At 34.2% G+C, this 72,089-nt stretch overlaps 7 protein-coding genes across 10 annotated transcripts; 4 read left to right on the top strand and 3 right to left on the bottom strand.

The window, feature by feature from the left end:
• Nucleotides 1-4,631: 4,631 nt before the first annotated feature.
• Nucleotides 4,632-10,833, bottom strand: LOC140967005 (uncharacterized). Of its 2 annotated transcripts, none has more exons than XM_073427337.1 (13): nt 10,647-10,833; nt 8,652-9,285; nt 8,118-8,302; nt 7,769-7,849; nt 7,652-7,693; nt 7,520-7,564; nt 6,930-7,016; nt 6,232-6,358; nt 6,029-6,115; nt 5,527-5,652; nt 5,358-5,422; nt 5,071-5,176; nt 4,632-4,988 (listed from the first exon to the last, which is right to left on the bottom strand). In XM_073427337.1, exons 1-13 carry the CDS (start codon nt 10,674-10,676, stop codon nt 4,891-4,893), a joined length of 1,713 nt encoding a protein of 570 aa, XP_073283438.1. In that variant the 5' UTR covers nt 10,677-10,833; the 3' UTR covers nt 4,632-4,890. The 2 variants fall into 2 exon arrangements, with proteins under 2 accessions (XP_073283438.1, XP_073283439.1); XM_073427338.1 differs by having other exon boundaries at nt 8,652-9,280; nt 10,647-10,828.
• Nucleotides 10,834-33,923: 23,090 nt separating this feature from the next.
• Nucleotides 33,924-36,744, top strand: LOC140966997 (probable WRKY transcription factor 14). Its single transcript, XM_073427324.1, has 3 exons — nt 33,924-34,695; nt 35,304-35,444; nt 35,687-36,744. The coding sequence occupies exons 1-3, from the start codon at nt 34,133-34,135 to the stop codon at nt 36,303-36,305; spliced, it is 1,323 nt and encodes a 440-aa protein (XP_073283425.1). The 5' UTR covers nt 33,924-34,132; the 3' UTR covers nt 36,306-36,744.
• Nucleotides 36,745-41,677: 4,933 nt separating this feature from the next.
• On the bottom strand, nt 41,678-42,304 carry LOC140966998 (transcription factor IND-like). Its single transcript, XM_073427325.1, has one exon. The coding sequence runs from the start codon at nt 42,302-42,304 to the stop codon at nt 41,678-41,680; it is 627 nt and encodes a 208-aa protein (XP_073283426.1).
• A 916-nt stretch (nt 42,305-43,220) lies between these two features.
• LOC140967000 (berberine bridge enzyme-like 22) lies at nt 43,221-47,833 on the top strand. Its single transcript, XM_073427327.1, has one exon. It carries the CDS (start codon nt 43,438-43,440, stop codon nt 45,019-45,021), a length of 1,584 nt encoding a protein of 527 aa, XP_073283428.1. The 5' UTR covers nt 43,221-43,437; the 3' UTR covers nt 45,022-47,833.
• LOC140967001 (dihydroceramide fatty acyl 2-hydroxylase FAH1-like) lies at nt 47,585-49,804 on the bottom strand. 3 transcript variants are annotated; one of them, XM_073427328.1, is made up of 7 exons: nt 49,581-49,804; nt 49,060-49,130; nt 48,874-48,963; nt 48,590-48,786; nt 48,321-48,426; nt 47,922-48,068; nt 47,585-47,845 (listed from the first exon to the last, which is right to left on the bottom strand). In XM_073427328.1, exons 2-7 carry the CDS (start codon nt 49,108-49,110, stop codon nt 47,729-47,731), a joined length of 708 nt encoding a protein of 235 aa, XP_073283429.1. In that variant the 5' UTR covers nt 49,111-49,130; nt 49,581-49,804; the 3' UTR covers nt 47,585-47,728. The 3 variants fall into 3 exon arrangements, with proteins under 3 accessions (XP_073283429.1, XP_073283431.1, XP_073283430.1); XM_073427330.1 differs by having other exon boundaries at nt 47,585-47,812; XM_073427329.1 differs by having other exon boundaries at nt 49,591-49,804.
• A 645-nt stretch (nt 49,805-50,449) lies between these two features.
• LOC140967002 (putative germin-like protein 2-1) lies at nt 50,450-51,432 on the top strand. The gene is made up of 2 exons (XM_073427331.1): nt 50,450-50,590; nt 50,664-51,432. The coding sequence occupies exons 1-2, from the start codon at nt 50,476-50,478 to the stop codon at nt 51,200-51,202; spliced, it is 654 nt and encodes a 217-aa protein (XP_073283432.1). The 5' UTR covers nt 50,450-50,475; the 3' UTR covers nt 51,203-51,432.
• An 18,758-nt stretch (nt 51,433-70,190) lies between these two features.
• On the top strand, nt 70,191-72,008 carry LOC140967009 (homeobox-leucine zipper protein ATHB-14-like; the record flags this gene model as incomplete). The annotated part of the gene is made up of 3 exons (XM_073427343.1): nt 70,191-70,732; nt 71,653-71,812; nt 71,899-72,008. Coding segments are annotated over exons 1-3 (443 nt in total), but the record flags the coding sequence as incomplete, so codon positions are not given.
• Nucleotides 72,009-72,089: the final 81 nt, after the last annotated feature.

The raw sequence follows: 72,089 nt of genomic DNA, 5'->3' as shown, positions 1-72,089 counted from the left end.
TGACCCTAAATCACGAACAACACCCCATGTATGCAAGCTTGTAACTTACGGCTCTAGCAGCTCTTTTCACCAAGCTAGACCTTGACCAACCATTACCAGACCTACCTCGGGACCCTAAGACCCCGCCTAGACCCTAGCTACACACCCTGGTCCAGCCATGCAAGCAAACACATGCACCAAGGACTCAATCATCCGCTTATGCGGTTGTGCACCTCCACCGTCCATCGCTGCACCAGCAGTCTTTTGCCCCCTCATGGTCTACCTAATGGCATCTAAAAACTCCCTAAAACATAAACATATGCAGCATCAAGCCATAGGATCAGTCTAGCGAAGACGGAGATCAAAACTCGAAGAAAAACATTGAAGTTCATGCAATATATATCGAAACGAGTTTTAATCATGTTCTAGCATATATATAATTAAACCAATGAGTTTTCATGTATATTTTATATCAAAATACAGTATGTTCGATGCATAAAAGAAATTGTTTAGACATACCTTTGCATTAAAACACACAAAATATCGACAAACGAACGGAGAAATTGGTTAAATAATCCCGGTCAACCCTTTTTTTAAGAAAATGACCTCCTCAAGTGAAATTGAGGAGGTCATTTTCTTTTAAAAAAAAAAGTTAACCGAGGTTAAAAAAAATACCCCCAAACGAACGCGTGGGAGAACGAAGATTGAACGGAGACGTTTTGCTACGTTTTATGGCTCGAAAAGTGGCTAAATTTATCAAGTATGGTGGTGGGAGTGTTCGGCTGAAGCTTCTGATGGAAGAAGATCAAAAACTCAGCCCTTTCTTTGAAGAGTTTCTCGGTCAATTGTGTGTGCTGGGATTCTTCCTCATATATATAATAGAATATTAGCTAGGTTTTTAGGTTATTTAATCAAGATTTAAATTACTAATTAAATCCTCAAATTTTAAATTACTAAGTCCTCCAATTTTATAAGAGTCTTAAAATTTTAAAATTCTAACCATAATTAAATAGTACCTAATTTAATTAATTAAGTCATAAAAATAATTATTAAAATATTTATTTTGAGTGAACGTATTTAAATCCCTTATTTTGAATTTTGCTAAATAAAATGCTTAACGTCTCTTTTTTACTCGATAACTTAATTTTAGCCCTTAAATGCTAAAATTTATAAAACCTTTAAAATACTATTTTCTTGACTTAAAATAAAAATATAACTTAAATTTTTAACATCTTAATCGTCTCCTTTCACGATTCGGTATCGAACATTCGTCTGAAAAACTAAAACTCGAGAAATCATCTTAAATTGCATAAAATAAATATATATACATTTAAAATAATATAACACCTATCAAGCATTACTTATACTATTAATAAATTATTTCTATCATGCATGAGATTTACGTGTACTAGTTTTTGGGTACTACATTTAATATGCACAATGTCCTCAGTGTTATGCTACTGTACAAAAATTATAAAACGTGAGGTAGAATAGTAACAAAGCACTTCCCCGACAGTGTTGGTTTAAGAACCATTAAGTACTGCTACATGGAGATGATAGAATTCATCAATGTTTGCAATCTCTCTGCTCGACAGTTTCAGTTTTTCCAAATCATTTTACTACACTCTAATATTCTCTACACACACCAAAATCAAAGAGGATTACAATAACAAAATGAAAAAAATTAAAGATACTGAAATAAAAATCACTGGGTTTCCTCCCATTAATTTAAATTTATTATCTATAGCTAGACAACTCCTTTTATAAATTAGTTCATATCATATAAAGGAATACTTGGCTCCTCTCGCTCCACAATGCCTTCATGAAAAATTTTCAAGGATGTCCATTCATTTAAAGGGATTTCCAGAGTCTCACATACTTCTACAACACCAAATGAAAAACTTCAGTAACAAAAAAAGCCCCAGACCATTTGGAACGTAGTTTACCTGACATGAGTTTTCAACGAGAATTATAAAGAAGCATTTTTTGTCCAGACTCAATTTCCCTGTTCACAATCCTTGCATCGTGCCACTTCTTCGTCTTTTCTATGTAGTTTTTTGCATTCTTGTATGCATCAAGATGAAGTTCCTCCAGTTCATTAAGTTGTAGAAGACGTCGATCACTTGTAGCTTGCGCATCGAAGTTCAAAAATTTAGTAGCCCATAATGCCCTATGTTCTAGTTCAACAAGAGGGTGACAAGCTTTACCCTAGACCAAACGAAAGAGGAGGTTCCTATAGGGGTTATGAATGTTGTTCTATATGCCCACAATGTATCATTTAATTTACTAGCTCATTCTTTCCTCGAAGATCTAGCGGTCTTCTCAAGAATTTTCTTAATCTCCATGTTTGATACTTCTATTTGTCCACTAGTTTGAGGATGATAAGATGATGCCACCTTGTGAGTGACTTCGTACTTAGCCAAAAGAGATTCAAATGATGATTACAAAAATGTGTTCTCTCATCGCTAATAATATCTCTAAATCTGTCAAATCTTGCAAAAATATTTTTCTTTAAAAATTGGATCATCACCTCAGAGTCATTGGTTCTACAAACACTTGATTCTATCCACTTGGATACGTAATCCAAAATCACCAAAATGTATTTATGACCTAGAGAATCTGGAAAAGACCCCATGAAATCAATCCTCACACATCAAATAATTCAAAGACTAAAACATTATTCGATGAAATTTCGTGTCTCATTGAAATATTACCAACAAGTTAGCATTCATTGCAATTCAAAACATAAGTGTGTGCATCATTGAACAATATTGGCCAACAGAATCCAACTTGAAGGATTTTGTTGGAGTTTCACTTGCACCAAAATATCCTCTAGTTGGACCACTATGACACTGAAAAAGCATATAACTTACTTCTTTTATTGGAACACACATACGAATAATGTAGTGTGCACAAATTCTAAACAAAATAGGATCTTTCTAAAGATAATATTTTAAATCCTAAACAGACTTCTTTTTCTACTGATATGTAAGATGAGAAGGAATAAATTTGTATGACAAATAATTCACAAAATCAACATATCATGGTAAATTATAGATGACATAAAGTTTTTCGTCAATAAATTCATCTCTAATTACGTACTTACCTTCCTCGAGCTTCTCCAATCTCGATAGATGATAATCAACTTGGTTTCAGTCCCCTTGCGCTCATCGATCTCTATGTCAAACTCTTGCAGTAGAAGGATCCATCTTATCAATATTGGTTTCACATCCTTCTTGTTTAAGAGATACTTCAAAGCTGAATAATCTGTGTGGACTATGATCTTGCCCCTACTAGGTATGATCTAAACTTGTCCAAAACAAACACAACAACCAACAATTCTTTTTTCAACAACCAACAATTTTTTTTTGTTGTAGCGTAGTTCAATTGGGCTCCTGAAATTGTCATGCTTACATAGCAGATTACACGCAAGAATTTGTACTTATTTTGACCCAAAACAACTCCGAAAGCAAGATCATTTGTGTCACACATGAGTTCAAAAGGCAAATTACAATCTGGAGCGACAATGACCAGGCTGGTTGTCAACTTTTTCTTCAATACCTGAAAAGCCAACAAACAATATTCACAAAAAACAAAGGGAACATATTTCATTAGCATATTAGTTAAAAACTTAGCAATATTCGAGAAATCTTTAATAAATCGCCTATAAAAAACTGCATGCCGAAGAAAACTACGAATTCCCTTGACATTAGTATGAAGAGAAAGCCTTTATATGATATCTACCTTAGCCCTATCTACTTCAATCGCTTATTCAGAAATTCTGTGACCAAGGACAATTCCTTCCCTCATCATGAAATGTCATTTCTCTCCGTTAAACACAAGATTTGTTTCTTCACATCTATTTAATACTTTTTGACAAATTAACCAAATAAGAGTCCAAGGAAAACCAAAAACAGAAAAGTCATCAATGAAATCTCAATATATTTTTCAACCATATCATGAAAATCGTTAGCATAGAACGTTGAAAAGTATCATGAGCATTACACAAACCAAATGACATTATTTTACAAGCAGAAGTACCGTAGGGACACGTAAAAGTTGTTTTATCTTGACCCTCGGAGTCTATGGAGATTTGCATATATCCAGAATAACCATCTAAAAAACAATAAAAAGCATGACCTACCGAACGTTCTAATATATCAACAAAAGGTAAGGGGAGTGATCTTTTCTTGTAGCATCATTCAAGTTACAATAATCAGTACAAGCACACCACCAATCACAGTTCTAATAGGGATTAACTCGTTATTTTCATTTTCAACAACAATATTCTCCTCTTTCTTAGGAACAACATGCACATGACTTACCCACTTTATCGGATATATGAAAGATTATACATGCATCAAGGAGTTTGATTACCTCTGTTTTTACGACCTCTTGCATAGCTGAGTTGAGAAGGATGGGATGCTTACCAAGACACTTAAATCCTGGTCTTCGGTTAAAATTTATATTATTCGTAGTGAAATAAACTGGGGAAAATCCTTGACTTAGATATCAGAGTTGATTTTTGGTTTGGAGTTTCAGAAAATGACCTATGGCTTTTTGTACAACAATTGTACATTTTTGTTATCTATGGCTAGTAACGTTTTAAAGTTCATTTTAAAAAGCACGATGCTTCGTAATACTTTCATCAATTACTTTCAACTGTAATGAAAAGTAACATCGCAAATGTTGTTATTCAAATGTTCCAATTGCTAGTAATGTATTGAATGATGTAATTAATAAACAATAATAATAAAGTAAACAAGCCTACTTTTCATTGTACGAATTAAGTACAATCAAATAATGAAATCTGATCATTTATTCATTCTCGAATATGACTTGTAGTGTGGGTGTGGTCATCATTATCAATCAAAGTTCACTAATCTTTTAATCATGCACAGAAGAATATGGTTACTGATATGCAGAGCTAAATTCGTTCAGGATCCGTTCGATCGTCCTTCGTGAGATAACCTTCTCAATTTCAAACACTCTCATCTCCTCTTTCAAACCTGAACCATAAAAATCAACAAATACATCATTATCCCATTTTCAAGAAAAAAATTTCATCCCAGTACAAGAATGCAGACTGACCTGGTTGGCTTAGAACTTTAAGTGGGAGTTGAGCGGCATTGGTATCAAGGAACAGCAGCAGGTTCTTCAAGAGTTCCTCGGATTCAGCACTTACCAGAATTTCCCGCTAACGTTGTATCAGAATAAGAAATATCAGATGCATTCTATACGTATTTGATATAAAGGGGACGTGCTAACGTTGTATCAGAATAAGAAATATCAGATGCATTCTATACATATTTGATATAAAGGGGACGTCATAAGTTGATCAATGATCCATAGATAATCGAACAAAGGCTCAACCCAACCTTGAATTTCTTCTGAGGATCATAATAACCAGAAACAACCATTAATAGGCCAAGTTTTTCCAAATCTGCATTCACAAGCGATCGTTTTGGTATAGTGAGATTTCAATCTCGTGAAATGAAATATCATACAACAAAGTTTAAGGAATATTATATCTTCATAAGAAACGACTTTGGAAATGTATAATTTCTTGGGTTGAAGTAGAATCATGGGACAACAACTGGGTAATTGACATCCCGATTGAACTCATCCCGATATTTAGTGCCAGCAATCTTGAACTGCTAGAATCTGGTTTGCCTGTTTCAACAAACACAAGACCAACCAAACAACTGAAAATATAGAAGAAAAAAGTCGCTTCCTTCAAGAAACTTCAATTGCTCCTATAATATGAACTTCACAGGCACCTACTGATGTATTTCTCTTTTAGACTGGACCAAACAATAGTGCATATAATAACCATGCACTGTTGTGGTAACAACTGAGTGAGAAAAAAATTAGGGACGGATCCTGAATGTGATTGGAATGATTAACATCATTTACAATGAAGAACTGCAAATTGAATATTAAAATTTCCTTGCATAATAATCCATCTCAAATCCATCAGTTTCTGGAATGAGAACTTGCTTATAGTTAAATACGAACAGCCAAGTTAAAATGGATAACCAAAGATAACCTGATCCGGTCAATTTTTTATACTCCTTCAACAAAATGTCTCCCACCATAAGGTTTGCTGAAGCTGAACCATATGTTTTGTACTTCACTGACAAAACAAACAATGAAAGTGAAGGATGATTTCAGAACCAGTCTCCTCATCCACGCTAATGGTGTAATAACTCATAAAGTCAAGACGAGAAGGACGGAAATTATTTCTCTTACAAATTTGGTACAACCCATTGCATCCAAATCGACCAGCTCCGTCAATCAACAAAGTTGCCATGTATTTATCTTTGGCAGTACATTGTGAGATAGATAAGTTTCCTGTATCCATAAGTATACCTGCCAACTGCCAATCAGAATAATAAAAAAATATTGATCAGCAGATATTTTTCATAGGCTAGTGACAATGTTGCAGTAGAACTGAATATCTATTCGTCTGAGAGAAGGTAAAGATAGAGTTGTTGACTATGATTCCGGAGAGCCTAACATCTAACATTGAAATATTGAGTCTTGAATCGTATATTTACAAGAACATGAGTTAAATGTTCATGCATAAATATAGAAGGGTAGGAAGATAACTTCGAGTTCAATATTCCATACATAAAAAGTAAAGAATGGGAAAATAACTTCTCATGTTTAAATGAGAAGCATATTAAATAGAAAAAAGCAGATGAATACCAGCACTTCTTTGCTATTAGCTAGTTATAAGATTTTGAGTGGAGAGGAACAACCGTTGAGTTTCTTACTTTATAAAGATATCTTGGTAAATACAAGAATATATAAATAGAGCCTCAAGTCTTCTGTGCGGGGAAAATTATGTGAGGGAGAAAACAACATTATTTAGAAGTTCAAACGAAGGTATTGTACTACATCATCTGAATATGGACACATGTAGCTGATAGTTGAGCACAAGGTACCAGAAGTCTACTAAATCCTCGCCCAGATAATATTTCAGGTGAAGTTTGTATAAATCTTTCAGCAATAATGGCACAGAATGATGCATCCTGAAACAAAAAGTACTGAAATACTTACTTTATTGTCATGAAACCAAAAAATAAAAGAATAATGGAGAAGAAATTTTAAGACAGAACATTCAAGGTAGGTTGCATTTCTACCGTTTAAAAATAACCCTGTCCTTTGAGAAATCAATGATGCATAAAAGAGTTCGAGCTTAGATGGAAAATCATAAAAAATGTCACAACATAGAAAAGGTAAGTTGCCATACAATAGAAAAGACATTGTTCATTACTTCATTCTTTATTTTTAAATTTAGATTAGGAAGGGCAAACATGATTGGAACTAATATACATCAATTAAACTTTGACTAGGAATCAAGAAAAAAACATAATGATGGATTTATAATGTAAATACAGGGTTGCAGGCAGAATTCAAATGCACTTTTCTGAAATATGAAGAGCATGTATTCAGGCATTGTAAAATTGAATCGATCCAGTTTATAACAGGAAACAGTCGTACATATTTCAATATTGAGATTTAATTCTCATACCTGCCCCATGGTGATGGAATCAACATGAGAACACGAAGGACCGGACTGCACCAAAAACAGATGTAAAGTACACTCTCTTGCCCATAATCATTTGGCATATTAAAAACAAATCACAACAAGGCCAAACGACACCTTTGAGCAATTAAATACTTCAACTATGGCTCCTTTCAGTGCCTGAAACGAGGACAACAAACCAGTCGTTTCCATTAGTTACGAAGCACTATATGCATGTTGATATTAAAATTTTACCTCTTGTTCGGCTGAAACCATATCACATTTGAGCAAAACTAGTTTCAGACTCCCGAACAGATCATAATAGGGCAAGTCAATCTGCTCAATATTACACAAAAAAAAAAAAAAATCAAAATCAATCAACAGGAAAAACAAAGCAAGGGGCGGAAAGGTTGGGGAGCATACAGCTAAACCAACTAAGCTGAAAGCCTGAAACAAAATTAACAATGTAAATACTGAATGTAGGGCTATCAATGAGCACACCATTTGAGTTTATCAATAAAAAAACCAAAGGTAGCTATGAGTTTGGCAGACCTGGACAGACATGGACAAGTTTTTATCTTCAAAATAGTGACTTGGAACAAACCTCATCAATACAAATCAGGGATGACAGATCAATATGGCATGAATTAAGAAGCCACTGAAGATCAGCACAAGAATCAAAATCAGCCCTCTTCATGTTGATGATTGGCAACGTACAAAATTGGTTGCTTTTATGATTTTGATCAAGATAAAAGGCATACATGATGGTTGACGCCACGGATCCCACATCTGCATAATACTATGTCAGATTACAGAAAGTACTCAAAAAACATCATTATCTTTTGTTTATCCTCAAAGACAAATAGAAAAAAATCTGCATTATAATATCATTTTCCTTGAACAAATCTCAGCATAAAAGAATTGAAAGGTGTCTTTCTTGATCTATTCTAGGTCATTCTATCACTGGAAGTAGTGATAACTATGTTTGGGGGTGATTACCCAAGAGCATAAAATTCTTCATATTCTCTGGAAAGTACAGACTGGGTCTAGCTTTGGTACCCAACATTGATAGGCTTTCAAAATGTTTTTTTTTTTTTTTTAAAAAAGAAAAATCAGCAGTAGCAGCAAATTCAGTTACCAGCAAAATCTGGCCCAAGTACTGCATGCAAGAACCTTCCAGGAACACCAGCATTTACATCAGACCTCCTAGCTTTCAGATATAAATTTAGCTTGTGAACACTTTCACATGATCCAACAACTTCCATAAGTGGAGAGGGCCCATGATAATATAAAGCAGCCGAAGGAGGAAAAGGAACATTAGATAAATCTGTTTGCCTCATCCTCAAATCGTATGATCTTAGCGTAACTGACCTCACCAAGCCAATTTGGTTAGCGAACTCTTCACGAGTTTCAGAGGTATTTGGACAAGAAACAGCAGGCAAGTCATCTGCTTCATGCAAGTAACTATTCAAATCTGACTGAAAAGCTGCAAGTGGAGAGTAAGTCTTCGACCACCTTCCAGATAATGACCGTCCAACAGGTTCAAGAACAATGTCTGAGGGTGAGACCTTTGGGCTGTAAGTTAAACCTTCAGTTACACTATCACTAAAATGTCTGTATCCTCGGTCTCCGATATCGGAGGCTGATCTATTAATATTTTTTCCCGACATTTTTTCTTGAAAGTCAAAGAATCTACCCTTGTGAGCAATTGCTGCTTCACCTCTTCGCATCCCATCAAAAAATGGGTCATCACGAGCTCTTGCATATCTTTCCTATTATGGAAGAGGAAAATATATAGGCGAAGCCAAACATAAAAAAAGAGAAATAATCGACATTTTCAGGACATGAATCAAAACAACGTTGATGAAACCAAACATACGTAATTGGAATTATTCGACGTTTGGAGACATGAATCCCTAAAGGACATGTGAGTTCAGCTATCGAACACATATAAAAAAAAAAACAAGAAAATAAGAAAATAGCCCATCCAAAAAAACAAGACCTAATTTATCTCCTGATGTTAGGAGGCAGCAAGACTCGTTAAATACAATATATATATTTTATCATATGATATGATAACAGAATTATCTTCTGATCCATACAAAAGGTATAAAATGTTATACGAGTTGAATGACTGGATAATTGTGGATGCATATTCCTGGTTGATGTGATGCATAGGTCCTTTCTGCGTTATAACAAAAAAGTGTTGAAAGAGACTGAATAGGAGGGAGAACTGGAAATGAAATGTTGAGGGGAAAAAAAAATCTTGATGTGATGCACGCCTAGGTAGTGAAGAGAATATTTCTAATGTCATTGTTTGCCTGATTTTGCTGCATTGTATATTTCCTAGGGTCTTGAATCCTGAATTCCAACTGATTTTTCTTTCAACGATTCTCTGTTTTAATTCTACTATATTTTCTCATGACTGCTTCAATGGGGAACATTGATAGTGGGTGAAATGGAGAAGTTGAATAACAAAGTTCCGCAAATCCTATAAGCTGAAAGTGCTTTCGCGATCTTACCTTTACTTGGAAATGACAAACATTCTTAAAAGCATTAACATTCAATATCACGCTAAATTACACTTAAGTGGCATGCATATAACTTGCCTTAAATTATTTCATTGACATGGTAAAATTGAAGATACGGCCAAGCTAAAGCATGATGTTCATGCCAGTTCGCGGCTGAATTATAAAAATTAGTATTTGGAGCATATTATCATTGTAAGAGCGTGGTATTCTTCTTCACATGCATTGCAAACAACTAAATCAACCAAATTGAATTGCATTTTAAACTTAATACACACTTTCCATAATTTTTATTCCAAAAATAATAATTGCGTGATAACTCCGGTTTCTCCTCCGTTCTCATTAAACTAATCCGTCAATATATTTGGAATCAATTCTGGATTTCAAAATCACAACTAAATCTCGTTTCGTCGTTACCTCTACCTTTAAAATCATGCAAACCAAGGTCATGCTAACAATAACATTTCCGGTGTAATTTTCGAACCACTACCCAGAAAGTATACTCATGATCTTGACAACCACATGTTATCCATTAACATCAAGCACCACAACATTGCAGAATAGCAAAAATGCGAAAATCAAATGGAAATTCAAAAGCAGTTTACCTTTTGGGTGGGGGTGCTGGTCGACTTCATGCTGGCAATAATGAGAATCCCTCAAACTTGGCCAACGCAACACACATTTGTAAATGAAAAATGTAGAATATCCTCGAATATGTGTGCTGGAAGCGGGACGGAGTATTTAAGAAAGACACAGATTGTCTGTAATTTTTGCACACTTGGTGTATTCCGCCTGGACAACAAGTTGGCGGATATCCCCACGCAAACAATGCCAGGTAAGTACAAAGTCTCTAATTCCAAAACCGTTTTTGTAAGGATCCACGTCGGTTTTAGTTATAACATCCACGGAATGAATTCCGGGATCCATCATCCATAATATATACCCATTTTACATTAAACAACTACATTTTCAATTTTATTTATACTATCTTAAATTATTATTCTTTAAAATAAAACATAATAATACTTTTAAATATATTTATTTTTTAAAATTATTTCATTTTACGGATGTATTTTATTTATAATTAAAAAAATTATTATAAATTTGAAATTGATACGTAAAACATAGAAAAAATCACCCTTGTTACATTCCGACGGCTATTTTGTAACGATTATATTAATTGACCGGACAATTAGATTAATTGAAATGAAAATTACAATAATTGAAAAGTACATTAATTTAAAAGTACAATAAATGAAAATTACATATTTCATCTGCCATTAATCTCTCGACATAAATGTTCGTGGATGATAAGTTGCTCCTTTGTCAAGTGTCCTTCGAAAGGATTTCATATTCCTTCGGTTGAACTTTGGTTATGACAACATTTGTTTTCATCTCATCTACTTCAAGTTGTTTTTGTTTCATTTCAACTTCAGTTTTTGTCATGTTTCTATACTCAGTAAAATTTGCAAACATGTTATCCAAGTTTACTGTCATACACTCCATGTATGATTTGTTTTTGCCTTTTCCTTTTTTTGCTTGCTCCCGACTCCGAGGACATCGTCTTCTTCGTGCCAACAAGGTGATCAGCGAATTGCAGAGTAAACATTGACGGTCTTTTACGATTCTCGACATATGCTCGAGATTAAATGTGACGCCATTATTTTCCTCGCGATATTTTTCTTATGCACTATGCAATATATCTTCATCACTGTGGCTGCTACAATATGAACTATAAACGCTTTTGTAATTTGCGTTGAAACGGTATACATTTTTTGGATGGTATTGTGTCAGTGCGTTTGTATGAAACTTGCACTTCTGTTGGGTGTATGTGCAAGACGATTCTCATTGTAGTATCTTACAATACATTCCCAAAAAGCTTCTACCTTCCACAAAAGGTTAGAATTCTCTGCTCCCTTCTGAACATTGCCGATGATTAGGTTATCGCTGATAGTGACAAATGATCTCGCTAAGACCTCGTCCTTCAACATTTCTCCAGGTTGACTGTTTTTTATGCCTCAACGCAAGAATACGTCTTCTCTAAATTTACGACTTCAACTGGAGATTCACGGTTAGATAGTTGATTCTCCGATACAAAATTCAAAAAGGCCGGTTCATTTTCCATAGGAGATGTAAAAGGCATATATGTTGCATGTGGATTAGATTAAAAATATGGTGGAAGGATTATATAGATAATTATGTAGATATGGATTATGTGGATAATTTGGTGGATATGAAAAATATGGACAATTTGGTGGATTTTGTAAATTTTGGGAAGAAGCATTTTATTCCGGTATTTTTGGATAATTCATGAAATTTGTAAAAAAAACTTCAGTTATTTTTATCCATTTTGGAAAAGATAGGATTATAGAAATAAATACTAAAAATAAATTGAGATTATGAAAATAGTAGAGATGACTTTTTTTGAGTGATTTATGATGTAAAATAATGTGTTTGGATATTTAAAATAATTTGTAGAAGGTGAAGAGTATTTATAGATGAATTTTTATTTTTTTTAATTAAAATAACTGTTAATTTAGTCGTTAAATAGCCATTAAAAGTTTTAAGTTTTTTAAAAAAATTGAACAGTTACAAAAATTTTTGTAATACAATTTTTAAAAAAAAAAAAACCGTTTGAATAATTAAAAAAACATGTGGGGTGAACAAGACTGCGCCCACCAATCACGCCCCTTGCGCGTGCAAGCACGCGCTTCAAAGAAATTTTTTTCAAAAAAAAAAATCAGCCTGAGCATGTGTTTGAACAGCAATGTGAATGAGTGTTAATCACCCACTTACATGTCCACATCAACCTAGGCGTTCTTAAGCAGAGAAGAGGAAAGCAACCAAACCGCCAATATAATTGTAATCAGTCGTGAAAATCCAGCTCCTCGAAGCGGTAGCGAGTGTTCTTAGTTATGTTTCTAGGAAAAAAAAAGAACTTAGGTAAGCATTTTGTTAGAATGTCATAATAAAGAGCAAAATCGATTAGAATACAATCGATTATGGTGACTCACTGAGTTTCTTTACAGACATAATCCCGCAGGTAGATTATTGATTGAAATCAAATGAGATTGATTATTATTATTATTTTGATAGTAAAATTTGTATTATTACGAAATATGGTTAAAGTCCATGATTACAAGATTTACCATCCAATTAAGAAAATTGTCAATCTCCCAAACAAAAAAGAGAGGGGAGAAATAGCAAAATAAGTTGGGGAATGTGCAACCGCATTAGTCAATCGCAAAACATGGCTCAGTACCGAGGTGCATTGATGATCCAGGAGACCTATGAGGCAATTTGTGAATCTGTAAGTTGGCTTATCTCATTTTCAAGATCTCATCAACATTGAGTAGACACACGTCCTCAATTGGTTCAGTTGTCAAATGAACTTCTGATTGCGGGTTCAGTAGAGTCAAATGCTGGCTCAGCGGAACTAGATGATGGTCAAGCTTGGCTTGACTTCTGTTGGACCTGAGCTAGAGAACCCTCCTCGACTTGTTCTTTGGTAGAGTCCTTGGAATTTTTCTTGCTTTTGTAGTCAACGTATATGAATAATTGTTAGTCCATCCTCCAGAAATTGACTTTCATTTGTAAAGAGCTTAAATCCATTCCGAAACTGAGTATATGTTGATTTGTCATCGTGAGCAATTAGGATGATAAGATTATAGTTCTTCTTCATTTCTTCGTAAATCAAGGTAAATTTCTTGATTTTCATTAAATCGAAGAAATATTCTCACGTTTCAAAAGCATGAACTATTGTCACTGCTTTCACAGTATTCTCAAAATTAATGAACTTCTTCAAAGTCCCCTTTCTCTTTGGTTTGCGAGCAAGAGTGACTGTCCTAAAATGATATCATTCATAAAAAAATTTCAATTTTGGTATCAGTGTACGCATTAAATTCATCCATTAATAAATAAATCTAAGTTTGGGCTGCAAATTATGGTTTGGAATCCTTAGCTTCGACCATCTTTCCGTTCAATTTTCGTTTAAAAGATAAACTTGAGTCCAGTCCAGACATGGTGTACTCAATAGGATCCCTGATTGCAATGCCCTTAGGCCTTTTTGTTCGTAGAATGGTGGGTCGAGCAACTGTTTGCATAGGAGCAGCTATCCCAACCATGGTCAAATTTTCTACAGGCTTAGCAAAGACTTCCTTGTCAATTGCCCTAGAAGTAGCTGCCTTGACATCATTTTTGAGCAAAAGTGGATCAGTTTTCTTTACATTAGTCTACTTCTTCTCCTTCTTCTCAACAGACAACGATGCTAGCTTGCTCACTGTTGAGATTGGTTTAGTCTTTTGGTGGTTCTGTCTTTCTTGAGTAGTGGTGGAGGTGTTGTCTCATAGTCACTCTCATGAGTGATCAGTTTCCTCTTAGTCTTGGGCTTGGAAGCTAAACTGATTTTGTTCTTCACAGCCTTAGACTTCTTAGCATAAGCTAACACATCCTCGATTTCCTTCTTAACCTTTAGTAGTCTTGCCGGTGAAATATTATTGGACCTCAGAGATATGATGCTCTTTGCTTTTAGCAACATGAGTTTGTGTAGAGTTGTTGGCTCATTTAGAGGAATGCCAGAGTCATCAAATAGTTTGCTCAATTGAATTGTGACACCAAAAGATTGCTTGGTATGTTTCACCATATTGTTCAAAATATTTAACACAATAGATAAACAGTTGATCTTTATCCTCTTTACAATTGTCATCATTACTTGAAACTTCTCGACAGTTAGGGCAGAAAAAGAACATGCTTTAGCAATCAAACCCTTGGCCACAACATATCTGTAGGATTGAATAATGCTCCAGCGATTTTCATGGATTTAATGAACTGTGTATTCCGGGAATTTATATATATATATTCGTTATCTTCTTTATTGATGACATTCATGTTTATTCTAAGTCAAAGAAAAAACATAGAAAACATTTGAAACTAGTGATTCAAACACTTAGAGAAGCGTAATTATATGCAAAATTTTCTAAGTGTGAATTATGGTTGGACAGAGTATTAATTCTTTGCCATGTTATATCAGCACAACGAGTATCAGTGGATCCTCATAAAGTTGAAACAACTATCACTTGGCCAAAACCGACAAGTGTATCTGAAATTCGTAGTTTTTGGGATTAGTTGTGTATTATAGGCGCTTCATTGAAATATTTTCTAGAATAGCTAGTCCTATGGTTCAATGACGCATAAATATCGACATTTTATGTGGATTGGGGAATGTGAGTCTAGTTTCCGAACTTCGAAAGAAAATCTGACCATAACTCCAGTGCTAGCTTTGCCATCAGGCCCAGGTGGATTTTTTGTATGTACAGATGTTCTCTAAATGGACCGAGTTGTGTTTTTATGTAGAATGGGCTAGTTATTGTGTATGCATCTCATCAGTTGAAGCCACATGAGGCTCGATATCCAGTTCTTGATTCGGAATTGGTTGTCATTGTATTTGCATTGAAAATATGGTGTCATTATTTTTACGATGAACAGTTTGTGATTTATTCTGATCACAAGAGTCTGAAGTATTTATTCACACAGTCTGACTTGAATATGAGTTAACGTCGATGGCTGGAATTGCATAAGGACTTTGATTGTGATGCTCAGTATCAACCAGGGCGAATAAATTTAGTTGCAGATTCCCTTACCAGAAAATTTCATACTAAAATGATGGTGTATTTGACTATTTCAAAAGTCCATGAGCGCTTGGGAACTTCAGGATAGTATTTTATTAGCCCAGTGGTGACTATGTCGTAATTTCATGTATATAGGTCGAACCACATATAGTTTCTGCCATCAAAGCAGCATAGAGAACCGATCCACACATTCATAGATTAGAAGAGTTGCTCAAATAGGCCAGTTAGACAAGTTCAGTGTTTCTTCAGATGGATGCTTGGGCTATAATGATAGACTTGTGGTACGAATTTGATAGAGTTAAAAGAAACTACACTTCGAGAATCTCATTGTATTTGACACAATGTTCATCTAGGAATTAAGAAGATGTATCAAAACTTGAAATCCCATTATCGGTGACAAGGTATGAAGAAATAAATTTATGACTTTTTATCCAAGTGTTTAACGTGCCAACAGGTTAAAGCTAAGAGAATGAGACTCGGTGGTATTTTATATAGTGTTGAAGTGCTACAACGGAATTGGAAGCACATTACTATGGATTTTGTGAAAAATATACCTCGTTGTAACCATGGTTGTGATTCAATTTGAGTGAACGTGGATAGGTCGTTATCTAAATCAGCCCATTTTGTTCTTTATGATCGTACTTGTACTTATAAGAAAATAGCAAAAATGTACATTGATCATGTAGTGAGATTTCATAGTGTGTGAGAACCAAGAATTTTTATCAATAAAGACCTCCAAATTTTCAAGAATCACAAACTTGAGCATCGAGTTTGCAAGTTTTATGGTAAGATGGAAATTATGGAAAAAATATTATCACTAATTATAGAACCATTTTTAGCAAATTATAACATGATTTCTTAACATAATTAGGAGGAGCACTCCAACTACAAATAAACCCTATGCTATACACGAAAATCACACCTCTCAAACACATTAAATTTGATAATAGTATCCTCAAGGTTTTGCAGCATTTTCAGAGATTTTTCAAGGCGAAGATCTGTCCAAATTTGGGAACTTATTTCCAACGCTTTAGTACTCTCAACAAAATCTCCACGGTTAAGAATATAACAAATTATGTTCTAAACATCATATCCAAAATTCCGTCACATCCAATTATTCGTTTTTTGTATATATCCTATGCAAAAAAATTTGCTCAGATTTCAGGAGAAATAACATGTCTACTGTATTGCGCCCATAAACTATCCAAAACAAACTCCAAACCTGATGTTCACCGTTCACAATATAGTTCACAGAACATAATGTACAAGTTTAAGCTCAATCCAACGATTCAACAAGTCCTAAACATTTCTGCAAGTTTTCGAATTTTTGGAAGATGAATTCCAACATTTTCCTTCATCGTTTTTGGAGTATAATTTTGTTATTGGGCTTATATTTTAAAATACATCTCGTATACGAATTGTTTCAGTTTTCAAAAGTTTCGTTCAAGCATGAATTATTTGTTTCATGTTGTGTTGAAAACCCACCCTATGTTTTGAGCATTGTTATGATTCCACCGGATATGGGTAGGATTTTCGAACTATGATATGATATAGGTCTTCACACGGTGGGATTGTAACCGTTATACGATACCACTATAGAAGAGTAAAATTAGGGATTCATATTAGTAAATCATTGAAAATAGATGGATTTCAGTGCTTAATATGATTTATTCCATGAAGCTAAGTTTATTAAGTACAATGGTGCTTTACGATTATGATATGTCATGTCAATATTTCAAAATTATATATATGTTGTTACGTCTCGAACGACCTCAATCTGCTAATTATTTCACAAAATTCTCACTTTTTAATCTCTCACACAGAACAAGAATGAGGAGCGGTTAGAAAAGAAGGAGCAAATGATGTTTTTGGGCTGGTGAACAAGATTTTAAATTTTTTGGACTTATTTTAGTTACTTATATTTTAATTTTATTTAAGTTGTAGAACACTTCTACAATTTTATTTTGTTTTCGAAGTATTCGTTCTAAAAACAAGATTATTTGAGCTAATTATAAAATAGATTGGTTTTGGTTTATATTGAACCACGAGGCTTGTAGTTTAACGATTATGTGAATTTTGAACAATGCCACTGTCGATACGCCTGGGTCACAAAGCATGACAGTGTGCCAGTAACCATAGTATTAAATCATGATCCCAGGTTCGCTTCAAAGTTTTGGGGTAGTTTACAATCAGCCCCGGGTTCAAAGTTGGCAATGAGTAGTGCATATCACCTAGAGACAAATGGTTAGTCAGAGAGGACCAGTCAGACACTCGATGACATGTTGCGAGCATTCGTGATGGATTTTATTGGGATTTGTAAGAATCATTGTTCTAGTTTAATTATCTTACAATAACAGTTTCTAGGCAACCATCGGGATGTCACCATTTGAAAGTTTATATGGCAGTAAGTGTAAATATCCGATATGCTGAGAATATGTAGGAGAACGACAATTATCAATGCCGGAATTTATTCAAGATACGACAGAAAAATACGAAGTAATCAGGAAAAGAATGAAAGCCGCTCACGATCGTCAAGTCATCTTTGCTAAAAAAAAGGTGTATGATTTCAGAATTTCAGGTTGGCGATCATGTTTTCTTGAAATTATCACCATATAGTATTACCATGAGATTTGGGCACAAAGGAAATCTAGCTCCATGTTTGGTCCTTACGCAATTGTTGAGAATCGTTTAAGACTTGCCGCAGAGTTTGTCTGCAATACACGATGTGTTTCATGTATCTATGTTGTGAAAATACGTGCCAAGTACATATCATGTTTTGAGGACCGAGGATGTGGGGTTGGAAAGTTCTCTTAGCTGTGTTGAGTATCTTGTCCAGATTTTTGACCATAAAAAGAAGAAACTGAGAAAAGACATTAGGTATTACCAGAATACTCTGAGGAAGAATGTCACAGTGTACCTTTGGCTTTTATGAATACAGTTATAATCAGTAATATTGGAGAATAAATTGGTCGGGTTGTTGAGATTGATTCATGGGAAGATGGAGGTTGTGTTGGAAAATTCACTAGAATTCAGGTAATGTCGTATATTACTAAACCGCTGAGGAAAGACATTTGGGTATTACCAGAATACTCTGAGAAAGAAATATGTATTATTCTCCTTTATGAACGACTTCTGACTTTTTGTTTATCTTGTGGTTGAATTGGTCATGTTTACAAGATTGTGGAGATAAGAATAAGGAGAGAAGTGTATTACAGTTTGGAAATTGGTTGCGTGCTAATCACATTGCTGGTGATAGGAAATCTCATCAGGACAAAGCTAATGTTTCACTCATCAGTGGTTCTCCAAGTGTTTCCTCCCACGAATTGTCTAGGGGTATGGAAAATTATGTTTTCTGATCAAGGAGCGAAGAGTTGGCACATATTCAGTTCAGGATAAGGGTGCTAAAGATGATAATATGAGGGTGGATTTGGATCAAATGATTGAAAGTCCTTTATTATCAGAAAAAGACTTGCCTAAGTTGCGGGTGAATAATAAGGATAAAGTTGCTATCGTTACTTTTTCGGTTGGTTTGAACAAAGTAAAATCAGGAAAAATGAAGTGGAAAAGAATGGCACGGAATTTTTCTGCTAATACTGAGGGGGCTTATTGATGTCTCCCTTGATTCTTCCAACTCTAAACATTCTTTACCAGAACCATTGAGTAGCAACATTTCCAAAAAAGCTTGATGCGAGGATGAAATTGAAATGAATTGGCTCTTTTGTCTATCTTGGAATGCACGGGGGCTTGGGAACCAACGTGAAATCCGTGAATTGAGGTGCCTCATCGCTGCAAGAAACACCCATCTTTGGTATTTATTAGTAAGACTAAGTTACCAGCTTCACATTTTTGTCATTGGACTTCTAGGTTTAAGTTTGACGGTTGTTTTTTATAGTGGATTGTGATAGGCGTCGTGGGGATTGATGCTTTTGTGGAGAGAGACATTCGATATCAACATTCGATCATTCTCAGCTGGACATATTGACTGTGTTGTCAAATCTGATTATGAGATTTGGAGATTTACTGGATTCTATGGTAACCATGTAGTATCCTTGCACAATGTTTCTTGGAAGCTCCTTAGGCGACTGGCAGCTTTAAGTGCAATCAAACAGTTACCATGGATTGTGGCAGGTATTTCAATTAAATATTATTTGAATCGAAAAAGAGTGGGGTTTAGTCCGACCTTATTCCCAAATTCAAGTTTTCTCACATACTTTGATGGATTGTGGGTTGCAAGAACTATCTTACAAAGGTAACAAGTTCACTTGGAACAATAAAAGAAAGGAGAATGACATGATACTTGCTCGGTTAGTCTTTTTGTTTGTAACTATGATTGGATGATTCTATATCCTTCTGCGGAAGTTGAGAATTTCAAGTATTTTGGATATGATGTATGTGGCTTGTTTCGATGGAAGGAGTTTAATCGCTTAATGAATTCTCAATCGATCAAAGATCATATGCCTCGAACTAAAGAGTTAAAGAAAGAGATTGATTTTTTATCGGAACAAGAGGAAATTCACTGGAAACAAAAAGCTCGGGTGAATTGGTTGAATCAAGGGGACAGTAACACCAAACATTTTCATTCTCATGTTTCTGCCTGACGTCAAAATAATTTCATCAAGGGTTTGTTGAACTCGAATGGAGATTGGTGCTATGAATTACATAGTCTTATGGAGATTAGTAAAGATTATTTCATGACTTTATTCTCCTCGTCTAATCCTTCCATGCAAGTTATTTGGATTGTGACAGATTTTTTGGAACCGGTGGTGGATAATCATACGAATGGTTTTACGGCTTTATTCTACCAGATAATGCGTCCGATTATTGGTAAGGATATTACTTTAGTGGCACTTTGCGATTCTTAATGACCAGGGTGATCCAAAAGAATGAAATAATATCATTATCACTTTGATCCCAAAAGTCAGGGAGCCCTCAATTTTGAAAGACTATTGACCTATTAGTCTTTTCAACACTTGCTATAAGATTATATCCAATGCAATCACAAATCGTTCAGGCCGATTCTTGGTCAGGTTATTGATTCTTATCAAAGTGATTTATACCTGGTAGACTAATCTTGGATAATGATATTGTTGGATTTGAATGCAAGCTTTGGATTAGAAAAACAAAAATTCTAAATCTGGATATGCGGCCCTCAAACTTGATATGAGTAAAGCTTATGACCGAGTCGAGTGGACCTTTTTGCAAGATATGTTAATTAAATTGGGTTTTGCAGATAACTGCGTTATTTTGATTATGAGATGTATTACTTCAGTTTTTATTCAGTTCGTACAAATCAATCAATTTATGGGGTAATACATATGATTAGAGGACTTCGTCAAGGGGGCCCTCTATCTCCTTACCTCTTTTTCCTTTGTGCACAAGGATTGTCTTCTATTATCACTAAAGCTGTGGAGAGGAAATTATTTAAGGGAGTTATATTGCGGCGGTCAGTCCTTTTATCTCACATCTCTTCTTTGTTGATGATAGTTAATGTTTTTTAGGGCGACGAGAGAGGACTGTTTACAAGTGAGGAATTGTTTACAGTTTTATGAAAAGGCATCTAGGCAAATGGTTAACTATGATAAATTTGCTCTTTATTTCAGTCCAAGTACTAAATCACATATTATTGTTGATATTCAAAGGGTCCCTACAATTGATGTGGTGAAGAGCCATGAGCTTTATTTGGGGTTACCTACTTTTTCTTTGATAAGTAAACGACTTCAATTAGCTTATTTGCGTGAGCGTATCAGCCAAAGAATGCAGGTTTGAAATTCAAAATTGTTCTCTATGGGAGGAAGGGAAGTTCTTATTAAAATTTTAAAATCCCGATTTCCTTGTATAGGGCTATTGAACAAGTTTGCGCCAAGTTTTGGTGGAATGATAGAGGAAAAAAATGTATGCACTGGTTGAGATAGGCCGATCTTTGTAAATATAAGTGCTATGGTGGTATGAGGTTTCATGACTTGGTAGCATTCAATAAAGCTATTTTGGCCAAGCAAGTGTGGCGAATCATCTGCTATCCCAATTCATTGCTATCTAGGCTTCTTATGGGCTGCTATTTCAAGAATTCAAATGTTATTGTTGCATCTTTGGGATTCAATCCTTCCTATATTTGGCATTCACTTATTTGGGGTCGTGATCTTCTTCTAAAAGGGCTTTTTTGGAGAGTTGGGGATGGAAACTCTATTTCAGTTTACTCTGAGCCCTGGATTCCTAATTTACATGCATACAAATGTTGCTCCAATTCTAGAATGAATGGAAATTTGAAGGTGGCTATTCTGATAACAGATGCTGGTGTCTGGAAAGAGGAGATGGTAAAACATATTTTCCCGCCGTATGAGGCTGAAGCAATATTGGATATTTCATTAAATCGTCGAGGAGGTAAAGATATTCGAATTTGGAAAAGAACCGAGAATGGTAAATACTCTATTAAATCTGAGTATCATATGGAAATGAATTGTTGGGATCCTCCACCTTTTCAATCTTGTCATCGAATTCAAAACTGGTGGAAGCTCATCTTGAGCTTAAATATTCCTCCCAAAGTTTGTATTTTCATGTGGAAATCTTCTCAGGATATTATACCGACAACAGCAAACTTATTGTCGAAACATGTCCCTACTAATGGACTTTGCTCATTGTTCAGGTTATATTATGCTACTTCCAGTTATAGTATCTTCTTCTGCCATGAAGTTAGAAGTCTGTGAAAAAGGTCGATTTTCTGGAGTTTTTAAAGAAAGTTTCAAAGAGCTTCTTTTGTTGAATGTGGTCTAGTTGTTGTGGAGAATGGGGGAGAAAGGATGTGAATGTTTTTGCAATGATGGCTTGGGAAACTTCGTATGAGGTTTGTAAGAGAATGCATAATAATTTGTGCCATAAGATAAATATTAATATTAATTGAGCTATGAAACGTCTGTCCTTTTTATTGCTTAAAAGTACTATACATTTTTTTTTACACTCAATTTTCGGCTATATACATAAACCTCATGAAAATATTTTTATAAAATATTTTACCCATTAAAAATAAAACGTCATCCAACTAGCATTTTAAAAATCAAGTGAAATAGATATAAAAATGAAATCGTCGCACGTTTTACCAAACCTAAAAAAACAATGAATCTGAAAAGTATTGCACATACTAAACCTCTCAAAAATCTCTCAAAAACATAAATAAATAGTCTTAAAATCTTTAACGTAAATCATGAATCATAAATCTTGAATGCGGAAAAGTAGAAGCGCTGGTCCTCGGGTTATGTGCACCGACAGTCCAGCAGAATCAACCATCAAGACCTCCAGTAACATTAAAATCATCATTACCTGCATCCATCACACCTAGTGAGTCTAAAGACTCAACACACCATAATCTTTATAACAAATAATACGTATAAAACCACATGCAACAGTGAAAATACTTTTACGTAAAAATAACATTTCATGACATGCAAACATAAATTTTAACTTTCCTTTTTCCTCAACGTGACATAACATAAAACATTTTTCATGATCATAAACATTTTTTCTTTTCCTTTTCCTTTTCTTTTTCTTTTTCTTTTTCTTTTTTCTTTTTTGAATTCAGTTCGTTAATTGTGACTTTCCTCAAACCTCAAAAGTCGATGGATCCATCTACATGTAAACACAGTACTGGGCGGCGGGGACATCAACGACACTCTCACCCATCAACTGAGCCTTGGCCTATCCTTATCGAATTGAAATACGATCTTCGGGGCTCTTTTTGGGGCCTTTTCCCATAAAAGGGCTCCTCTGGTGCCTTTTCCCCTCACAATATTCTCATTCTTACCGTTACCTCATACCGTTACCTCATATCCTCATATTCGTAATAATGGAAATACGATCGTCGGGCTCCCATTGGGACCGTCACCCTCACGGTATCTCCAACATTATCGAATTAGTCACAACTACTTCACTTCCTTCAACGTATACATTCTCATCACTTTATAAAATCATGCATATAATTTTGCTTTTGAAATCAAGCATGCAACATGTCTTTTAAATGTCTTCCATAAAAATCCCATAGACATTTCAAAATCATAATTTAATCATGAACATTTCATAAACATTTAAAAATAATAATAATAATAGCATAAAAACAGCATTTAGAGCACTGCCATGACGTTTACTAATTTCTAGGTGTAAAATGATCGTTTTATCCCTGGACGTAAAATTTCCCTTTTTTTGACTTTTTCTTAATTTCATTGACTCTAACATGTCCCAAATAATTATTTAAGCTTACATGAATTTTTCCATAATTTTATTTGGCTTAAATCGATGATTTTTAAATTAATCTTTAAATGTGACGTATTAATGCGTTTTAATCCCGAATTAACCCAAACCTTAATATAAAATTCCAAAATTAAAAAATTAGACTTTTAATAATTATTTAAGCTTAAATATAATTTTTCATAATTTTATAAAGCTTAAAACTAGGCTTTTCATTTAACTCGTTAATTAGCGTTTCGTGCGGTGATTAAATACCGATAAATCCAAAACTCATTATTTTGATCTCAAATTTTAAACATAACATTTTTAAAATTTATTCTACCCTTCCAAGTCGTGAGCCACCCCCGTGGACCCATGGATCTATTTTTAGCCTTTTAATTTCCGTTTTTGACCCCTAGATGAACACACTGAGCCATCTCTCGATTTACTCGAGCCACGCCCGAGCCACCTTGAACCAAAACCTAGCTAACCCACCTAGGGACCCTCTTGACCAAAAACCCAGCCCGTAAAACTAGCCCTAGCCGCTCAAACCATGCTGAAAAGTGAGACCAAATCTGCATGTGTGTGTGGGTGAGACTCCTTGCATATCTAGGACTCCTAATTGGCCTAGGACTCAATCGGCTGTAAACCACTCGACCGCTCATGAACCTAAACCTACCTGTACCACACCCAGACACAGCCCAGGCCAGCCCAAGCCCAAGCCCATGAACACAAGCAGCGAAGCTTCTGAATTCTTCCCTACAGCCTGCGCGCATGGCTACTCCCCTTGGTTTCATGTTTTTACTCGGCCCTCCTGAACCAAACCATACCAGACCTTGAACCAGCCCCTTGTGCCCCTTCGTAGGATCCTGAAGACCTAACCTAGCCCAGCCCCAACACCCCTGACCGAGCCACAAACCCTGCACAGTTGCTGAAACCTGCACAGCTCCTGCTCTCTCTCTCGGGTGGACTCCTCCCCAGCCCATGGTCTCGAGTCCTAGCGTGGCTAGGACTCTTTCCTTGACTCAACCACATCCCTAGCCAGGCCTTGGTCCCAACCAAAGTCAAGCCAAGCCTTCACACCCCAAAACCGAAACCTCCTCCCCACCATGACAGCAACTTGCTAGCTACCAGCTTTGTATTTCATGTGTGCAGCCGAAAGGTGGGACTTTAAGGTCTTTAACTCGTGTAAAACATGCTTGTTACAATCCTAAATCATGGCAGCCCCTTTACAACACAATATACATGTTTTTGGATCATAAACCATGCTTTCAAAATCACATATGCTTGAAAAACGAAAATATAACAAAGTGTTCCTTGTTTTTTATTTAAAACAATTTTAAATAATTACTATGGTGTGAAATATGAGAAAAAGAAGAAATATGGCGTGTCTTTGCGTATTTTACGCACGAAATAACTTGACGAATTGACGAACGATGGCACAAAGACGATGGCTTGAAGATCCCTTGAAAAGTTGATGTTTTTCCCTTGATTTTTCTTTTGTGTGTTCCGTGTATTTGAGGGGAGTGTTTTGGAGAGAATTTTGATAGCTTTTTGGCGTACACAATGAGGGTTAAGGGGTGGGTTTTGAATATTTTATACTTAATTAATCATTAATTAAGTTTAGGCTCATTAAGAATGTAATTAGGCTCATAAAGCTCATTAGTAATTAATTAAAATATTAAAAATAATTTTGCTTAAATAAGTTTGTGAATTTATTAGCCGGGTTGCCGAAACGTTCGTATTTTTGTTGAAAATCCAAAACCGATAAAAATTACATCCCGGCGTATAAAGTCACCTCAAAACCCCATATTTTCAAAAATAAGAAAAAGCATCACCCTTAATTTAAATAATTAAAAACAATTGCTTAATAAAAATATTTTCTATTTTTCAACCCTCGGTCTCCGTTCCTCGATCGCAACTCAAATATCTTTTAAAAATACATTTTAATGTAATCATGTAGAAAATATATTTTAAACATGTCAAAATACACAACATAGTTAATTAATGTAATTAAAACAATTAATTAAAATATAAGAGAATTTAATAATTGCATGCATGTGGTTCGCGTGGACTTTTCAAATTTTCGGGGCGTTACAAGCTATCTCTGTACTAGATAATTTTGACAAGGCTTATTTGGCGAGTATTTTTTTTAATCCTCCAGGGTTGAATTATTCTGTTATTGGTTTGGACACTTCTGTTATAAGTTCATATGTAAAAGAGTTGATTCACCCTAGCTTTAAACATTTGTACTTAGATGTGGATGCGAGCTTCGATAGTGGACGAAATAAATTCAGTGTTTGGGAAATGATGTGTGATTGTCGGGGGACTGTTTTAGGTGCAAGGTCTGATTTCGTCAGACATTCGGGGTCGATGAAAGGTGCAGAACTGGCTGCGATTCATTTTGGTTTGGATTTTTGTGCGATATGACTTCAAGAATATTTGTATCTTTTCGGATTCTTTACAAGCGGTTCGAGCAGTGACATATCTTGTAGAGAATCGTGATCTTTCTTGTGCTTTGATTTCGGAGGTTCGCGATATTCTTGCGTCTCCTATTTTCATCTCCTTACAACACATTCCAAGTTCGGCGAATGGCGTAGCACATAGCCTTGCTCGTGAAGTTCCTTTGTCTTCATCTAGTTTGGAATGGTTGTATAGCGGTTTTCCTAATTGGTTTCCGATCTTGTATCTTTGGATTTGCAAAAGTTATGTTAATGCAAGTTTTATTCAAAAAAAATTTATATATATATATTTGACTTTACGATTAGTTAGAATTTTTAAAGCCTAAATTGGTGATTTTGGAATTTTAGGCCAAATTATAGAATATTGGAAAATAAATAGATGTTGATGTGAAATGAATTATTTGTCACATGTTCAGATTCTTCGGAAAATCCTTAGGATATTTTTCACCAGATACACATGATTTGTTTTCATTATGATGTCTATAATGATGTGGGATGACGTTAAGTATTTTATAATAAGTTATAACGTGTTTTATATTGTTATGTGAATAATGTATACATTTACGTTTTTTTTTTTTTTTTGAGTTAATATGCTGAGTTGAGAATTATTATCTATATTTTATCTTTTTTCAATAAAATAAAAATATATATTGTTGAAATATTATAAGTTTAAGAGTTTGACAAGATAATCTGTTAGAGAACTGAATAACCAAATTGATCGGACAAATCGAGTAATCGTAATTGAAGACTTCGTTTGAACTTAACTGAAAAACATTTATCAACTGAAGTATTTGTAACTGATAGGACATCAGTTAGAACTGATAATGTCCAGCTGAACTGATCAGTTGACTTCTAATCAGTTGGCCACGTCATCAGTTGAAGTATCAGCAGACTGACTGACAGATCGTACCAAACTAGAATAGCTGATTCAAAACAAAATAGTCTGAATGCATCGTACTATTGTCAGATAAAGTAACTAGACGACGATTCAATAAATATTTGTCATTTAATGCATTCAATACGATCGTTGGGATAGAAGACTATATATAGCTGCTCGAATCAGTTGAAAAATGTTGGTGAAACACACGAAACAAACAATCTTCGATCAGTTGCAATGCATTTCTCGAGTATTTTCTCAGTTTACTGATCGCACACTCAGCTCTAAATTAATTGTATTTATTCGTAGCATCCAGGCTACCAGTTAGAGCAATTCATTTAATCACTGTAAAAGTATTGATAGACTAAGAGTTTCAGTTTGGCAGTGTGTAAGACCAACTGATGTGAATTATTACAATCTCTGGTAATATATCAAAGTCTTTTCGTAAAAACATATCCTCGTGATAGAAGGGATAACATAGAATCATTTGAAGTCTCTGAACATCCGTAAAAATTTGTGTGCTCATTTCAGTTATTCTTTCAGTTTTCCATTACATCATTAATCGGTATTTAATCTATATTTCAGTCTAATTCCGTACTATTATCAGTTGACTAATTTATATCGACAAACAAGATTTTAGGATCAGTTACTCAAAGAACTTATTCATATTTAAAAATAGAAACAAAAATCCAGAGTGTTTATTCAACCCTCGTTCTAAACACTTCAATTATCTTAACCAATCCTATCATATATTTTATTTTTAAAAGAATATGTGGGATATTCTTCGACTAATGCATAGCATATCCTTTGATTGTTATTGTTGGAATTAAAATTTCGGATTTGGACAAATAAAGCTTTTGAAGATTGCAGAACTGATCGGATCAACTGAATTAATTCGATCTTAAACCGAAGTTGCCCGAATTGATAATTAATGCGCTAAATAATCGAAGGTAATCGAACTGATCGAAGCTAATTGAATCTGTATAGATAACTGAACTATCGGCTAGAACTGACCAGTTATACAGTCAGCTCAACTGATTGGCTATATAGTCAACTGATAATCAGCTTGACATGTCATCAGTTAAGAGCGTAGCCAAAAACCGACAAATGCATACTGTAACTTATAGTGGGAGCGCCGCTATCAGACTACCACAGTGTACTATTGCCAGAAGAATGTTGACACGTTCAGAAAGGACACATCAATGGATATGAGTCATTTAACGCATTCAATGTTACCGTTGAAAGCAAAGCCTATAAATACCTGTGGAGTTCGGCTGGGACAAGAACTTTTGCACAATTATTCTGAGTGAATTTTGAATTCAAGCTTACAAAGTTCAGCTACGATATTCTACAGAAAAGCTCACACGCAATATAAATATTTATAGCTTTCAGACTATTATATGAGCAAAAGTACTAGCACATTACATTGTTGTATTCGATCTCTTAAGATCAGTTGTGCTAAGAAAAGAAAATCAGTTGTATACTGATAAATTGTAAAGATACTAAGAGTTTCAGTTTGGCAGTGTTTAAGATCAAATTGAAGTGGGTTATTACAGCCTATGTATTTAATCAAGGTCTTTTAGTGAAAATCATATCCTTGTGATAGAAAGAGTGACGTAGGAGCATTTGAAGTCTCCTAACATCCATAAAATCTTTGTGTTCTTTGTTTCAGTTATTCGTTGAAGTATTCAATCTATCAGTTAGTTTATTTCCACACTTAAACTAGTTAACTGACTGATATCGACAACAAGATTTCTAGATTCAGTTTATCACTAAACGGATTCAACTTTATCGAAAAAGAGTCAGATATCTTATAGTGTTTATTCAACCCCCCTCCCCCTCCTCCTTTCTTAACACTTCGACCCTTCAAACCGATCCTAACAGTTATCGTTATTGACCTGTTGAGATATTTTGGGTCACAAAAGAAACGAGTGACATAGGATTAACGAACTTCTGATGACAACATGAGGATGATCGGTAAGTCTCGTACCCTCGATGTTATGTGCATGCGTGGCAGCTATTTGATGTTGCATTTCTGGAATGGGTGTGCACTGTTACCATTTTTTATGCTATATTTTTTAACTCCATTATTATGTTATTACCTTTCACGCATTGCATTGCATTTTATTTGATTTTATTTCATGTCAATTATATTTATCGTAATTTTACTGGTTCGTCGTACTGGGACCCGACCCTTCTTTTTTTTATGTTGTGGTTGTTTTTGATGCTGTAGCAGGTTATCCATGAGGATTTTACACATTTGGTGGAGCGTCAGGTAGCAGTGCTCAGTAGTTGTATCGTCGTTGAGATTCCCAAGATATACACACACACACACACACATATACATACTATTGAGTCATATATTTTCGGGGGAGATACCCCATGTAGTTGTACTGATATTTTTACGACGTTTTTGAGTGATAGTTGTGCGACCGAGCCTTGCCAGCTCTGCATGTGTTTAGTCATGCGTAATGCGACTGTAGTTTTGTGGATGGATGATATGACTTTATTTCGAGTGTATAAATATTGTTTGTGTTGTTTTCAAACTTTTGGGATGTCCTACTTAATGGGAGGTCATACCAAAATTTCTATAGGTCCAAAAAAAAAATTTGTAGTCGTTTTTCTTGTTTACGTTAATTAATTTTTGTTGTTCGATTATTAAACGCTAATCAAGAGCACGAGCTTTAAATGAACAAAAAATATGTCATGTTATGCCTGGCTCCCATCATGAATATTAATTGGATCGGCCAAGTCATAAGGAATCAATCATATATATCGAAAACCCACTTTGTTTCTCTCTATAATTTTTTTTATACATTGCTCAATTTACACTTCGTCATATCTATCTAAATATTACATCCTCTCTTTTTCTGTTCATATTTTTATGGAGGCTCAATCTTTTCGGCAACTAGAAGAGGATAAAATATTTTTATGGATAATTATATTTTTGGTCATGTAATTTGTATTTTTTTTTACTTTTGGTCATATAACTTGAATGTCTTTTTCATTTTTTGGTTTTGTTAACTTTGAATTTGTAATTTTATTTATGTAATTTGTATTTTTTTTTCCTTTTTTTTCTTTTTTTTTCGGGACGTGGATGTTGACATGGATTTTTGAATAAAACTTCCATACATGTGATTTTCAAAAAATATTATTTGGAAGGAAAATTGACGAACTCCGGTTAAAAATACAGAAAATGAAAAAAAAAACATTCAAGTTATAGTACTACAATTGCAAATATGCACCGTTAATAGTGGCAAAAATTAAACAAACATGCAAGTTACATGACTGAAAATGTAAATTTATCTTAACATGACAAAAAAACAAAAAAAATATATTCAAGTTAAATTACTAAAAATGTAAATTCATTGTTAACATGATCAAAAATGGAAAAAGTAAAAATTACATGACAAAAATGTAATTTTTCCTATTTTTTATAACTGTTTTTTGAGTTAAACAAATATAAATGTTAATTATTAGTGAATAGTATGGAAATTAAAATGAAAGTAAATTTTAACTATTTCATTCATAGCATACATGCATGTATTTTTTCTTTGAGCTAGGGAGGGGTTTTGTTAAAATTGTGATTGAAAACCGACATATCATCATAAACTTGAGATCTTCGTAATATATTCTCATTGACATCCATACCATACATGTATTACATATCTATACTTCTATAATATATTATCAAGTGTGAGATCCTTAGAATAACTATAAGATACCAAAATATTAAATTTAATAATAATCATTCTTACTCTATTAAAAACCTCCTCAAATTACTCTATATTTTACATAGAAAAAAATCTAAACAAAATTTTCCTTTTAAATCGAGCAACTCTTCTAAATTGAAAATAATTTCATATTAATTGTTTAGTATTATTTGAGAAAATTAAAAATAATAATAATATATGCAGGGGCGGAGGGACATATATATATACCCGGGATTTTTTTAAAAAATTTATATATAAATTTTGTATAATTTTGGAATAATATGATATTAGCCCGGATAGATCAATTTAAAATATTAAAAGATTATTGGGTTTAAAATTTTAGCCCGCGCAGAACCATATTTCTGGCTCCGTCACTAAATATATGCAACATATATGCATCTTTTGTCACTACTTAATTATTCGTTGGTTTACTGTGTGTAGTGTACAACTAAGCAATCCGTGTGTTGTGATTTTTTGGACTTATTTAAATTAACGAAGAGTTCGCACATAAATAAACATTATAAAATTATATATGAATGAATCCAATCCCCTAAATAATGGCAAAAATNGATAAATAATTTTATACAAGGATAAAATATCCCTTTGATGAGATGTAATAATTTAATTTAATGATAAAAAAACACCACAAATGACTTAATTGCCCTCAATATATAAAAATCCTAAACCCTATCAAATATTTTTATTTATTTTTATATATTATCAAAATAATGGTGTTTTGAACTCGAGATAATTATATAAATGATTTTTATAAATATTTAAAGTTTCCTCGTGTAACAAGCTCCTGCCTTTTGACCTTAATATAAAATTAAAATCAAATAAATATTTTTATTTATTTTTATATATTATATAATATGATAATTATATAAATGAACTCGAGATAATTATATAAATGATTTTTATAAATCTCAATAAAATTATTAGTATCACTCGATTAACCTTAAAAATTGATATTTGACTTGACTCACAAAATAAAAGGCTCAATTTTCATATTTATATAATATATAAAATTAGATAAAAATAAATAAATCATGCAAGCACTGTGGACGCATGAACAGATAAGAAATATGAACTCAAGAAACAACTTTGAAATTATAAAATTTATTATGATAAGGTTAATTTTGTCATTACAAACTAAAAGATAAATTTAATCACTCTAATTAAAATCATACCAAACATTAAATATAATATCATACATCTTATTCATCATAACTTATCCTTATATTATATAACACATGTTTATCATATCATGTAGTATTGTTTATCTTTTCTTTCAAACTCTATTATAATTAATTCACATGGAATGTTGATCAAGAATATTTAATTTCTTTTTTTAATCTGAAACGCGCTTTTATTTATTTTATTATTATTTCATGATTACACTTAAGAATAATTAAAATAAATAGCACATGTTTTTGACATATATATCAACGTTTTGGTCACATTCCATTCTTGATATATATGTGAATGTGATTAACGGAAGAGGTTAAGGCAATATTGCCTCTTTTTTTTTTTTTTGAAAAGCAATATTGCCTTATTAAATATTATGAATATATATATATATATATATGTGTGTGTGTGTGTGTGTGTGTGTGTGTGTGTGTGTGTGTTGATTGTGTAGTGTAATATATTAATTCACTTGGAAGGATGCACGGTTCTGATTCCAATTTATAATATTGATAGGAAAAAATCTAGGTGTCAGGAGAATCCCAGTGTTTTTGGTGTCATGCATGAACGTGGGGTGGGGTATGGGTCGTCTCCATTCAATTATACAAATAATGCCAAAATTAATTATATCTTGATTTGTAATAAAAATGATAAATTCTTCTGTCTTATCTTTCGTGGAATATTCTGAGAAATAGGTAAATAAATTAAATATAAGCCATGTACATACGTACACATTCGTTCTCCGAGTAGATAGATCGATGCATGCAGGTTTGATATTCATCAAGATCGATTTAGCTTCGATCGAGTCATGCAAATCCAGAGCCATTACTGGATATCAGATCGTACGTACGTAGGACATGAAATTAATTTCACATAATAATACTTCATTAGCATAGTCAGTTCGGAGTCTTCGGACACAAATACGGTCAACTATCATATATATCGCATCTTCTACACTAACAAAGTCTTTAATGCGATCGTCCATCTCAAGAAATTAAAAAAAAGAGAGAGAGATATATATATATGGAGTGACGTCTGTGTCCCAGGACGAGAAGGTCTGAAGCTTTTTCCGAGAATTATATTGCGGCTACTTGGTTCCTCTTTCCTTTACCATCACTAGTTTTTTTAAAAAACAAAATATCAAACAATCATTTAAATTGTAAATAAACAGGGAATTAATAACATCAATAAAATTTATTTTGGCAGACTACGAAAAATAATTATACGTACGGAGTTTAATTTCAAAATGTAGCTAACGTTCACTTGATTATATGGAATACATATATATAATGATGTAGATGATGCTTATGATAACTCCGAAAGGAAAATAGTTTTTTAAATCTATTAATGGGTATATTTTTGGGTTATTATTAACTAAGTTTTAAAATTTTAGTTTTTATATATTATTTTTTAATTTTCGATTATTTTGATCAAATTGGAGACGTTAGATCATGAAACACTAATATGACTTTGAAAAATATTGATGTGAGATTGAAAAATATTAACTCGTCAGATGTTACGTCATAACTAGATCAAAATAGTTAAAAATTAATAATTATTATAATACCACAAATTAAATAGACCAAAACAATTAAAAATTGTAATATCACAAATTAATAGATCAAAATCTAAAATTAAATAATTAAAATAAAAATTTTCGAATCTTTCAATGTATATAAAAGAATATTAAAGAGTAGCCAAAATTTATTTATTTATTTTTGTTTGATAAGGGTAGAATAAATTAACATAAAGCCCTTTTGATAGTAATAATAATAATAATAATAGTAGTAATAGAAGTAAATAAAAATATATAACAATGACACTATTCCGTTCCTGGCCTCTCTTCTCTTCTTTGTTGCGTACAGGTAGGGAGGAGCTGTTACCAAAAGTCAGCGCGTCCCAAAAAGGCCATTTCATTTTGTTCTGTTCACATTAACTAAGTAAAATAACCCAAACTCCTCCTCCTCCTCCTCCTCCTCCTCCTCCTATCAACAGTTGCATGTTTGTTTTTGAAATATGTGCAGTTACTTCTTCAATAGAATGGACAACTATCAAGGAGATTTAACCGATATAATCCGAACGAATGGCTGCAGTATCGCCGGTGGAAACACGGCATCAGCTGAAGTGTCGGCACAGCAAGACTGGCAGTTTCCAAACAACCCGATCAACTATTCGTCTGAGTATTTTGGGGATCCATTTGCTGACATAAGAGATCCATTCCTCCATGATATGTATACTCCAGTGTCAGGATTTTTTCACGACTCGAATATTGAAGGCACTGCAAATGACAGAGGGCTCGCTGTTAATGGAGGTGAAAATAACGCCACTTCTCACAAGTTTCTTTGTGATGAGATGAAAAGACCTTCGAATATGTTTTCAAGGATGCTGCAGATCTGCCCTGATGGAAAGTTGTCGGGGTTACCATGTGGTTCTTCGCCGGTACCTGCTTCTTCTCCGAGGATTTTTAAAGGTCCCGCTGACCAAAGTCTGGTTTCTCCGAATTGCTCCAATGGTTGCTTGATGGATAGCCCAGAAGCTCTGCAGATCTCGTCTCCGCGAAATACGGGTATCAAGAGAAGGTGAGTTCTATTTTTTGACTCATATCTAAACACTATATCTCTACAATTTTGACTCTCATGATTATACTTTTTATATTTTATGCACCACAAAAAATTCATATCGTTCTTTCGTTATTATAACCGTAATTGTTGAATGAAAATCCGATTATTTATCAGATGCTTTCAATTTTATCTCAGCACAAAACTGAGATTACGGCCTTCTTAAAACATGCGAAACCGCCATGAAATTTCGGTCAAAGTCACCAATGATAATCGATCATATACTTCGGTTTTCAGGCTACTATTTGATCAGTATCAACAACTGTTCCTTGAAAACCCAGCTTAGTTGATTTTCTTCTGTTATGTCTTTTCATCCTCCATCGCTTTCGGCTTTTCTCATAGAAAAAAAGAAAAGTAGCTAGCGTGAGAAGAACCAATCGAGCAGTTCTGAACACCGCAAAAAACATAAATGATAATTATTAGAAATTATAGTATCCATCTATGATCATAAGCGTATCCAAGTTGTACGTATAGTAGTCTCCGTTTTTAGTAATCTATCAGACCCAAAAGAAAAGGAAGATAATTATATTCCGAGTTTGCAATCAATCATGCATGTTCATAATTATCAGGAAAAGCCAGGCAAAGAAGGTAGTCTGTATACCAGCTCCAGCACCTGCAAACAGCAGACCAACTGGAGAAATTGTTCCATCTGATCTTTGGGCATGGAGAAAGTATGGTCAAAAGCCTATTAAAGGATCTCCTTATCCAAGGTAACCTATTTTCTTGAATTGGATTATCTTAAAAACGATTAATTTTCTTGTCTTCTTGAAATTTTTCTGACATACACAAATCAATATTGGTCGACACGCAGTCAAGATTATACCTTTGCCAAATTTTCTTGACTGGCTAACTAACTTAATATACATGTTTGTTATAAAGGAAACTGACCCGAAAATCCATCATTTATATCCTGGTGTATTAACAAGTGTTGTGATGCAATGTACAAAACCAGGGGTTACTATCGATGCAGTAGTTCAAAGGGTTGTTCGGCCAGGAAACAAGTGGAGCGGAGCCGAACGGACCCGAATATGCTTGTGATCACATACACTTCGGAGCATAATCATCCATGGCCCACCCAAAGAAATGCTCTTGCAGGCTCTACCAGATCTCAGACATCCAAGACCAGTTCTACTTCAAAGAATTCAGCGAACTCTCAAGCTCAAAAATCTGCAAACCCTAAAGAAGAGAAGAAAATGGTAGCTACCGAGAATAAACAACTGCGCCCGTCCACAGTAGAAGAGAATCCTGTATCTGTGAAAGAGGAGATGGATGAAGATTTTGATAGTAATTTAGAAATGGAAGATCATGCAGATTTGGATGAAGGATTTCCACAGAGCTACAAGCCTACCATGCCAGACTCCAGCAAATCCGAAGATAGTTTCTTTGTGGATATAGGAGAAATTGAGGCGGACCCTTTGAATCTCTTGTTCTCGCAAGCTGGATTTTCCGGCGATATGGAACGGGAAAACAAATCTTTGGATCCATTCGCCTTCTATGATTGGGCAGGAAATAGCAGTATTGACGCAGCCACCTGCACCACATCTTATGCAGAAGCCAAAAGGGATTCTTGAAGTGTGTTATACACAGCAAGGTGAATCACCGCCACCGCCCACCGTGAGTTCGAATTTTTATTTGGAGAGCTGTTTTGTCGCTGTTTTCCATCCTTTTTTACTTTTGAGAAATATATATATAAAAAAAAACTAGAAACTATGATAATAATAATCATAATATTTATTCACATGCATGGTTAAAAAAAGGTATTTAAGTGGGAATTCGAAGTAGTGACGACGGGACAGAAAGCTGAGGAACAGAAGGTTAGAACAGTTGAATAAAGTACAGACACCTGACATGACAGGAGAGATCGATCAAAGTTTTTGATTTGACTTGAGTGGGAACGATTATTCATCCACGCATATCATTGATTTAAACAAATATTGTTATCGATCATGATCAAGTGTATGTATATATATACATATATGTATCTTTGATTCTGCTTTCTGTTCTTAAAATTTTTATATGTATACATGGATCTTAACTTGTGTTTTAATTTATAATATATCTACTTAATATATTTCTTATATTAATTTGGTTTTATACCGCACTGACTGTTCTGTTAATTTGTGTATATATTAATAATATAGTTAATTGTGGTTTGGAATACTTTTATTGGAGAGATTGTTTGTGTCATGATTATGTTTAAATCACACGGAAATCACAAATACATAGAAAAAAGGAGGACACGCACCCTAGCTAGCTAGCTATCTACTTCATTATCAATGATATCTATATTTCAGCCTTAATAGCATTCATATCTCAAGTCATTAATTAAACTAAAATTTTCCATCTTTTATATATATATATATATATATATATAGACACACGTTTTGCATTATCGATCGAGACAAGACTTGATTATCAATTACGATTTATAGTTAAGTCACTGTCTACAATACTTTTAATTGAAATCCATCACTCCATTAACCTCAACTACTTTAATGGATCCGATTTTCCCTTTTCTCTTATTTTATCATGTTTTCATAATTAAGTGAGTTTTAAAAAATAAAGTTGGAAACAAAATAGAAAATACAAACAATTTTAACGTATTTCGGTCAAACTGAAATACATATACTGTTCATGTCCAACCATCAAACATATTCACTAAATTTCAACTATGTTACTATCATAACTTAAATAATTGAAAGACTCTTTTTTATAATGTCTTTATGATGAACATGTTCAATAGACTCCACTTGACGAATATCACTCATCTTTAACATATGTCAACTCGAACCCCATTCAAAACAGCAGATTGCTCTCTCCCGAGAATGTCATCTTCGACTTGCCAGTAATGAATCATGATACTACGTACGTGTGTACCACTATCAATCAAAACCCTCGATATCCAAATGAATACAATGATACTGACATAATCTTTTCTCAAGGCTTGTCACAACATAGAATGGACAGTAAACATTTTTCTTCACAAAATTCGCATACAACCAACTCTTAAAGATTTGATAATATAAGCTCATCGACCTCCTTCAATCACATATGATCACGATCGACAATCTTCAAAATGAATTAACACTCCTTTGCATAAATAGAATACCTTATCATATATATGATAGATATTATATTTTCAAATCTCGCATCATATCTTCAATATAACGACATCTAATATCGTCATCATTCCTCCAACAAATCTCAAAACATATTCAAACAAATATATTCTTCAATTATTTCCATATCTTCAATATTCAAACCAAAATTTCTTAAATTTCTTGATAAACTAAATGACAAAAATTAAGCCAACAAAAGTATCATCTAACAATATCCCATTCGGCTTATTTTTGACAAAATTATAAAAAAATATTCAAGAAAATTCACAAAAATATAACTCTCTCTTTTGACAAAAATAAACCAGAGTTCAAAAATAAAACCGAGATGTTCTAATCAATTTTCTCCCCCTATCTTCATGATGTTGTATCTCACATAACATCTTCAAAAAATTGGTTGGATAACATCTGAAAATTTTGTCGCCTAATTATGTTGCAACGAAAGTAGAGATATGAACATCATTACATATGTACCCGCATAGGCCTTATGTTTTCTTCATCATTCATCCTACCATTGACCTTCAAAACCGAACTCAAAATACTAGGATCAACATCTTTAAAAAAAAATGATCTCACTCTGATACCACTTCTTGATCTAGTTTTTTCTTATTTTGCCAAGTTTTTATAATTAGCTCAATTTTAAAAAAAATAAAGCTGAAAACAAAATAAAAAACATGGAAAATATTAGCGTGGTTCGGTCTAACTAATCTTCATCCACTGGGTCACATCTCGCTATCAAGCAAACCCACTAAGCTTCAATAATATTACAATCATACAAAGACTTAAATAATTAAATTAAAAAATCTCTTTTCTTATGACGCCTTTATTATAAACATATTCAGTAGACTCCACTTGAAGAGCCCCACTCTCTTTAATATCCATCGACTAGAACTCCCTTCGAAACTGCGGATTGTTCTTTTCCTAGAACGTTACCTTCCTCTCCCGAGGAATGCATCACAATATTGTGTGTGTACTACTGTCAATTGAAACTCTCAAAATACAAATAAATACAATGATACTGACATAATCTTGTCTCATGACTTGTCGTGACACAGAATGAACAGTAAATGTTTTTCTTTTCAAAAGTCGCATACAACCAACTCTTAAAGATCTAACAATATAAACTCATCAGCCTCCCTCAATTACATATGACCATTATCGACAATCTTCAAAATGAATAAAGAGCCCTTTACATAGATAGAAGATCCTATCATATACATGTTAGAAATTATTTTTTCAAATCTTACACCGTATATTCAAAATAATAGCAAACATATCTCAAAATATATTCAAACAAATATATTCTTCAATTATCTCTATATCTTCAATATCTCAAACCAATATTTTTAAATTTTCTTGATAAACTAAATGACAAAAATGAAGTTAACAAAAATATCATCTAACAATATCTCATTTGGATTATGTTCAAAAAAATATTCAAAAAAATATAAATATCCCCTTTTGACGAAAATCAACTAAAGTTTATAAATAAAACTGAGAGGTTCTAATCTATATTCTCCCCTATCTTCATGATGTTTTAACTCACATAACATCTTCAAAAGATGGTGGATAACATCTGAAATGTTGTTGCTTGATTCAGTTGTAATGAAAGTAGAGACATTAACATCATTTCATCATATGTACCCGTAGAGGCCTTGTGTTTTCTTCATCATTCATTACCATTGCACTTCAAAACCGAACTTAAAACACCAGGATCAACATCTTACAAAAATGAACTCACTCTGATACCACTTGTTGATCCAATTTTTTTTAAAATTTGCCTAGTTTTTATTATTAGACCAATTTAAAAGAAATTTGAAAGAAAAATAAAATGCATGGACAATTTTAACGTGATTTTATCTAACCGACCTTGATCCACGGGGCCACGCTCAGCTATCAAGCAAGTCCACTAAACTTCAATTGTTACAATCATATAAGAACTTAAACAATTAAAAAGGCTATATTTTCATATGACGTCTTTATGAGGAACACGTTCAGTAAAGTCCACTTGACGAACATCACTCGTCTTTAATATCTGTCAACTCGAACTCTCTTAGAAATTGCGAATTGTTCTTCTCGAGAAGATCATAATCTTCTCCCGAGAAATGAATCACGATACTTAGAATGCGTGTGTATCATTGTCAATTAAAACCCTCAAAATCAGAACGAATATAGTGATGCTGACATAATCTTGTCTCATGGCTTGTAGCAATACAGAATGAACAATAAACATTTATCTTTACAAAAGTTACATACAACCAACTCTTAAATATTTGACAATTATATTATCAGAACCGATAGCATTGATTGTCAAACACAATACCATTGCCCTTAAAATTAGATACGAATGAATAATCAATCAGCTATTATTAACCAAAAATTAATGCAAGCTAAATGATACTAGTTCGGAAACTGGAATGAAACATATCTAAGAAATCTTTGCAATTAACCCACTCATTGACCTTAGTCGTCTCAATCAAATAATTTTCCGATATTAATTCCACTTATCAAAATTTATAACAGGAAATTTATAATTTTTGTTATTTTTTTTGTTTGTGTGATTTTGATCATTTATATTATCAAATAAATAAATAAATATATTCATTAGACCTTTAAGTGGAGTTCTAGTCGATGGATATTAAAGAGAGTGGTGCTCTTCAAGTGGAGTCTACTGAATTTGTTTCTTTTATATTATATATATATGTGAGACTAGTAAGACTGAATTTGACGACATTAATGAATAAAATCTAAAAGAAACAAATATTCTAGATCACATAAAAGTGCATTCCATTAAAAACTTAAATCGCACTCTTCTCAAACAAGCTACAACTTGATATTAGGAAATAGAGACTCTATCAGATAAGCTATATGTGACTTGGNGTTTTCAAATTATATTTCGACAAGTAAATAACGTAAATCAATAAATTGAGTACTGAAATTATAATTTCTTTATTATTTTTTGTTTGGCAAATTAAAACATATTTTGAGATTGGGTTGAAAGAATATACGGAACGAGTTGAAACTACGACCCAATTTGAATCGGCCTGCTGCGACAAAAAATGCAGTATCCATATATTCTCTAACTTATTATGTGTGCACAAAATGTTGTAAATTTATTATATTTATTCAATTTAAAATTTTCACTATTAAAATTCAAGTATTTGCTCATTTGCGGACAACTCAATTTCGAAATTGATATTTACATTTTTTTCTCTGAAAAGGAATTTTAATTTGTGTACAAAAATAATAATAATAATAATAATAAGGCAAGAGATAAGAATTTGATGTGTCAGAGGATCAAGAATTAGAACTGACGATAGCAATATTGATGGCTCTCGAAGCGTTTAATTCCTGTCTGTTTGGTTTTCGATTACACATAAATATTAGGCGTAATAAATAGTTAATATTCAATCGATTTAATTCAGATGTTAAACCAATTAGAATTAATGATACTGTTTGGTCAATGAAATGATCTATTAAGACAATAATTAGGCATTTATCTAAACAAAACGGCAAATTAGCCTATTTCTACATGTCTTCCATCAACTAGTACTTCCTGATCAGGGAATATTGATTGCACCATTGCTCAGTCACCGTACGAATTTCTGAGGAACCAAGCGTTTCTCTGTAGACTATAATATAGCTTTTCTCCACTACCATGCAAATCTTCACTTTGAACCGATGATTCCTCACTTTCCTGCAGTTAAAAGTCATATCCAGTTCTATTGATCTTGTTTATAATTTAACAATAAATTCAGAACGGTCACGATAGTTATGCCTTGTGATCATATGATTCCACTAATTGAAGAATTCCAACTCGATCGAGCCTACAAAAACTTGATATATTTGTAAGCAGCATGAATCATTTCGGCAGTGTTCATCTTGTGGCCGCCTGGAATAAGCTTCCCCAGCTCCTGACTCTTATCAGTGATTTTCCTTCTTCTCTGCCTCGCGGAAATGCTCTTCGCCGACAAGCTTTTCTTCGTGCTACTCTCACACCTGATCCCACCGCTATAAACAGGTGGACCACATGGAAAAACCGGCAATGGGGGTATTACAACTTCCTGGGAATTATAATCTTGAAGGCTATAAATAGCACGGGGGTATATTACTTCATAATCAATACATGCGGCCTTTTGGCGCTTGGGGCAATACATTAATGGATCGAATTCTTGAAAGGGTACTGCTGGAGCTTGCGTGATGGATGCACAGTTGCTGAGATTAAGATCATCGGATGTTGGAGTTAGGAAGTGTGGGACTGGAAAATTGTAGTTTTCTGACGAATAAAACAAGTTATTCGGGTCAAAAACACTATTGAAGGAGTTGTCTGGCAAATCAAGATTGTGTGAGAAATCTTGGAGCTCCCAATACATGAGCTGCACATTTGTTTGTGTATGAGCATCTGAACTGAACTGTTGACATGCATCCCGATTATAGTAGTAGCTCAAAGCCATTTAGACAATAGATAATATCCTACAACAAATTTAAGCAGGTTAAGTTGAATGCAATGAACAAAAATGTTGAATGAAAACATGCAACTATTTTATTGGGAGGAGCAGAAATGGAAAGGACGGTAAGAGAAGATGCTTTGAGACAGTATATATGAAACCTAAACCTAGTCTTTCAAACACACACGATTTTATTATCAGAAAACAAGCACATTAATCGTGTGGCAGGAAGAAGGGCTTGAAGCCGAAAAACAAGCACATTAAGCAGACAAGATGTCTCTATAATTACATGACTCCTTTCGTGTCAAAGAATCCAAGAGAAGCATATCTCAATTATAGGGATTTTGATATCGGCATGACCGATAACGGTAGCAATGCTTACTACCAAGCAAAGGTATACGGGTTGAAGTATTTCAAAGGGAACTTTGATAGACTGGTTAAGGTAAAGACAGCAGCTGATCGAGAAAATTTCTTCAGGACCGAGCAGAGCATTCCGCCTCCCTCGTCCTTCTTTACAGTAATGCAAGACAAAAATATGTTTTAACATTACAAATAGCAAGATATATGCATTGAAAATAACTTCTTTTAAATTTATGCATTCTGCCACCAAATGTAGAATCAAAGAGATTGTATGTTCGTGCACCTCCCTCTCCGCAAGAAAACTCAAGCTAATTTTTTTAATTATACATCAACTGTGTTAACAATTCAAATCTACAAAAGAGATTCAAACCGTGAAAAAAGAAAATGTCGTATAATCGTCTGAAAGTATAATTAAGAAGGTTTGACGCTTAGTAAGGATGACAAACGCTTTACTTCTCCAAAGAATGATCGAGGAATGTGGTTTTTTAGTCACATAAATACTACGAGGTAAATTAATGTTAAATTTCATTAAATAATCCTACAGTATTGTGTATTGGTTGGTATAAAGAAACTGCCGACTAAAATGCAAAATGACAATTAAAAAAGTTCCATGACATTTAACTAATTTATAATAATCTTAGGAATCATCGTTTTTTAGAGGTAAAATACATGTCATTGCTTGCTACAAATCCATGCTGTTTCCTTCTCCAACTTAATATATAGCCTGAAAAATTTACCATTAACTAAACTGCACATACAGTTATCTAAGAGACATCGGAATGATGATCTCTCATTCAGTCCAAGTACTGCTTTTGCTTTCATTTTTCCTTACATTTTGTGATGCGAAACATGAAGAATTTGTCGAGTGCATGTCAATTTATTCTGCTAAAACATACATTAAATCCTTTAAATACATACACGCTCCAAACTCTAAATCATATTTCAATCTCTTGCAATCCGCGGAACAAAATCCCAGATGGTTAAACTCGACGTCCTCTACACCTAGATTCATAATCACACCATACGATGCTGATGAAATCAGAGCAGCCATCCTTTGTAGCAAGAAGCATGGTTTGCAAATCAGAGTCAAGAGTGGTGGCCATGACTATGAGGGCCTATCGTTTCTTTGCAAAACACCGTTTATAATAATTGATTTTATCAATCTCCGTTCCATTAGCATTGATTTGGAGAAGGAAACAGCATGGATTCAGTCAGGGGCAACGCTTGGTGAGTTATATTACAACATTGCTAAGAAGAGTGGAGTTCTTGGATTTCCTGCAGGAGTATGCCCAAGTGTGGGTGTTGGAGGCCACTTTAGTGGAGGAGGTATAGGAACCATGGTCAGAAAATATGGCCTAGCTGCAGATAACATCATTGATGCTTTGTTCATGGATGTAGAGGGAAGGATTCTTGATCGAAAATCAATGGGGGAAGATCTATTTTGGGCTATTCGAGGAGGTGGAGGAGGTAGCTTTGGGGTAATAATTGGTTGGAAAATCAAGTTGTTTCGAGTTCCACCGGTTGTGACTGTTTTTACACTACACAAGACTTTAAATCAAGAAGGTGTAGGACTTGTCCATCAATGGCAACAGATAGCAACTAAGCTGCCGGAAGATCTATTCATCAGAGTTGTGATTCAAGGTTCAGATATAGATGGCAAAGCGACGCAAAAAGTGGTAGAGGTCTTGTTTAACTCTCTATTTCTCGGACCAATAAATGAATTAATTCCGTTGATGAATAAGAGCTTCCCAGAATTAGGCTTAACAGAAAAAAATTGTAGTGAAATGAGTTGGATAGAATCTGTCATGTACTTCACTGGATATCAACCAAGTGACCCCCTGGAACTTTTACTGGACAGAACCATCCAATATAAGAGCTACTTCAAGGCAAAATCAGATTTCGTGGAGAAATCCATACCAGATAATGCATTTGGAGGGATTCGAAAAAGATTTCTGCAAGAAAAGTTAGCATTCTTGATAATGGATCCTTTCGGAGGAAGAATGGAGGAAATCCCAGAATCTGAACTGCCTTTCCCTCACAGAAAAGGAAATCTGTTCAACATACAGTACTTGGTGAAATGGGTAGCGAACGAGGATACCGAATCCAAGAAACATGAATACTGGATCAGAGAGCTTTACAATTACATGGAACCATATGTTTCAAGCTCTCCACGAGCTGCCTACATAAACTATAGGGATCTTGATATAGGAGTCAACATTCAGAATCATAATATCAGCCATTCACATGTGGTTTGGGGTAAAAAATATTTCAAGGGAAACTTCAAAAGATTGGCAGAAGTGAAGAGACGGGTTGATCCGGGGAACTTTTTCAGGCATGAACAGAGTATTCCCCTGCTGGTGTAACTAATCAGATGCCTCCACTGTGTCAAGATCCTTAAACGATTTTCATAGAAAACATTTAAACATTAGCCTTCTATATTTTTGTTAAAAGGGACCACAAGTATGGATATTTTCCAGTATCTACCACTTAGGATCTGGTATATCAGAGAGTCTCCATGTTGGTTTCATAAAAATATTGCTGCTTACTTGCTTACCACCTGTCTTTTGTTTCAAAGTTGAAATAATTGAAAAATATGCAGCTTCCGACTTTAAATCATATGAATCGCACTTTTGGTTTAGAGAAAAATATATGTTGGAAAGTACATTTTTACATGAAAATTATAAATGATCGAGAAATAGAAAAATTACAGCTCCTGTCATAGGAAAACTTCTCCCTCCCATCGAAAATGTATACATCAATTAAATATCAGCGTGTGCAAGCTGCCGACATTGAATTCTCCGAAAATTTCTTCCCATTTGTTGGAATGACTTATCTTCACCGTTCAATTGTCACAGAAACCTGAAAAATCTTGGAAAAAATAATTGATAATTTAAATTCTGCAAAATAGTTGACTTGGAAATGCAGTACGACAACCAGCCCCTTTTTCTATTCTTGATTGATTTCAATTTCCTGGAAAATTTGCTTTGCAAACGAAGAAGATTTTGCTCACTGCATGTCCATCCATCTTCTTCAGGATATATGTTGGCCTTTAATTCCTCTGCCATATCCCATTTATTTACCGATCTTACCAATTTTCGTTCAATCAGCGTAGATTTGGAAGATGAAACTGTGTGGGTTCAGTCAGGTGCAATAGTCGAGCGTGTCTTTTTTCAGAATCTACAAGAATCTGGATCGACAAGGAACAGAACTTGTAAACATATGGCAAAGAGTTGCAACTAAGCTGCCCCAAGAATTATTCATAGGGCTCGTTTTTCAGAATTCAATTAGAGGTGATAAAGGCCAGCAGAAGACAGTAGAAGTTCTGTTGATTTTTTATAGCCGAAAAAGTCAAGAGAATGTTTAATAAAGTTTGGAGAGTATGTGTGATGTGTAAAGAAGAGAAACAAAAAAGATTTTAACAAATTTCATTCCTTCAATTGCAATAGTTATACAAGTGATCTCTCATCTTATTCTCTGATCCTTTCACTCCTATACTCTCATTGAAGTTTTTGAACACACGGTTGAATACAAACTACAGATCACAAGTCTTTTATAGAACAAAGCTTGAAGAAAACCAACTAGAAGTTAAATAACTTCTTCTCTACTTAACCACTAACCCACTACATCAAAAACTGAACTTTTGACTTATTCAACTATTGAATATTTGGAATGAATCCGTGAGTTCTATTTGATTCCCATTTTTTGAGAACGGTGATGAATGAAAAAGAGCTTTCCGGAACTTGGGTTGGATCCAAAAGACTCTGGTGATATAAGCTGGATTGAATCTACGTAGTATTTTCAAGGATTCAAGCCTGGAGATCCGTTGAAGTGTTTCCGGATAGGACTGTCCAGGGTAAGAACTATTTCAAGGCAAAATCAGGTTTTATGGAAGAACCAATTCAAGACAAAGTGTGGAACGGATCTTGGAAGAAGAAATAAGTATTGTGATCCTGTTGATGGAAAAATGGCTGAAATCCCAGAATCTGAGCTCCCATTTCCTCACAGAACAGGGAGTTTATACAACATACACTACCTTGTGAAATGGGTTGTAGATGGTGAAGTTAAATCTGAGAGGCACATAAATTGGATCGGAGAGCTTTACAATCATATGTTTCAAGCTCTACAAGAACTGCTTTCTTGAATCACAAGGATATCGATACAGGGATCAATTAGCCTGAAACTGTCATTTACTCACAAGTAATGGTAGGGGAAGAAAATACTTCACGGGGAACTTCAAAACACTGGCAGAAGGGAAGTCCTGTTGATCCAGGGAACTTCTTTACAATTGTTTTACAATCAAGGGAAGAGTCTATCGGAAGAACAGAACAACATTGGCCAAGCAAATTCCAAGATTTTGATTGCAACTCTACTCTATAAATATTTGTTCAAAAGCACATAAGCTAAATGTTTTGCTTGCAATTTCTGATGTGCCATATGTATCACGACTGAATAAGGGAATGAGCTCACTAGAATTTGATTTTTATTCTCTGATTTATTCCAAACCTTTATGGTCAAGAAACTCGAAATTTAGAGACGGTGGTGTGACAGGAAGAACACGGAACACTTCACAGCAAAATGCAAAGTCACCCTTTATTTTAGGGACACCAAAAATCTATTAAAAAATTATATCATGCCATAGATCAAGAGTGCATAAAACTCAACGGCAGGCTCATAATGTAGGCGATAATGGCAAACAGAAAGTCTGTTTTAAGCTTATAAACGGAAATTCTTGACAATAATCTGGCAACACATGGGAGGCATGACCAGAACACATAATAAGACATAACATTACAGTCTAAAAATTCTGCTTCCGCAGAATGTGTGCTGCATATTTTTGGCATAAATCCCAACATAAACCTTTGCGTATATTTTTGGTGCAGGCTAACTTATGATATTTCAACCAAAACAATCAAATAACTAACACAATTCCCACAGAAGTGTGCACATGATCAACATTCCAAACTTGCTCAGAAACAACACACACGAAGGATTGAGTAAAAAATGGTGATTATGAAAAGCTTGACTGGAATTTGCAAACTATTCATGACATGAATCTAAATAATAAATTATCTAACTCTTTTGAGCTTGTTTTGATGGAGGTAGGGTTCCAAATATCTTGTCCCAGAGTGAGGAAGTGATGCCAAAGCCTTTATTCTGGATGCGGAAATGATGATTAAGATGATATTTCTGCATTGCAGAAAAATGAAAAGTCCTTTGAAAATCCCATGACCGCTAATAAGATGATTTAATCATATGAACGAACCTTGAGAGCCTTTGATACTTTAGTGGTTGGCTGCCCATGGTGCAAGTAGTAATGAGTTACATCATACATTACATAGCCAAGAAGACCACCACCAAAGAATGCAGGAGCAGTGGAAGGAGTAGATAAGAGTTTTATCAAGTTCCAAAACTGCAATTCACATAGGTAGACATGGAAAATCAACAAGTAAAAACATTTATAAACCGACACCACAAATTCAAAAAAATTTATTGGATTCGTACTTCAGTTTACATTGTATTCATTAAAGCTAGTTTTATTTCTGAATCATTTAAAAGTACAGTTTTTACTCACATACAGATGAATAAAACTAGTCCACTAGGTGGTAAATTTGGTTGAACTGCAAAATGATTGTTGAGAAGAAAGTTAGGATGAAACGCATACAGGCACCAAGAGAATAGCAGTTGCAGCAGGAGGAAAAACAAGTCGCAAACCGTCCATAGGGTGCTTATGATGACAACCGTGAAGTAGATAATGAAGTGTGTTGCCCCTGCAAAGAAAGAATTTAATGGAGAGCTAGCACAAGAAAGGGAAAACTGTAGCCAAAATTTGAGTCTCGAGTAGCAACAGGGGTTTAAAAATAAAGCTCCTGATACAGCACGTGCAACAGGAAAACCAAATTGGATCAAGAGACGGAGCAAGGGCAAACTAACCAATAACTCTTTGTCTTAATGTGGAAAAGGAATCGATGCAGAGTATATTCAAGCAACGTCCAGGCAAAAATGCCAAACGCTACCATCGGGAACAACTGATAGATTGAATTTCCCATACTAACAGCGATTGAAAGGGACCATCCGACCACTGGGAGCCAAATAAGGGGAATTACCCACCAGTCGTTCTTTGTCAGGAACTGTTTGAAGTAGAATAAACATCTTATTAATTCGAGAACGATGACAAAGAACCAGTGTCCTTTAAGCAACAAAGAAAAGAATTACACCTCCAAAATATCGTTTTCAAAAAATCGAGGTTCCTTGCCCACAATTGGCTGATGAACCCAGTCCTGATAAGCCTCACCAAGATGCCCAACCTGTGAAATGTTGACAAATGTGGTCTTTTTGTGACAGCCAGATCACACAAACATTATTTAGAAAAAATAAGGCGTGAGATATACAACATCAGTTACCTGGAAGACAAGGGGCTTATCTAAGTCCACAGTAAATCCCTGTACAACCATCTTGGTTCCTCAATATATTACTGTTAACAAAGTTAAAACGTAAGATCTAAACAGCCGGAAGTGACGAACACCAATCAATCAAGCAAATAAAAAGGGCAATGGCTTGGAAATAATATCAATAAACTTCATGTCATATTATATAGTTTTGTTTTTCAAATTATCTTCTGAATGCTATGGAGATGAAGACTTGTTCCACTTCCATCGTAAAGAGAAAACATGTTATTTTCGTATTAGTTGAATAAATCGACATAAGAAGAATGGAACATAAACTCACGACATTTACTCGAGTAAATAACTTTAGCATCGAATGTAGATGGAAAAAAATAACGTAATCCAAAACATTCAAAGCTAGAGCATTTAGTAGTCATAACCATCCACATTAACATTATCCCTTTCCCTAACAAACATTGGAAAAATCAGAAAAGCTAGAATTCTGAAAGAAACCACAGATCACGAGAAAGGAAAGTGACCCAGTAGTACAATGCTGATCAAATCTTGAACTTTAGCCGAGAGCTGTCTCACTCACGGCGAGGAAGTTGAAGCACAGTGCAGTGCAATAGTTTGAAAGGAAATCTATGGAATTCTCAAAATAGAAGAAGAATCACGAGCAAGCATTATATTTTGAAAAGATCGTGAGATTCGTGACCGCTGATATGGGGGAATCGGCCAAAACATTCGCGTCGGTTGCCAGGCTGGTGTACAGCTCGATATTTGCACAGAATATTCCATCCGAAATGGGCTCTCCGTTTGTGGGCCTTTGAATCAAAACTTGTACGGGGCCAATCTTTTTCGTCTTACTTTAACATAAAACTTTTAGTACCAGAAGAAAAGGGTAAACTCATGAGATAATATTTTTAATTAGATGCACTAATTTTTTGAAAACGTAGGTTAAAAAATGTATGACAAAATTATCCTTGTATTTTGCATTTAAGATAGTTTTGACGTCATTTCCTAATTAATTTTTATCTTCAAATTGAACATCTACTACATGACCAAAGCAAGTTGAAAAGGTCGAGTGAAGACTTAGAATTGTTCATGCATGTTTAATTTGTCTGTTGGTCCATAATAAAATTATTATATAATTTGCCACAAATCCATTCGTGTAGTTGAACGAAATATTTTAACCAGGTCGTTGCATGCATAGTAGCTAGACTTGGCAATTTAATCAGTTATTATATTTTCCCATCAATCCTTGATCTTTGTCCTTGGTTAAAACAAGTGTAACGTAATTTCATTTGTGCTAGGAAAAAAAACCCGTAGATTTGACTTTGTCTTTCGTTGTTATCTTATATATTAAGAAAGTACGTACCCCACCCAGCATGCATCAAATACATTACAATCTGCAGTAGTAGGAATCATAATTAGATGGCAAAGTTCATGCTAACCCTAACCCTCTTCGCATTAACTTTTGGTACCCTAGCCCAAGCGCATGAGCCTAGTCCCCTTCAAGATTTTTGTGTTGCCGACTTCAAAAGTACAGGTAATATTTTATGATCAGTAATTTGTTATGCGCTCCTGAAATTTTTGTGGTTAACGTGTATCATGTCTTGCAGTTAGAGCGAACGGATTTCCTTGCCTAGATCCCAAGCAAGTGACCGCAGATCACTTTCTTTTCAGAGGCCTTCAGGTACGAGGGAACACTTCGAATCCATTGGGATCTTTCATAAACCGACCAACGGTGAATGAAATTCCAGGCCTCAACACCCTCGACATCTCCACGGTAAGAGTCGACTATGCCCCTCGTGGGGTCGTCCCACCCCACCACCACCCACGCGCCTCCGAGATTCTCATTGTGCTAGAAGGGACAATACTCGCGGGCTTCGTGACATCAGATCCCGAAAACCGTCTCGTTTCCAAAGTACTTCGAAAGGGTGATGTGTTTGTCTTCCCATTCGGGCTTATTCATTTCCAAGAAAACATCGGACAAGGGAATGCTGTAACCATGGCCTTTTTGAGCAGTCAAAATCCTGGTGTGATGGCTATTGCCAACGCCATTTTCGGGTCGAATCCGCCTATAAAAGTCCACGTTTTGGCCAAGGCTTTCCAGGTGGACAAGTCGGTAATCAACAAGCTGCAAGCGTCATATAATTAATTGGCAAATATATTATATATTCGACATGACAATAATTAAACACATGCATGAAACTTGAACATGATCCTTCGATTTAATTTCATATTTCTTTTATTTATTTCATAAATTGAGGAGGCCAACATACGTATATGAACGCAATGTTTAATTTGCGTGCTAATGTAAGATTGTTTAAATGTTTATATTTCGGATTATAGTTTCCTTTTTAATGCATCTGATAGAGTAGTCAGTCAAGCGATGTTAATATGTTATACTAATTATATTTGAGTTCAAGTTTATTCTGATCACGGGCGGGAACTAACTAAATATTTTTTAAGAGTAGGTCTCTTGTGAGACGGTCTCACGAATCTTTTTATCTGTGAAACGGGTCAATCCTACCGATATTCACAATAAAAAATAATAATCTAAGCATAAAAAGTAATATTTTTTCATGGATGACCCAAATAAGATATATGTCTCACAAAATACGACCCATGAGACCGTCTCACACAAGTTTTTGCCATTTTTTAATCACTTGAAAATATAAATCTTAATTAAACTAAGCCATAATTTAATTAACAACTGACAATATTTTTTATTTACATATCTATATCCCTATCCTATTCCTATGTATGTATAATAAGAACAAGAACCAGATCTAGTCTAGTGTGTTAAACGTGGAGCAGTACTGTCAACTGCTTCTTCACTACGTCCGAGGAAGGGGAGAGAGAGAGTGATGCTACTCATGATGATCTCAGAAGGTCGCACCTAAAAGGCCCGTGAGGCTCGCCATTTTTTTTACTTCAAAGAATCACACTTATCTGAAATGTAGAGAATGCTTTCGACTTCAACGAAATCTTTTGTCTTTTCCCACATGAGTTTCAAGGGGTAGCTCGGAGATACAATATTCAATATCCCTATAGAAAGGGACAGATTCTCATTTATGGACTCAAGGGTCCACTCAGGGCAACATTAAGGCAACCTGAATTCAGAACTCGCCAATGCGCGTCTCATTTGCAGAGAAACAGTACTTGCATTCAACAAGATATGCATATAGATAATCACCCACCCCCACCCCCATTGTAAAAACAAAAAACAGTGCCACTGTCACTATCACGAGAAACTCCGTTCGTTTGATAATTTGTGCAGGGGAAAGAGCAAAATCAAACCTATAAAAACTACACGCAAAAGATTTCTCTTGTAGTAATTGTCACCAACTGTATTGTTGGGCAGTCACGCAGATAGGGCAGCAAAAGCAAGGCCACAAACCAAGACGCAACTAAAACCTATAATCTAGGGAAGAGTGGAAGAAGGAATGGGAAAACAAAAGGCAAATAAAGCAACTTTACAACAACAATGGCGTGATGGTATCTCACAAGTTTCCAACCTTAACCATAAATACGAGTTCATGTAGTTTCATTATGAATTTACATTTCCAATCAAACTAAGATAGAACCAACATGTAAGCGGAGAATGTACTTGTTATGGATGTAAAGAATTGTCCTTTAAAATTACAAAAGAAACACATAATAGAAAACTATAGCAACTTTTCGAATAAGTAACATTATGATCCTTTTATCTACAAATTTACAGGTGAAAGCAACAACACTCCGATTCAGTGGCCAACAAAAGGTTGAATAACCATCTGAAGCCGAAAGAGCACATCCAAAGAAACAGGAAAAAAAACAAAGAACAAGAAGTTGAAACCAGAAGCTTCTGTAACAAAAGGGATTCAAAATTTCTAACCAGACCTATCATCAACAGACTTGATCACCTCTCTGTACCTAGGTATTGCTTTGCTTAATTTCAACACACAAAACCACGATAAGGTGAGCAAGAGTGCAAACGCACGACCCCCAATGAGTCCAATAAGAACAGTAGAACAGAGCAAGAAGTAACACCAACTCATTGCAGATTCTGTTTCCTTGCCCCCCACTTCCTTGTCTGTGGCTACTTCCTCATCAATCTCCCGCAAACCACCAACTGCAGAAATTGAATCCATGACATCTTCTTCTTTGAATCTTCCGCTTGAAGTAGATGATAATCTGCTAGTAGTCTCTGATTCCCCTTCATCCACGCATCTCCGTTCCAAGTTCTTCACACGCGGTAACTTTATCCTCTTGAACGACTTTTAGCCTTCTAAAGTTGTGTTCTTTTCTTAAACTCCGAAATTTCTTTGGTACAAATAACTTCATCTTTGATTTTATTTTATCTTTCCGTGATTTTCTCCTCAGTTTTGCCACTTCAAAGAGAGACTTTTCTTTCCCAATCACCACCTCAATTGAGTCATTTTCCTGATTGCTCAATCTCCCTTTAAAACAGGAATCCTCCATTATTTCCTTCTCTGGTTGTATTTCATCAAAAAAAGTAATCGGATATTGATTTGGTTTCTCGATTTCAATCTTTCGAGTCTGATGCCTTGATTCACAGCACTTTAAAGAAGGATCTGGTCTCGTAAATCCCTCTTGCCGCTCCTTCCACAACGATGCACCACCTTTCTTCTGGTCTACTATATCATCCTTGTATCTTAATTTCCGCACCTTTGGCACAATCGATGTCAACCACCCTTTAGCCTTTGAACATGGCTTCAACAATTCACGCAGATGTTTCCCTGCACACTCAAGGAAACACAACAAGAACGCAGACATGGTAATTCCTAATGTTAGTCTCTTTGCACCTAACGCCAAAACAGCCACCAAAAATATTTCAACTGCCACCAAGATAACTCCTTTTGCATCCACAACCCTTTCAACAGAACACCTCATCTCAGCTCCACCACCATCACGATCTCCCTCATCGATTTCATTCACACCCAAAGGAAAGTGCAAAATCGAGGTGCTTCGCAAGGGAGAAGAACAATTTAAAGGCAATCCTGCAATTACCTGTGAATTCATACGAGAGGGTGACTGCGGAGGAGATGGTAAAATATTAGGCGATCCTGCAATCACCGGATCGTCATCATCATTCAGGGACGGTACAGATAAAGAAGATGCACGCTTTTTATTGGATGATTTTAGCAACTTTTCTCGATTCTTGATGAATAGATCGATTAGGGATGTCGGAAACCCGGTTTCCACCACAAGCGAGGAGCCATTCTGAGACTTGTGCAGATGATCGTTCAGCAATCGAGAAATTCTCGCACTCTTCACCTTCTTCCATGGGAATGGCATAGTGAGAGTAGCAGATCCAATATGAAACTCACATCAGCACTGAGATTCTATATCTTGGCTACTGCGACATGAAATTTCTGAGTAAAACCCACCCCATCTCGAAGGTTTGGCTTACCGTACGGACATCTAGTGAAGAAGATATATCCAATACTACAAATTATTATTAGACAGAAAACAAATGACTTGTATTTGAATCCAGAAACCCGAGAGAGTTGGGAATTTTCTCTGGGGATTGCGTGACGCGTTTATATACAAGAAAAAGAGAGATCATTTGATTTGGAGGAAGAAATCAAAGCAAAATCATGACTCATTCTTATTTTCCACAAACAAACCTTGTAGTTCTTAAATTTTAGGGAAACAATATATTATTTTAGCATCAATACATCGACATTTAAACTAAAGAAATAATGATGGGACAAATTTCGATAAGAGAAACCCGTTTAATAATATATCACTTCATTTGCTTGAAACTATATTATACGGAATTTTTATTTTACTCTTGTTTAATTGGTTTTTTTTTAATATGATATAAAAAGCTAAAGTAATAATTAACAGGGGTAGATTGTTAAAAAATATATATATAAAAAATAATATTATTGTTGAAAAATTATTTAAAAAATGTGAAAAATATTTGTGTTGAAAATGTGAATGTTGAATGTTGAAAATTAGGTAAAATTAGGTGTTGAATATTGAAAATTAGTGTGTGATGATGTAGGTAATGATGTATTTTATTTTTGGATTATTTGTAAAAATTTTCTATAAATAGATCTCTCATTTGTGAAGAAAATCACAATTGAGTTGAGAGAAAAATATTATAAAGTGTGTAGTGTGATAATTTTGAGAGTTTGAGATTTTTACTTTTTTACCGTAAATTTTTACTTTTTCACAACACGTTATCAGCACGAAGCTCTAAAAGTCCTCCATATTTTTCCAAGCTCCGAACAGAAGAAAAAGGTAACAAAAGTAATAATATTTATTTTACTGTTATTTATTTATTGTTTATATATGTAATATATAATATAATGTTATTGTTAGAAATAATAAAAATAATTTTTTCAAAAACTTGTTATAAATCCTGGGAGGATGTTAAGACGACATCCCACACTCCCGGTAAGGGATACGACAAGTATAAAAGCCTATAAGGTTTTTTAAACAAAATAACTTATGACACCTAATTATAATAATGTGATATGATATACATAATTATTTAAATATGACTAATATTATATACACCATATTATTACCATAAAATTATACAAATACATACATTTATTTTCTTATACACCAACGGTAATAAACGGTAACAAAACGGCTAGTTTTTGCTCTATAAATACAATCTCACAAATACATTCAATCACTCCAACTTTCTCTTCTTCTCTAAAAATTATTCTTCATCAAATTTTCGAAGAAAAAAAGAAGATGGCTTTCACGAGGTTATTTTTAATTATTTTGGTTATCATACTCACCAGTCTTGTATTTATCGGAGAATATCCTCCTCGTGTGTTTTCTTTATTTTTACGAATACTTGTACTTGTTGTTTATCCATTACTTTGTATTGCAATATTCATTAACTAATAAAATGCATCGTAATTTTTAGTACCACCATGGCAAACTTGGCAAAGCTCGAATTCATCGCTCTTGATATTACTGGGAAAAACTATATGCCATGGACTCTTGATGTAGAAATGCATCTTGAGTCATTGGGTCTAAGCGAGACCATTAAAGAAAATGGTATATCTTCATCACAAGAAAAAGCAAAAGCTATAATATTTTTACGACGACACCTTGATGAAGGTTTAAAATGTGAATATCTCATCGAAAAAGATCCCATGGCTCTGTGGAAAGGATTAAAAGAGAGATTTGAACATATAAGGGAAGTTATACTTCCGACCGCCCGTGATGAATGGAATATGTTAAGATTCCAAGACTTTAAAAAAGTCAGTGATTACAATTCAGCGATGTATAGAATAATCTCGCAGTTAAAATTTTGTGGACATGAGGTTACAGAATCGGAAATGCTTGAAAAAACATTTTCCACGTTTCACGCATCAAATATAACACTACAGCAACAATATAGAGTGCGTGGATTTGCGAGATATTCTGAACTCATCGCCTGTCTTCTTGTGGCGGAAAAGAACAACGAGCTATTAATGAGAAATCATCAGTCCCGACCCACTGGATCAACAGCATTTCCAGAAGTAAATGCTGTAAGCAAAAATGAATTTAAACCTGGAAACCAAAATCAAAGTTACAGACAAGATTTTGGTCGAGGACAAAATCGAGGTCGTGGTCGTGGTCGTGGACGTGGACGTGGACGTGGAAGTGGTCGTGGTCGTGGACGCGGCCGTGGTTTTGAAAATAATCGAGATAGTTATTTCTATAACTCATCTCAAAAGAACGTCCCAAACCACCCACCGAAAAGGCATCAAGAGAATATGAGTGTTAATGAGAATCACTCAAAAAGATTTGAAAGTTCTTGTTTCAGATGTGGTACTCCAGGACATTGGTCCCGTATTTGTCGAGCCCCTGAGCACCTTTGTAAACTTTATAAAGAATCAATAAAGGGGAAAGAAAAGGAGACCAACTTTACTGAACACAGTGAACCTTTGAGTGGTTCAACTCATTTTGATGCTGGAGATTTTCTGATTGATTTCTCAGATAATGATCAATTTGATGGTGGAATAAATATGTAAAATATTTTATTTTTTATGTATTCGTATGATAATGTTTTATAGTGTGTTATATTGTATTGTATTTTATTGTCAATAATTTTATTTCATTGCATATTTTTTTGAAGTTCAAATATGGAAAATGCTACGAACCAAGCTGAAGTTTGCATACCTGATAGTGGTACAACGCACACTATCCTCCGAGATAAAAGATATTTCTTGGAACTAAAACCAACAAAAACAACGGTGAATACAATATCAGGTCCTGTAGACTTGATTAAAGGATGTGGTAAAGCACAATTTTTGTTACCTAATGGTACAAAATTTTTGATCAATGATGCTTTATATTCACCACAATCGAAAAGAAATTTGTTGAGTTTTAATGATATATATTCCCATGGGTATGATACTCAAACAATGAATGAAGGGAATGAGAAATATATGTGTCTTACCACATATAAATCAGGAAAGAAATATGTGATTGAAAAACTACCAATGCTCCCTACTGGATTGCATTATACACATATACGTCCCATTGAATCAAACATGGTAATTGATAATTCTTCAATATTAACCAATTGGCATGATCGATTAGGACATCCTGGTTCAACAATGATGCGAAGAATTATAGAAAATACACATGGTCATCCATTGAAAGACCAGAAGATCTTTCAGAATAATAAGTTTCAATGTAAAGCATGTTCTCTTGGAAAACTTATTATAAGACCATCACCAGCCAAAATCCAAACTGAATCACCAATGTTTCTTGAACGTATTCAGGGTGATATTTGTGGACCAATCCATCCACCATGTGGACCATTCAGATACTTTATGGTATTGATTGATGCCTCCAGCAGATGGTCACATGTATGTTTATTGTCAACTCGAAATGTTGCATTTGCAAGATTACTTGCTCAAATAATAAAATTGAGGAATCAATTTCCCGATTATACAATCAAGAAAATTAGACTTGATAATGCTGGTGAATTTACTTCCCAGACTTTCAATGATTATTGTATGTCTATGGGAATCATTGTTGAGCATCCTGTTGCTCATGTACATACTCAAAATGGATTGGCTGAATCATTGATTAAACGTCTGCAAATGATTGCTAGACCAATGATTATGAAAACAAAGCTCCCTATTTCTATATGGGGACATGCAATTTTACATGCTGCTTCATTAATTCGCATCAGACCAAGTGCATATCATAAATACTCCCCATTGCAGCTTGCATTTGGTAAAGAACCAGACATTTCTCATCTGAGAATTTTTGGATGTATGGTGTATGTGCCTATTGCACCACCTCAACGAAAGAAAATGGGACCTCAAAGAAAGATTGGAATTTATATTGGTTATGATAGTCCATCGATCATTCGATATCTTGAACCACAGACAGGCGACGTGTTCACAGCACGTTTTGCTGATTGTCATTTTAATGAGGAAATCTTCCCAATGTTAGGGGGAGAACAGAAACATACCGAAAAAGAAATTACATGGTATGTATCATCATTGTTACATCTGGATCCAAGAACAAAACAATGTGAAAAAGATGTACAGCAAATTGTGCACTTGCAAAGAATAGCAAATCAAATACCAGATGCATTTGCAGACACAAAAGGGGTAACTAAATCATATATACATGCTGCAAATGCCCCTGCTCGAATTGAAATTCCGAAGAAACAAATTGAAGATAGTCATGATGTCATTAAACGCCTGAAGCGTGGAAGGCCAGTTGGTTCCAAGGATAAAAATCCTCGAAAAAGAAAATTCATAGAGAAACACAATGATCACAAAATAGAGAATGATGTTCCTGAAGAAACACATAATGATCACAAAATAGAGAATGATGTTCCTGAAGAAACACATGATGATGAAAATGTTTTGTCAGAACCACAAACTGACGAGAATCATGAAATCTCTATCAATTATATTAATACTGGAAAAATATGGAACCGAAAAGATATAGAAGAAATTGATGATATATTTTCTTATAATGTGGCAATCGACATCATAAATGATAATGAAGATCATGAACCAAAATCTTTTGGTGAATGTAAAAATCGGCAGGATTGGATAAAATGGAAAGATGCCATCCAGGTTGAATTGGATTCGCTAAATAAACGTAATGTTTTTGGACCTATAGTCCTTACACCTGAAGGTGTAAAACCTGTTGGATACAAATGGGTTTTTATTCGAAAGCGAAATGAGAAAAATGAAATAGTAAGATATAAAGCTCGACTTGTTGCACAAGGTTTTTCTCAAAGGCCTGGAATTGATTATGAAGAAACGTATTCTCCTGTGATGGATGCAATTACGTTTCGGTATTTGATTAGCTTGGCAGTATCTGAAAATTTAGAAATGCGTCTTATGGATGTTGTTACAGCCTACTTATATGGATCACTTGATAGTAATATATATATGAAAATCCCTGAAGGATTTAAGATGCCTGAAGCACAAAGTTCAAAACCCAGAGAATGTTATTCTGTGAAATTACTAAGATCATTATATGGGTTGAAGCAATCCGGCAGAATGTGGTATAATAGGCTAAGTGATCACTTGATGAAAAAGGGATATGTAAATAATTCAATATGCCCTTGTGTTTTCATTAAGAAAACAACATCCGGATGCGTAATTATTGCTGTATATGTTGATGATTTAAACATCATTGGAACAAATAAGGAAATTCAAGAAGTTGTGTCATACTTGAAAGAAGAATTTGAAATGAAGGATCTTGGAAAAACCAAGTATTGTCTGGGTTTACAAATTGAACAAAAAGAATGTGGAATATTTGTTCACCAGACAAATTATACAGAAAAGATCCTTAAACGTTTTAATATGGACAAATCAAATCCTTTAAGTACTCCAATGGTTGTTAGATCATTAAACATAGAAAAGGATCCATTCCGTCCATGTGAAGATGATGAAGATATTCTTGGTCCAGAAGTACCATATCTAAGTGCTATCGGTGCCCTTATGTATCTTACAAATTGTACAAGGCCTGATATATCTTTTGCCGTAAATTTATTGGCAAGATTTAGCACATATCCAACAAAGAGACATTGGAACGGAATTAAACATATATTCCGTTATCTACGAGGAACGACAGACTTGGGACTTTTGTATTCAAAAGATGCTAATCCAAGTATAATTGGTTATGCCGATGCTGGATACTTATCTGATCCACACAAAGCACGTTCTCAAACTGGATATGTATTTACTCGTGGAGGCACTGCAATTTCTTGGCGTTCACAGAAACAAACACTTGTAACAACTTCATCAAATCATGCCGAGATTATTGCACTACATGAAGCAAGCCGTGAATGTGTGTGGTTAAAATCAATGACTCAACATATCCAAATCTCATGCGGATTATCATTCGACGAGAAGCCTGTGATACTATATGAAGATAATGCTGCATGTGTTGCTCAAATGAAAGAAGGATACATAAAAAGCGACAGAACTAAACATATTCCTCCTAAGTTCTTCGCATTCACCAAGGAGCTTGAGAAGAATAAATGTATTGATGTTCGTCACATTCAATCAAGTGAAAACTCATCAGATCTCTTCACAAAGGCACTTCCTACGACAATATTCAGAAAGCACATATATAATATTGGGATGCGCAATCTACGAAATTTGTGAAGAATTGTTCGTGTCAACATGAGGGGGAGTTTACGTGACTGCACTCTTTTTCCCTTACTATGGTTTTTATCCCAATGGGTTTTTCCTAGTAAGGTTTTTAACGAGGCAGTATAAAAACACGTAATGTATACAATCATTATGATCATCATCACAAGGGGGAGTGTTGAAAAATTATTTAAAAATGTGTTAAATATTTGTGTTGAAAATGTGAATGTTGAATGTTGAAAATTAGGTAAAATTAGGTGTTGAATATTGAAAATTAGTGTGTGATGATGTAGGTAATGATGTATTTTATTTTTGGATTATTTGTAAAAATTTTCTATAAATAGATCTCTCATTTGTGAAGAAAATCACAATTGAGTTGAGAGAAAAATATTATAAAGTGTGTAGTGTGATAATTTTGAGAGTTTGAAATTTTTACTTTTTTACCGTAAATTTTTACTTTTTCACATCAAAAGACAAGTTTTCACTTGCTTGTCATAATTGTCATTAATTTATACGCAACTCAAAAAGATAAATAAAAGATGATAAAAATTTAATTTTCAATGGGTCAAAGGCGTGGCCTTTCGCCTTAATGATTGTCCTTCGATTGAAAATTCATTAAATAATAAATAAAGAAAAAAGGATCATGTGTTATTTAAGAAAAACGATTGAGCGGCAGGATGGTCTTATGTTTTTAGACCCATATATCATTGACGACGTTTATTGGAATGTCCGAATCATTATATATTAACAAATATTGAAAAAGACATAATATGGTATTGTATTTGCTTTTTTGAGCCGCTTTCTTTCAAATTAAAAATTTGGTGTAAAATAAATATTAGGTTTATTGCCTATTATTTTAAAAATTCTAATATCAATGAACAACTTCCAAATAAAAATTAAACAAACTCCATTCAAACGTCAACTTATTTATTAGAATCTAATATGTGTTTATCATGAAATTTGGATTGGATATTTTTTTCGTTTCAATTAATAATTATTATTATTATTAATATTTTNTATATTACCAACCATTCTCACAGGAGCCAATTTGGAGACGGTAGTATTCGAGCTAGTATTATTGGACGACGACTTTGAATACAACGCACGTGAAAGAAGAAAAGCGAATGGGAGTAAGAGACGCAAACGACAAACAAAAAATATTCTTACAACTTTGTTTGGGAAAGTTATTCAAAGAAAAAACATTTGGGCATGCAATGAAAAATACGAATCCAATTTATTTAATAAATTGAGGTGTAGAACTTGGAGTAGTGCATCCAACCAATGGTATTATTATATACATGAAGTAAATATCTGTTGGCGGTCGAGAAGATGATTAGCAATGGCAGTTTTTGGGTCTTAAATTATCGAACATGCCCATGCATATGAATAACAAATTTTTCGCTCTTCACATTCATCCCTCTTTATTAGAAGTTTCATCCTCAAAACTTGTATAAGCTTGATCCTCGAAGAGATAAGTGTATTGTTCTCGTATTTTCTCTGCTAACTATCAGGCAGTTTCACTTTTGGTGTGGTTTGACCATTGTATTTTGACATACAAAATGGTAATTCGTCTCGGTACTTGGTCCATTCGAATAAAAACTTCTTCGTATTTCAAATGTTCATTCAAACTCCCTTCAATTAATAATGGTCTGGTTTCAAGAACATGACTAGGATCCGGAATATAACTTCTTAGTTGCAAGATATGGAAGACATAGTGGATTCTAGATGTCTAGTGGCAATGTCAGACTGTTTGCTAGTGTTCCTAATTTTTGTAAAATTTTGAAAAGTCCAACATATCTGGGGTTCAGTTTCCCAACTTTGCTGAATCAGAGTCATCATACTACTCTTTTCATTGGCGAGACTTTCACATTCTCAACAATATTTAATTTCATTGATCTTCTTTTTTTATCAGCCCAACTTTTCTATCGATCTTAGGCAGCTTTGAGTTTTTATTTAATAACAACTACCTTGTCCATGGTTGCTTGGATCGGTTTTAGTCCAGTAATGAATTTTTCTTCTACTATATCTCAATATAGTGGTGATCGATATTTTCACTCATACAAAGCTTCATATTGCACTATTTCAATGCTCTTATGATAATTGTTATTCGAAGAGAACTCAATCAAGAGTAGGTATTCACTTCAATTATCACTTAAGTCTAGAAAAAAAGGTTTTCCTACATGTATATATGTATGTACATGTAGGAAAACTTTCTTTAAAAAAATAAGGAACTCACCAAAACCCTAATTAGCGTCGTCTTCCAAATTGTAGAGGAGAAGGTAGGAAAGGGGTAGAAATTCACTCATCTTCCATTGATCTCATTTGATTCATATTATTTTCAGATGTTCATATTTGGTTTTGGTGTTTTGTTTTCGGACTTGTTGATTCAAAAAAAATTTTTATAGGGGATATTGAATTAGGTGTAGTTGAGATTTATCATTATTTTTAACATGGGATACCATATGGTGATTGAACTTACTTCAAGGTTAAAAAGAAAATCTGCTACATGTTGGCCTTACATTTTCCAAAATTTGTTCCGTAAGAATTTAGACCAAGTTTGATGTTATATGAATACTAAAGTGGGATCTTCAGAGTCCTTGAAAGGCCCGATTATCGTCATAACAGTATCCTAAAAGTTGGAAATGATACGTTAAGAAATAATTGAGATTACTTGTGAATAACTATTTATTAGTAATTAAATACAGTATAGTAATTGTTGAAACTTAGTAAATTTGATTTGTCTAAGGTTAAATAATTTTGGTAATAAAGATGATTTGTCTAAGGTTAAATAATTTTGGTAATAAAGATGAAGTGTTGTATTACGTGGAAATGTATTTTTGAAATTTTAGTTAAACTTTCGGACATTTCAAATAAAATATGACTAAGTGGTGGAGAATTTGTAGTTTCTTATATTTAATTATCAAATCTTAATATTTAAATCATTCTGGTCTTGGGTCGAGGCATGAAATGATTAATGTTTGCGGAATATCTGAAATGGTCCTAAAACTAATTGTAGAGATTTCTTATGCTCAGCAAAATATTCGAATTTAGAAGTTCTGGTACCAATAATTGATTAACAATATGTAGGAAAAGTTCAGAATTACTTAATGTGTGCGTGTAAGTGGATGACCTATTGGCACACTTGACATTTAGAGACAAACTCTTCATTCTGTTCCCCGTGAAACTTTCTTTCAAATCCATGTACTTTTTTACTGCCAGGGAGGACATAGAATTTTGATTTATGTGCTTCTACCATGACTTCTTGTTGAAGATTGTCGACATGTAATACACATAGTTGTTCTTTCATCCACATAACTTCATCTTTGTCTACTTGAAAATATGTTGTCTTTCCCTCTTTGGATGATTTTTTAATTTTTCTAATGCAGAGTCATTATTTTGATTCAGCTTGACTCTCTCTCGAAGGCATGGTTCAACCGAGAGTGATTTTATGGTGATTTTACCCATACTCTTCAATATAAAAACGTCAGCTACCTTGTTTGCCTTACACAAATGGTAGCTTATTGTCAAGTCATAGTCTTTCAAGAGTTCAATCAATCGTTTTTACCTCATGTTAATTCTTCTTGAGTGAACAAGTACTTGAGACTTTGGTGGTCGGTGAAGATTTTACACTTGGATCCGTAAAGATAGTGTCTTTAGATTTTAAGGCAAAAACCACAACTTTTAGCTCGCTATCGTGTGTAGGGTAATTTTGATCATATGGATTTAACTGTCTTGACTCGTATTAAATCATCATTTCATCTTGCATGAGTACACATCTGGGACTCGCTTTGATGCATTACTATAGATTGTGAAATCATTGTTTTCGGTTGGTAATACTAACACCAGCGTAGAAGCAACTTTATCTTTTAAGGTTTCGAAACTTTTCTCACACACTTCACTCGAGCTGTATTTGAAGTTCTTTTAAATGAGTTTCGTGACCAGTACTTCTATAGAGGAAAATTCTTCAACGAATTTCCCGATAATAGTCTGTCAGACCTGAAAAACTTTGAATTTTGGTCACATTCTTATGCCTCGGCCACTCAATGATTGTTTTCACTTTCTTTGGATCCATCGATACTCCCGCTTATGAAATAATATAATCCAATAAAGTCATATTTTTAGCCAAAAAAAATTCATATTTTTTGAACTTGGCATACAGTTCATTGTATCTGAGTGTCTGAAGAGTGAGACGAATGTGCTATTTGTGGTCCTCCTCACTTGGTGAATATACGAGAACATAGCTGATAAAAATCACCAAAAATTTATTAAGAAACGACTTAAACACTTTATTCATGAGATCTATGAATGTCGCTCGAGCATTTGTCTATCCAATTAGCATTACCATGAACTCGTAATGTTTGTATCTTGTTATGAATGTTGTTTTCGGAATGTCTTCTTCTTTGACCTTCAGTTGATGATAGTAAGACATCAAGTCGAGCTTGGAAAAGATTGTAGCTCATTTGAGTTGATCACAAAGATTGTAATGCACATGGGCTATCCCGATTGGGCTTAAGTCCCCTCACGGTTATCCCATTACCCATTACTCATAGAACTTCTCCAGCCCAGGCACGGGAGCTTTTGCCTTCCCAGGATTGCTGCCAAGATCTATATAAGTCCAGGAAGTCTTGGGTTCTAATCCTAAGAAGGCAAAAGCTCCAGTGCCTGGGCTGGAGAAGTTCTATGAGTAATGAGTAATGGGATAACCGTGAGGGGACTTAAGCCCAATCAAGATAGCCCATGTGCATTACAAAGATCATATATCCTTTTAAACGGGTACTTGTTCTTGATTGTGATATTGTTTAATTCTATTAAATCAATACACAATCTCATTCATTTGTTGAACAAAAAAAATGAGTAGAAGGTGCAACGAATGCAAAAATGTATGAGTCTACTGTTGATTTTGATGATGATCATGATGGAGATACTTTTGGAGACACTCCGTAGTTTGATTTTTCTTTGATTATTTTATCTGTGAGTTTTCAGTTTTGTTTGCTTAGTTATATTGTTGTGTTAATGAAATTTCTGAATATTTTGGTTTACGTGTTACAACACCTATTTGACAACACTACACTAACATGTTCGAATTCAGGAGGAGATAACTATCTAAGTCAGGGAAAGTTATTATACATGCGTAGATAATACATTACAGAAAGATAATATCATTTTTGGATGTTTTGTCTTGAAAGGCGAAAAAGAGGAGATCGAAAAGAATATTTTATTCTTTAATTAATTTTTTATTTTTGATAATATTATGATATTAATCTAGAATATTGATATATATGATAATATTTTTTAAAATATTGATATTTATAATAAAACCTTTAGATATTATACTATTGTTCAAAAGAGTTTATTTCCTAATGAAATTTTTGTTTCCATATTTCCGTATTACTCTATACAAAGAATAAACTGTATGATAAAGGAAATCTATAAATAAGATATCATTGTTGCTGCACGCGTGTTGTTTTTTGAATTGAAGGAGAGCAATGAGACGCTACAGGAATAGCAAAGAATTACGTACGTGAATTAATAAAGAACTGAAGCCAAGACGAATTGAATTAATAAAGAGCTAAAGCAAAGGCGTATTGAAGTGTTACCACGAAGTGTTGATAACATTCAATCACAATACCTAAACCTAATCACTGTTTTGATTAGTATGTCGTTTATTCGAGAAATTGGGCTCCGCGTTTGTTGCATCCGTAGTTTTGATTATACGATTTGAAATATATGTTTTGCTCACTCACTTTTTCTAGTGAATCGTTTTGTATTGAATCACTACACAAGTTTTTATATTTGTGCATGATTTATTCTGTATTATTTTATTCATTAAAGTTTATTTGTGTGTTTAATTAATATATTCCGTTATATGTTGTGAATAAGTGTTACAACACCTAAATTTAATACACACAATCTTAATATTTTTATGTTAAACAATTCTTTCAGATTTATTTGATTGTTTTTTCTGATTATTAAACTCTCTAGTCTTTATACTTGTGATCAAATTAATTTTTGTGCATTAAATAAATATTGACGATTTGGCGAGAGTCCATCTTCTTGGAAGCCCATTTCCAAATTAGAGTGGGCTTCAGGTACAATGATGCCCAGTCCAACCATGTCTTATGTAAGGAACAATCATCATACGCTAATTATCCTTCAATCAAACAAAGTTTTTCACCCGTTAGCTATTTCAACGAAAACAATATCTGCTTTCACTTTAAAATATATTATCTGAATTCACAAAGTTTCTTCCACCAATCATTTCCGTTTTGCCTATTGTCTGTTTGAAAGAAACCCTTTTGCAGTTTACATGGCGAAGAGTAAGGATTAAATAATATAATCTTTTTAAAATAAAATAACATGTCTCATTACCCAGTGACAAACAATTAATTATCACGCAGTGATGGGTAAAATGGGAAAAAGTTCAATTCATATGATAGTGCTCACATTCACTAAACACATGACATGTGTGATGAATGATGAATCATGATAACTTATCCAAACATAATGGTTGAATGAGATGTCATGATTCATCAACTCGACACAAGTATTATGTGTTGATTGGATAAAGTCACTGCTCATATGAATTACATGAATAAAACCATTTAACAACTAGAAGATAACAATTTTAACTCAAATGTGTCTTTTTGTGTCGATGACTCCTCTAAACTAATTTATATACAAATTGAAGAAAGATATATAGATTCATGGTGGCGGTCATGCAACCCTCTTTGTAATTAATCTCAATGTAACAAACAGCCCCTTAATGTCAACCACACAGATCCGTCTTTTGGTCATTCGATGCTATTTGGTAATAAATCTAGAAAAGTTTTAGAAAATTTAAAGACTAACTAGGTCAACCTTGGGCCCCACCTCCACCATCCATGTAATGAATATGTGTCTCAGAAAAGAAAGGGAGAGAGAGAGAGATGTAAAATGGAAGCAAAGGCATGCCACACACACTTTTGGTGCATGGTCAAATGGGCCCAGGTTAGGCCTGGAAAGAAGTTTGATTTTGCAAGTGGGCCTGCCCATAATTAAAGAAAATACAAGGATTAGGTCTCACATGCACATCATTAACCCTGATTGCTAGGGGGACACCACAATTGTCTGTGTGTATTTATAGTCACATATGTTGTATTTCTGGAAATATTAAACGATATTTTCTATTTTGTTTTCCATTTCATTATAAATATCTAAGTAATATTAATAATATATAGGTGATTTTGATCATACTGTAAATGATTTTTATTTTTATTTTTTTACAAAAGTGTGAAGAAACTTTGAAATATATAAATATAAGCTTAGGATGCTTTCAAAACATGAAAAGGAAGCCTTTTATTCAAAATGTCAACCTAGTGAGTAAAATCCAAAAGTCAATTACTTTTGTTTCCTCTTTGGATTCTTTTGTGCCAAGGGATATCAAATATGTGGTGGGAAAAACTTTTTCATTGAGTGATACAAAATTTTTGCTATATATGGTGGTTGGCTGTCGACCTTGATTATCAAACCATGGCAAAAGGTTTTTTTTTAAATTAATGAAATAAAAAAATTAAAATATTTTCTTACAAATAAGATGAGATGTCTTTATAGTGCCAATTAAGTTTCTTATATTAGAGCGGAATTATTAAGTGGGGAGTGTGTTTGTCAAGCCTTTTGAGGCCGATGCATTGGATTATATAACACAAACAATGCATATTAATTAATCCATTTATTTTAGTCAAATTAAGTATTATCTCATTATATTCCATACAAGTCGTTAACAAACAATATGTTCTTCTTCTTTTCTTTTTCTTTTTTAATCAAATCACAAAAAATAAATGATAGTTTGAAAAGATAACCTGGCATGCATCGAAATTATATTGCCAAAAATAAGATGCCATTGCGTCTGAAATCTTATAAATGACACTTATTAAATTACTACAAGTTCACGCATATTATAATATCATATTATTAAATGCGAGATTTATGTACCAAACAAACCTTGTTTTCAAAACAAATCAATTTCTTCCCAGTTAACTACGCATGTTTTCTTTTATACGTGTATATTTAATTAGAAAAAAACAAAAGTTAAATACAAAATCTAACATGAAAAGATCAATCACCTTCACCCCTACTACATCTTATACTTTACAGAAAAACTTTCACCCGAATTTTTAAATTTTATTCCAGAACATCGATCATTTTACTTTCTTCAAACAAATATATATATATATATATAAGAATTAAAAGTGGAAATTAATAATATTGTTTCGAAGCACTGATTTGGCTCAGTGCGCCGGCTAACAAAGGCGATCGATGATTTATTTATTGAATAAACATGGGACATGCATGCATCATCAGGATCGGAGATTAGGTTTCAAAGTATTTAATCTAATCAAAACTTATCTCAACATATAAATATATAGTTGTATGTCCTTTATTCGCTGTAATAGTATTTTCAATTATTGTTGATAATGCAATATTTAGCATGCATATAAATTAAAAATGGACGTAAATTTAAATTTCTATCTTTCTCGACTCTTTTTTTCCTGATCAAATATTTAACCGAATCAAACACATATATGCACGCTTCACCTTCCAATATATATATTGCAGGATGTATGTCCAGCTAAAATAAAATGCAAAAATGATATCATGTTTATCGAAGTGTGACATCAATCAATCAGTCAATTAAATATGCAAGCATAATCTTGTAAATTGAATAAATTATTATTTAATTGATTATATTAGATTCTCAACAAGCTCAAAAATCAAAATGCACTTTGTTCGGTTTCCTCGTATCCTGTCTTGCTCTCCAACCTCACTCCTTTTGTTTTCTTCAATTTTTTTTGAGTATTTCGAGTGTGCGTGCGTCTATACATACAAACTACAATTAATATATAATTGTGTATGATACATATGCATGTCAACATGCAAGCATGGTGTGTACTTATATACATGTATGTATATAACACAAAAAATAAATTATGAACATTAATTCAGACAGAGAGAGAAGAAGCCATGCCATTGCATCATTACACTTTGACAGAGAGAGAGAGAGGAAATCGTAGTTGTAGCTTTTTAAAATTTTTAATTTAATACTTTTGTCCATTGTGAGGAAGCTACAAAGCTTGTTTTTTGCTTAAAATTGCCTCTGCCAGTCTGATTCCAATAAAAGCAGCCCCTTTCTGCCATCCATTTATTATCTTCAATCTTTTCACTGTTTTGTGTATCTTTACACCCCTCATGTGGCTGTAATTTGTACATTGCCACTCCTTTTTCCCAATTTCTAATAAATGCATGGCGTATTTAATGCCGAGACTGGATATCAAAATATCACACTGGATAATGCACATGATGGATTCAAATTTCGAGTTTAACCAAAGAGAATGGCTTTAGTTTAAACGGACTTTCCTAGATGGGACTTATGAAGCAAAGTTAAATAAATATTGATCAGGAAGAATTTTCCTAGGTTTCTCGAGGTTCCATGGAAAGATTATCATGTTTTCTTATAATAAACTTGATGGACAATAATTTTCCTTCTCCCTATTGGTTAGTATTACTTTATTTTGAGCAACAACCATTTGTCTCTGTAGGTGGTATGCATGTACAGTAAATACTACCATCTTTCTCTCTCTCTTTCCCTCTCCACCTTTCACTTTCCCTGAAATTCTCGAGATTGGCGTCTAAGATAAAGACCCGGGCATCGCATTCAGTCCTCTCCCCACTCCACAAATTCTCCAATATTTTTCTCCCTCGAGAGACACACACCGAGTTCGAAAGAGCAACATCTTCATGAGTGAAAGAGGAGGCTCTCTGTGAGAAGAGAGCCTGCCTGTTCATGTAACTGTCAAAGACGCCATTTTTTTTTCTCGAAATACAATATTTGGCAAGGGTTTTCTCGGCAGTAGCAGTAATAGCAAGCAACAGCAAATGGATGCTAGCAAGTATGTCCGGTACACACCAGAGCAAGTAGAGGCTCTCGAAAGGGTTTACGCTGAGTGCCCGAAGCCTAGCTCTTTGAGAAGACAACAGCTGATTAGGGAATGTCCTATTTTATCTAACATTGAGCCGAAGCAAATCAAAGTCTGGTTTCAGAACCGCAGGTATGAGACTCGAGGATGTTATAACTATTGAACATGGAGATGGGTTTTGGTCCTTCTCTACATTAAAGATAAAATTTTTTTGGAAACTTGGCGTTGTGGGTTTTATTAAGAATAGGATGTGTGAAGAGGTCTTGCTTTTTTCTATATCTTAACTTTTTTTTTTGGACAAATGTTTTTGGATATATCTGCTTATGTATAATTTTTACGTCTGCACAATAGTTGTGCTACTGAGTACATTGTTTTCTTCATGTGTATCAAGTACAAGGATATTGTCACTGTTATTGTTCTCTCATTAAAGATTCTTGATATTATGGCTATCGACTTTTGGGCCTCATCTTTTTAACTCGTAGGTTCCGTTTCTTAATTTTTCCATACAATAACTTGAAATCTATATTTGCTAAGTACGTTGGTTTAGCTTACTCGCTGTGCTATTTTTTTTAGTCATTACTAAATTTGCTTTATCCTTGGAATTCAAGGTAACTGATAGCCTCTTTCTTCTTCGATTATGGTTTCGTTACTACCATTCTTTTAAATTTCACCAATACTGAGAAACCTACATGGTATTTGGTTATATGAAAATAAATTAATTGGTCTCGCGCTGGCTTTACTTTCAGTGTTCATGTTTTCCTACTTTGTTAAATAGTTCGTGCTTATTGACTTTAAATACTTGCATCACTTGTGCCGTTATTGCAATTTCGTGACATTTATATTCATTTAACCTGTTATAAACATTGGCTTGGACTGTTATTTGCTGGTAGTGAAGGGGCATTAATCAATCAATTTTTGTGTTTCTACACTGGTTATAGATCATCATTGTAGGGGATTAATGTTATCTGAGTTTAGGTCCAAAACTCTTAATTTGGTATATATATTCTTTTCTCACCGCGCACTGCGCAGTAATACATCTGAATATTATGTAGATGCCGCGAAAAACAGAGAAAGGAATCATCTCGCCTCCAGTCTGTGAATAGGAAACTGAGTGCCATGAACAAGTTACTGATGGAAGAGAATGATCGATTACAAAAGCAGGTCTCTCAGCTGGTTTATGACAACGGTTTTATGCGTCAGCAAATACACACTGTAAGTTTGCGTCGTTAAGTTGCCCCCTTAAAAATCTGACTTGGGTGTACTGTTTTGCTAAATGTTGTTTTATATCCTCGGGATAGGTGAGTACAACCACTGATACAAGCTGTGAGTCAGTGGTTATGAATGGTCAGCAGCAACAGCAAAACCCAGCACCTCAGCATCAACAGAGAGATGCTAACACCCCAGCTGGGTAATTGACCAAAAAGCATCCTGATTATTGAATTTGTTTCTGTTGCTGTTGTGTAGAACGCTTATGTGAATGCTTACATGC

Source organism: Primulina huaijiensis, unplaced genomic scaffold (genome assembly GCF_012295235.1).
Source record: "Primulina huaijiensis isolate GDHJ02 unplaced genomic scaffold, ASM1229523v2 scaffold21623_ERROPOS600000+, whole genome shotgun sequence".
Taxonomy (NCBI): Eukaryota; Viridiplantae; Streptophyta; class Magnoliopsida; order Lamiales; family Gesneriaceae; genus Primulina; species Primulina huaijiensis.
This window is presented reverse-complemented; position numbering and strand designations above follow the sequence as displayed.

Excerpts from the sequence above, each read along its gene's own strand:
- LOC140966998 (XM_073427325.1), bottom strand. The coding sequence starts at position 42,304 with ATGGCTTTGAGCTACTACTATAATCGGGATGCATGTCAACAGTTCAGT.
- LOC140967005 (XM_073427337.1), bottom strand. The coding sequence starts at position 10,676 with ATGAAGTCGACCAGCACCCCCACCCAAAAG. Across the intron at positions 5,177-5,357 it reads ATCCTCAGAAGAAATTCAAG|CGGGAAATTCTGGTAAGTGC; the intron begins GTTGGGTTGAGC and ends ATACAACGTTAG. Across the intron at positions 4,989-5,070 it reads TAAAGTTCTAAGCCAACCAG|GTTTGAAAGAGGAGATGAGA; the intron begins GTCAGTCTGCAT and ends TTTATGGTTCAG.
- LOC140967001 (XM_073427328.1), bottom strand. The coding sequence starts at position 49,110 with ATGGTTGTACAGGGATTTACTGTGGACTTAGATAAGCCCCTTGTCTTC. Across the intron at positions 48,787-48,873 it reads TTGAAAACGATATTTTGGAG|TTCCTGACAAAGAACGACTG; the intron begins GTGTAATTCTTT and ends TACTTCAAACAG. Across the intron at positions 47,846-47,921 it reads AAGTATCAAAGGCTCTCAAG|AAATATCATCTTAATCATCA; the intron begins GTTCGTTCATAT and ends TCTGCAATGCAG.
- LOC140967000 (XM_073427327.1), top strand. The coding sequence starts at position 43,438 with ATGATGATCTCTCATTCAGTCCAAGTACTGCTTTTGCTTTCATTTTTC.
- LOC140966997 (XM_073427324.1), top strand. The coding sequence starts at position 34,133 with ATGTGCAGTTACTTCTTCAATAGAATGGACAACTATCAAGGAGATTTA. Across the intron at positions 34,696-35,303 it reads AATACGGGTATCAAGAGAAG|GAAAAGCCAGGCAAAGAAGG; the intron begins GTGAGTTCTATT and ends CATAATTATCAG. Across the intron at positions 35,445-35,686 it reads AAAGGATCTCCTTATCCAAG|GGGTTACTATCGATGCAGTA; the intron begins GTAACCTATTTT and ends GTACAAAACCAG.
- LOC140967002 (XM_073427331.1), top strand. The coding sequence starts at position 50,476 with ATGGCAAAGTTCATGCTAACCCTAACCCTCTTCGCATTAACTTTTGGT. Across the intron at positions 50,591-50,663 it reads TGCCGACTTCAAAAGTACAG|TTAGAGCGAACGGATTTCCT; the intron begins GTAATATTTTAT and ends CATGTCTTGCAG.